At 41.2% G+C, this 72,089-nt stretch overlaps 1 protein-coding gene across 1 annotated transcript; it reads right to left on the bottom strand.

The window, feature by feature from the left end:
* Nucleotides 1–28,723: 28,723 nt before the first annotated feature.
* lrig3 (leucine-rich repeats and immunoglobulin-like domains 3) lies at nucleotides 28,724–50,989 on the bottom strand. Its single transcript, XM_078242751.1, has 19 exons — nucleotides 50,517–50,989; nucleotides 46,049–46,120; nucleotides 45,861–45,935; nucleotides 37,733–37,867; nucleotides 37,443–37,586; nucleotides 37,019–37,162; nucleotides 36,741–36,884; nucleotides 35,727–35,870; nucleotides 33,136–33,216; nucleotides 32,946–33,017; nucleotides 32,366–32,437; nucleotides 31,768–31,931; nucleotides 31,070–31,405; nucleotides 30,680–30,961; nucleotides 30,045–30,521; nucleotides 29,746–29,904; nucleotides 29,514–29,654; nucleotides 29,116–29,370; nucleotides 28,724–29,018 (listed from the first exon to the last, which is right to left on the bottom strand). The coding sequence occupies exons 1-19, from the start codon at nucleotides 50,711–50,713 to the stop codon at nucleotides 28,774–28,776; spliced, it is 3,339 nt and encodes a 1,112-aa protein (XP_078098877.1). The 5' UTR covers nucleotides 50,714–50,989; the 3' UTR covers nucleotides 28,724–28,773.
* Nucleotides 50,990–72,089: the final 21,100 nt, after the last annotated feature.

Here is a 72,089-nt window from a genome sequence, read left to right as displayed (position 1 = left end):
AGGACACAACAGAAAAAGACAAGATAATTTTAACAAACATAAGAAAACTGAAACCAATTTAATTTATTTCATTTCATTTATTTATTTATCTCGAACAATCAACAATGTTGCAAGACAAACAATCAGAATTTAACATTTTTTCAGGTCTTACAATAACTTACAACAATACAATACATGCAAACAGAAGAGATAGAGTAGAACCAAACAGAGGGGGAGACAAACAATGGAAATGAAACAAGATAACAGCAAACATGAAGTAACAGAACACAACAGAATGTAAGACCAACCTGAACCTGAGTGAAACTGGAGAGAAAAGAGCAGAGCACAACACAGAATTAATGTGCTTGGGTAATTATTAATCCAGTATCAATGTATGTTCAGAGGTGAAATTGTGGCTGATGAACCTTGACACACTTTGGATCTTTTTAGAGAAAACCACCACTGGTAGTCACAGTAGCACTTAGCGCTGGCACACATAGTACAAGATGCAAACTTGATAAACAAACATAATAATTGCCCCAGGTTGAAGTGACAGATTTGGATAGCTTAAACCTGCCACTTTGTTGCAGCACAATCAACGTTAACACAACATTATAAGGTTGATATGGCAAACTTGTTAGCTAACAATGGCTGTAGTTTTTAAGTGAGATAAAACAACAACAACAGAATTGCATTCAAGAGGAAAGAGTCTGGCGATTCAGTTAAGATGTTTTCTCTGCAAGTCATTTTGGTGCTGGGGCAAAAAAAAAAATGAACCCCACATCATAAGAATGAGCCTGTTAGTCCAAGAGGTCGGACAAGTGGTTTGGACACTGGGCTTGGGTCTAACCCTGAGACCAAAATCTCTCCTGCTTTTGAATTCTTTGTCATTCGAAACTCCCAAGGACATCAGCGGATCACCTCGTTCTCCTATCCGCCCCATTTGTGAGATGTGGTCGGTATTCTCTGGGACTCCCAATTCATTGAAGGGAGAAGCGGGAGATTGCCTGAAGGGTCGACTTCCCATCTCTGGTGAGCCAATTTAGTTTGACCTCTCGTCCCATCTCTTGCGTCGCAAGTCCAGATAACGCTCCTCCAATCTGGCGGCTTTGTCACGGTTCAGTTCTAGCAGCGGTGGAGCAACTGAACCTGAACAACTCACAACCGATGGGATTACCATGTCTTCACTGAGGACCTGTGTGAGGGGAGGATTGAGGCCTTTTTTTTGGCTGATATTTGCCTGTCTCTGACACAGTAGATAATAATTGGGACAGCAGAGTGGGCTAGAGAGTAGAAATAGCCCTACTGTCCTGTAACTGGCAGGTCAAGAGGTTTGAGCCGTTGAGCTGCCAGGTTGTCCTTTAGCAACATGGATGCTGAGCTACAAGCCTTGGCTACAAGTACACCTACTTTTGAATTTCTTTGGTCAAACTCAGTCTTGTCAGTGTATTTTTGATTCTTTGATTTTTGATGTTTAATTTCATGTTTATTTGACAGGGACGGTGCATATTAATAAACATTTCTGTAAATATGCCAGAATTAGCAAAAAGGCTAGTTTTCATCTGCAGTCCCTGGCCAGATGCTACAATAGGCTCCCTGAAAAGCAATAATAGGCATCCTAACATGAGCACATAAACATAAAAAATACAAATACAAATAATAAATACATGTGCACCAGATAAAACACATTACATTCTTGCCTTGTATACAACGACTAAAATCACATTATAGGTTCAAACTGTCCAGTTACAAGCAGCCCAGGTTATGAACCAAGGCCACATAGCCTATATCTACGACGTTCCACTTCCGGAATTGCTCCGTTGCCGCCGGAAATTTCGCCTGATGTCTCTCACTTAGGCCGGATGCCCATTACCTTCTGCTTTCTTTGTGTTGGCATTCTAAACTCCAGTGGATTTCTGAGGACTATGGTTACCTGCTCCTCAGGTCTCTGCAGGGTAAATCCAGACAGCTAGCTAGACTATCTGTCCAATCTGAGTTTTCTGTTGCACGACTAAAACAACTTTTGAACGTATACATGTTCCGCCAAATCAAGTTCCTTCCCGAGGCTATTGTGCAGCGGCACCGGGGCTCCGTGCGGTGCTCAGCACCGCCCAAGGCGATTGTGATTGGTTTAAAGAAATGCCAATAAACCAGAGCACGTTTTTCATGCGACTTTGAGTCCTTCAAAAAGTGCTATACAAATTAAATGTATTATTATTATTATTAGGGACCGTTTGGTATTTATGGAATGGACCACCGGAGGAAAATAGGGGAGGGTCATGTCTTTTTATTCTTTGTTGAGGGGAGGGTCACCCAACATTTTAAAGTCTGGGGGGGGGGTCACCCAACTTTTTTATTCATGAAAAGAGCAACATTTCAAAGTGGCTTGTTTGGTGCATATTTATCCATGTAGCTCTCAGTCTCGGCCCCCTAGCAGATGGGTCTGACCGCATACGTGGAGTTTGCTGGGGGGGGCAGGAGGAGCACTGCCCCCCTGGTGGCTCAAACGGGTATTTGCATTGTTTAAAAAATGAGTGGAATAATTACGTCTGGCATGACCAGATATTTTATAAATATTTTAAATAACACAAAACAACTAAACGGTGGTAGGTAATACATCAGTTTCATATACTGCTTTAGTAAAAAATATATTACCTGGCTGACGATGGGAGCAGCAGGACGCAAAAAACGAAACTTACTGTTGCACTATCTGGACATCTTGCCGTGCCAACGTTGCAATAAAGGTTTCCTAAATGCCATGTATATAAATGTGATGTCAGCTTACTAATTGATTGCGGGTTTTGTGTAGATTTGGACTTTATGCGTTTATTCCACTTTGTTTAAACGGCGAAGTGGAGAGGCCTCGTTCACCTGTTTGGAGCTGGCTGGTGAATGTGACGCTCCTATAGTCCTTGCTGGATACACCGTGACCCTTTCTGTGGATCTACTGATCGCTGTGGATTACTTTTTTTCCTGTCATTGGATTACGGCAAAATACGGATCTTTTTTCTTAACGTGTCTTAACGTTTTATGGTGAGTTTGGAGAGGCATCTCAACAGACTGTAGGTCCAACACCGATTGTTCACCGTTACATTTTAGTTTAAGCGTCTGTCTATTGCGTTCCAAAACAGCCGTGCCGCGATTGGATTTCATAAGGGCGAATTGTTAAATTGTTACAATGTAATTTAAAATCTGCTTTAAAAATAAGCATTACCTATGTGCTAAAATATACAATGACGAAGCCTAGTGACAAGTCCATAGCAACCAGTGTTGAATTGGTTATTTCCCAGTGTCCTTTGCTGAATGGTCTCAATGTTTTATTGTTTTATTTCATGTGACTACTAGTTTACTAGAGGAGGAACTTAGTATTTGAAGTAATGCAGTAATGCATGAAGTGTGCATTTAGTTTCCATGCTTATTGTGTTTCCACAACAATGTTAGTGAGTAAATCTACTGAAATGGCCACCACACCATAACAGAGAAGTGTGATGTGTAAGATGAGAAAGCAGAGGTTAACGCCTGTATGTCACGGCTGTAAAAACCAAATGGCATCTGTATTTCTTTGTTAAGTGTGAACTTGCATGCAAGGGGAGGGTCATGCCTCTTTTTCAAATTATTCATAGAAAGGGTCATAGAAAAATTATTACTGGTGAAGGGAGGGTCAAGTCTTTTTAGGTTAGAGGCCACAGAACTCCTCCGGTGGACCCTTAATTAAATAAAGAACAGTCCCTTATTATTTTCTCCCATCTTTGAAATGCTGTGTAGACCAGCCGGACCCTCCTCCGCAGCACTGTGAAGGAAAGTCTGGCAATGCGAGACTAAAGGTCACATAACGCACATAGCCCTTGGTTAATTAGACATGTTAGAGATTTTGATCTAGCCAGGTTTGATTCATGGTACCAAGCAAGTGTTTGGGCCCTGAGAAGAGCAAAAACATAAACAAACTAATGTCTCAGTGTTGCCATTGATCATCAGAGCAGAACTTTAAATCTAAATGAGAACACATTTGAACCTTTGCTGCATTCTGTCTAATTATCTTTCCCCTGAGTTAACCTGCGCCGGCGGTACCTCAGCATGGGGTTCATTATTCAGGAGGGTGAGGACGTCTCTGACCCTGTATCTTCACCGCACATCACACTCATTATTCACCGTGCGGGCGAGGCAGGATCAGCCCGATATCTAGTTTTTTAACAACGCACCCGACACTATTGATCAGCTATTGGCTCGGGCACTCTTTACGGCCTGAGCCAGCGGTCAATTAACGAGTAAACACACAGAGAATATAACCTGAACACACTCTAGTTATCTCACATAGTCATACGAGAAACATCTTGATCTTCAAGTGAACTTTGGTGACTTGAATAAAGAGAGGAGCCAAAGTGAAGTGAGTTATTTGCATATTACAAAAGCAGTCCGCTTGCAGAGATAAGCCGGTCAGACTCCTTTTTTATCGTCAAATTTACCAATGCAAATATGTGCATTGTGGTTCAGGCCAACAAAACATGTTTCTCTTGTGTATTTTGTCACTGCAAGTTATTGCAATCACACACAAATTTAATATTTTGTGACTGGTAACTGGCAATGTGTGTCATAGCATATTTTTTATATGTGAATTGTCCTGGTTTCAAACCCTGCTCGGGTGCTTTACATTGGAGAAAATAACAGCTTCCTCTTCCCAAATCCAAACAAGGAACCACTAGAGGTCACTCTGATGCTGCATCCTGTTTCAGTCATGAAGCCCTCTGGGTAAAACTTGACATTACACTGGCCTTAATCCAATTTATTAACCTGTAAATTAACCTCAGGAACTGACAACAGTATCACAATGTAAACACAAATTAAATCTTGTATTTACATACTTGTGCTTGTGTGGTAGAGTGAATACACACACAGTGTATTGGAGGTGTGGCTGTACAGTAGAATGAATGATGTGTTTTCTTTTCAAAGCCCCCATGAAGTTGACAAACTGCACACATTTAAGACTGAACCTGAAGTCAGAACAAGACAAACCTTCCTTACGCAAAAAGTCGTTCTTTTAATGTGAGTTTAAGTGACTCATCTCACAGTTCATTAGTTAAGAAAACACTCTGATTGGGTTTGCCCCACAGGCCATGGCGACCTTCTTCAACTTGTCTCCACCGGCAGTAAATCTTAGTCTGCACGATTCAAGACTTTGTTGCTAATAAACGTGTGCATGGACCATACCGCTAAGTACGAAGCACATCTCACTTTTATCTGCAGCCTTGCCTCCCAATCCCCCTGATCCTGTCACTCCCCTCCGTCCCTACCCCCTCCTCCCTCAGGATGACAGGGGGGAAAAAAACATCTCCAGAAACCACTTCTGATGGAAAACGCAGCTGTTTGCAAGTTTGCTCGCTGAGAGAGAGCATGGAAACGGCTTGTAAGGCATGCTCTGACAGTACTGTAGGCCTCCTGGCAGACTAACACAAGGGCACAAAGCTGTGGTTTCACATGGTTCAACATGTTGCATGAGTCACTGACCAGAAACATGTCCCATACAGCATGGTGAGGCTCGGTGACTTACGCTGTGGTGGGTGAGGGCCAAAGACAATAAGCCAGGGGCTGCAGGATAAAATGCCATTAGGGATGAAAACCCAGATAGTGAAAGTTGAAGTGATAGCAAGGAGAAGAAGGTAGCCTATACATTATATAATCCCGGAATTATTTTATTTTTTAGGGTTAGAAGCTGATCTGGGTTGTTAGAAAACTCAATCAATAATGGAAATAAATATATTTTTCTGAGTGTCACAAACACCCCAAAATGATCAATATAGGTATTATCACAATTTGAGCCATTTGATCCAATAAAAACTTAGAGCTGCTCTAAAAAGCAACAACCAACAGACACACAAGTTAGCAACTAGCTGGTGAACATAGTGGAGCATGTAGCAGCTTAAGAGTCAGATATTTCCCTTGGGAGTTGGTGGAGACCCAAACAAAGCTAAAAGGAGAATGAATATGGATTTACATTCACAAGGTGGCCAGAAACACAGCTTTGACAGATTTTTGGGAAGTGTAATGCAAAAACACCACAATTTACAGATAAACAGTGGTCGAAAACCATTTCATTGTGGTCAAGTCTGAGAATGCAGAACTTCTCCCCTGAAGCTGAATTAAATGTTTGTGTTTTTATTTGTGGTGTTGAATAAAAACGTATTTTTCAAATTCACTGCAGGGAAGGAAAATAAAACAATGGATTCATGTGAGGGTGTTTTGCCAGTTAATGAAAACTATGAGAGCTGGTGGCCGTCGTGCTTTTTCTCTGAAAATTACAGTTTTTAATATCCCACTTTTCCTCTTAGCTCTCAGTGATTTTGTGGGTGTCAAAACGATCACTGCAGCCGTGGCGAGGTGATTAAAATCAGGTGTTACTGTATGATTGATGCAGTGTGCGCCACATATGTGCTGCTTTCCCACTGGTAATTACAACACTTTAAAAAGACGTGGAATTCGCCTTTTGATGTATGTTTGCCTGCCAGGACTTTCAAGAACTCAACGGAGGACCATCTGGGACTGAGAAGAAAGTCACTGGTGGGAAGGAAAATGAGTCGCATTAATGTCTGAAAGTGGAATGCAGTTCTTTGGAGACCTTGGATGAGACTGCATTATGTGTCTACTCTACGCAGTCCTATGTATACTCTCTCTCTATGCTCAGGCGGCTATTGTCCCTGTATGTTCAAAATTTCCATAGCTATTTTGGCCATAGTAGAAAATGCTTCGGCAATCTAAAACATCAACAGCTAATGTCAGGTTTTGGTGTCAGTACCTAAGAATTGAAAAATGAAGGCTTCTTTCTAAACCCACCAATTTGCACAGATCAAAGCAATCTTACAGTGACAAATCCCTTGCAGAAGAGCCACAGAGACCAATTTGTACAACAGTGGCATAAAATAGACCAACATGCAATGCAACCACAAGACAGGTGGAATTGTAAGTGAGCAGTGATGTCGATAACTCTTTAACTTAAAAAAAAAGAACTCTTGCTCTACTGATGTGTGTAATGCCGTCATCATTTTCTTCTCCTACTTCTTAAAAATGCTGAAAGCGACAAGTCCAGACATGTTCTCTGGGGGTTAGTAGGAAAGGCATTCTGGGAAATGTAGGAACAGTCTAACCAAAGTGGAAGTGGACAATTTATGTTGAGGTTAATAAAATGACATTTTCTTAGAAACATGATGGATATTTTCTTTAAAGCTGTTCCAAAGTAGGCTCCTTTACTGCATCCAGCAAATTAAATGAACTGTTTCTTATTTCCATTACTTCACTAATTAGGTAACTTTAATGAGATATCATTTGCACATAGATTAAATAAAGAAATACAGTCCTACTTCTTTTACCTACCAATAAAAATCCTCTTACATCAGCTAAACTAATTTGCTTCAATCCTGGGAGTCTTTGTCATGAAACCGCTGAGGAATCCCAGATTTAAAGCAACATCTGGCTGGTTTTAAGAGTCATGGACAGTTTGCCGCAGGTGGTGGTGGGCGGGGGTTCATATGGGTTATATGGACCGTGGAAGTTTAAAAGGGTCAGTACATGCAGATACAACACAACTGCGGCTCATGTGGAGAGCTGGAGAAAGTTGAAAAATGGCAGTTTTTCCAGGAAAGGTCTGCATTCTTTCCATATTCAAAAGATCTTAAATGATTCTGTAATATATATTATTGTACTGAAATATACTGCAAGTACTTTATCGGACTTTTACTGTAGGAGAGGAAGTTTAAGGTATCTACAACAGTTTCAAGGGCGCGTGAAATCTGACAGGTTCTTTTGTGCTTCAAAATCACAAATGCCAACAGTTTGATCAAGAGGGGGGAAAGTTTGAGGCCTGGATGGTGGAAATGATTATGTTCCCCTCGCCATGATGGAAAGTAATGCTCGGCAGCAATTTGTCCACCTGCACCTCTGAACAGCAGGCTTGGTAACAATTACTGGTCCAGGAAAGAAAACATTACAGAGTCATTACAATAATGATAGTAATTCAGGCCAGGATAGACATAGCCTCTGCAGGCCTTCTCTCTTCCTTTTCCTCCTTCTCTTTCTTCCCCTCTTTTCCTTTCCCACCTATACCTTGACTTTTAGTCCTTTTTATACAAATACCTCCTCTTGCCTTCCTTTAAAATCATTATTCATTTCACTTTGAGTGTCTCTTTTATTCTCTGCAACCATACACACTTAGCATATTACCCTTTTCATTAATGCTTTGCAGTGATTGTAGTTTATAGCACCATAAATCATATAGAATACCCTGGAGACACATTTTAAGTCTGGACAGGAATATCCTAAGAATATTATAGGGCAGAGATCTTCAATAGGAGGTCAGGGACACCTAGGGGATCCTCAGAATCAATGCAGGGGGGCGTCCAAATTATTGTCACGTTTTAAAAAGTTTTTTCAAAAATTAAAAAATCCCAAAATGAATCCAACATATTATTAGCAAATATAAATCCCCACTGATGATAGGCTCATAGGTAAGGTAGTCACTAAGGCCATCCACGGAGACAGTTCATCCTAAGGATTCACTGTGCCACATGTATGTTTATCATTAAAACATGATTTATAAAATCATGACAACAATTATTAGGCTATTTTAATAGCTTAGCATTCTATTCAAAAAAAGGTATGTTCAAAGGCTTTAGGCCGCCCTACACGTTATTATAGGCCCAGTTTAATATCCAATTTAATTTTATACAATATATGTGGTAGGGGTTCCCTGCTCCAACTCTCTTTCAGTTAAGGGGTCCTTGGCTTAAAAAACATTGAAGACCCCTGTTATTGGGCCATAAGGCTTAAAGAAGGCCAACTTAAAAAATCTTTAAATGAAGCCATGGCATCAAAACATCCGCCTATTTTCAGCCAACAAGATCATGTGAATGGCCCCATGTCCTGTCCAAGGGAGGGGGAACCGTAAACGACAAGCTGGAGGCCAGCTGGAGCCCCCGCCTGCCAGCCAGAACGTATAACAGCCTTATTTATGTTTCAGAAACTGACCTGATGGTGCCAAGACATTATCCAAGACGCTGATGCAGTCGCCACAAAGCGCTGCTGCCATCCAGTCTGGAAAACATTTGAAAATCTTTGTTATGAAAAAAGCGTAAAGATGCCAGTCCTGGCGTTGGCTGAAGGATGGCTCCGTTTTCCATCTGGTGCTCGCTGAGTCAGTGTGGGAGGACGTGTGTAAGTTTTCAGTACAACAGAGCAGATGATAAAATAGCTTATGAAAAAAGACAAATAGCGGCAGTCACTCTTCTGGGTGGGCCTGCGAGCACATGACATATTAAAGCCTGTGAAGGATTATTTCTTTTATTTCTCAGCAGTTTTTTAAGTAGAGTTAGACTGATATATGGAGCCATTAAATATCAGTCATGATGTTCTGCTTTGATATGAAGTTACACTGTCTGAAATGTGTATTATTCTGTGCAGTTATTAAAACCATTTCCAATCAAGTCAATTTAAAAGTGTAATGAATGCCAGCGTTCAAGAACTGAAAAAGTATGTTAGGGATTAGGGAAAGTAAATAGTTTTTAAGGTAGGCTATAATTTCAGTTACAGTCAAACAGCATCATAAAAGTGATTTGACTCATTTGTTATAGCAAGTAGTTTGGCGTTTAAAAAAAAAAGTTATTCTAGTAAACTGAGATCACATATTCTGTTAGCATTCCAAACACACACTTTGCATCTTCATTGTTCAATCTTTTATAGTATTTCCGCACAAAGCTGGTGGCAGACATTGTGATGTGTTACATTGAGATGGTAGAGCTGACAATAGAAGAATTTGGTGGGCCAAAAGGAAGTTGGCCTTGGGGATCTATAGAGCTCCACAGTCCCGCCCCTCCTCTGAGAGACCTTGGGTTCCGGAAGTAAATTTCCCATTCATTTATCCTATTGACGTCTTGGAAAATCCGTATATAAAGAGTTTTAGACCACGCCTTAGGCTAACCAGACTGTACGTGACTCATAAGAATACAACGTATAATTTCGAGTAAAAAAACGAACAGAAAATCCCCAAAAAGTCAAAGGTACAAGACTGTGTACACATCGTCATCTCAGAGCGAAGGAACTACTCATCCCATAAACCACCGCGCACCACTGAACAAAGGAAGCAAATGTTAGTTTAGCTAACAGCTAATTCGGCTAACCGCTAGCTGAGACAACATTTAATAACTTTAAAAGACCCTCAAAATAAAACCAAAAAAAAATACATTAACATATATAACGGCTGTTACGTCAGCTGTAGACAGCTTTACCCAGTGGTAAGTTTGAGTTAACGTTATTTTACACTGAATCAAGCTGTCAGCTAGCGGTTAGCCGAATTAGCTGTTAGCTAAACTAACGTTAGCTTCCCGGCAGAGGCTAACGTCAGAAGCGTGGGAACAGATCGTGATTCGTGCAGTGTCGTAAATCCTCGTGACGGATCGTGCAGGCAGCAGAGATCGGGTACTGACACCCCCCCCCCTCCTCACCAGCATGAGTTCCACCAATCAGAGTGATACTGAACTGAACTCTCAGAGGAGGGGCGGGACTGTTGAACTCTATATCAAGAGAACGGTTTGAGTCAGTCAACTGAACTGAAAATTGATGAAACGGCTCCAAAAAAGAATCTGAATTCCTGTCCTCTTGGTGCGAGACCTTCCTGTTTCTACGTCAGCTAACCCCGTGCGTTTTGTAAAGTATGACGGGCAGACTTTAGCGTAGAACACGCGGGTAAACTGACTTTAGTAAACATGCTAATTCTAGCAAACATGAACAGGCTGGTATGCTAACATCGGCTCTTTCCTTGTGAGAGGTGTGACGGAGGCTGTTAAAGTCAGGTAACACATTTCATATTTTTGTACATTTTGGTTTGCTATGGATTTGAGTCTCATTAAAAGTCATTTAGTTTACATTGTTGTATTCGTCTGTTGTGTAAGGTTATGTCATTTCAAACGATGAACCAGAAAATCTCCCTAATTTTCATAGCCCAATGTCAGGTATGTTACAATACAATATGTACACTAGGGCTGCAGCTATTTTAGTAATTAGTAATAAGTATTCTACCAATTATTCCATTGATTAATCAAGTAATCGGATGAGAAATACTTTTGCTAACAAAAAAAGAGAGGTTTCCTTTTTAGAAAAAGCAACATTTTAATTGCCTAAATTGTATACAATAACAGGGATAGATGGTAATATTTTTAAGCACAGGCCGCATGAGCCACCAAGCCCCTTATTCTTTTGGCCGAAGTATTTGGCCCAAATGTAAATCTTTTTCGCCTGCTTCCCCTTAATGCCAAAAAAAGCGATCCTGCGATTTGCTGCATGGTAGTGCAGCAGGGGCAGTGTCAATGAAACGGCCCATTTGTGTTACGTCCTGTTGTGTTCTTAAACCCCCCAGCAAAGCACAAGTAGACTTTATATTTCACAATTACCGTTTCCGTCAGTTCGTTTATAGATTTCGACATTTCTGACCGCACTTAAATGCAGCTTTATTTCATGGCAGAGAGAGAATGAAAAGAGATGAGCGAGACATATCAATCACATATCAATTGTTGCAGGAAAACATTCAGCTATTACACAAACTCCTGGGCAATTCAGTGCTTGTGTTCCGTTTTTTACCCTCATAGTGTTTTAAAACTTTCTTGTGTTCCCGTTTACTGTACAGGATTCTCACACTGCCTCAAACCATAACTCAAAACACACTGACAAGTATGATTGCCATTTACATAATTAGCCACCGCAGTGTGACATGGGGTTGCATTTCTCCAAAAGTTGAGTTTGGTCTCAACTTTTTCGCTGCAGGCCCGCTGCGTTTTTTAGTGTCCCCCCTGCGGCAACCCCCGCCGCAGCCTAAACGCACTACCCCCATTCAAAATGAATGGAAAGAGCTGCGTTTTAGCCGGACCGTCGGCTGGCCGACGCAGGTAGTCTATACGTTGCCTCACACTGGATATGCAAAAGAGCTGTTCACTAAGCCCAGGTAAATGTGACTGTACAAAGCTTACAGCAGGGCTTTTCAACTATGCTGTTCTGAGGGACACATTTTCGGAAGGCTAATACTGAGTGAGGAGAAAGAATGAAGAATGCAGACATCATCGGCATGGTCCGATGACGTCATTCATGCGCATATCAAGTAGCCATGAGGTTAACCGCTCCAGCAGAGAGTCTGGGGCAGTAGCTAAGTTTAAAAGAATTTGTCCAGATTTCAAGATTCGTAGCAAACTAATAAACAGTAAGACTACAAACAATCGCTATTTGCAGAGTAGCGTGCTGTAGTTGTGTAAAAAAGCACGGTGGACGAGAACAGGAGACCTTAGCTACCTTGTGTCGGGTTCGCTCCGTGGAATGGAGGAGTAGACTGGATGTTTTCTACCGAGATGATGTAGCATTGACGCCCTGCTATTGTGGTAAGCTAGTTCGATTTTACAATAGACACACTGTACAGAGTTTTCTTCTTTTTTTTTTTGCAGCTTAAAATTACCCTTCACTATTGTTGCTCTCTTCCTTCATTTGTAATCTGCGTCATCAGCCTTGTGTCCACAGAAGCGTCAGTCCGTTGTGCTATAGTAATAATCATCCGTGCAGAAACACAGTGAGCGGTACAGCGTTGGTGACATTGATTAAAGGGATATTTCAGCATTGGAAAGATGAATATATCTTTAAATTGGGTCACTTATGTAGTAGAAATGTGAAAATGTTTTAGAAATTGGTGGCTTCTAGGCGGAGAAAAGCCAGAAAATGTGTTTTTGGCTCATGTGGATAAAAGACACCAAATCCCAGAATGCACTTGCTTCGCTGCTTTAGCGTCTACTCCCAAGCCACGCCTACCGTTTACAGACAGACAGACAGTGAGACGGTCAACTCAACTCAAATGTGTTTTATTGTCATTTCAACCATATACACGAAACAACGTTTCACCGTGGCTCAAGTTGTGTTACACATTTAAAATATATAAAAACGACATACGAAACAGGCTACATTTAGTGCACACACATTATAGGCTCCGTAAAGTTCAGCTAACACATAGCTACTAGCATTAGCGCTTGGTGGGCTGTAAATACCGAGTATAAACAGCCGTAAATTTGCGTGGAATGTAGAATGGTCAGCATTTAACAGTCACAAACTCCACCAGCAGTTAGCAGTTAGTTGGATACAAGCACCCCATTTCTGCACTAGGCAGTCCGTGTTTACACAGCCCACCTCCACTAGCTAGTCTTACCCAGCGTAGAGCAGCCGGCCTAGTAGCTGGATAGTCCGATACAGCAATGTTTCCACAACAACAAAAACACAGCAGTCTCTGACGTCTCACGTTGGGAGTTTCGTTGAAGTTGGATGTAGTCCAGTTTGTTGTCTAATAAGCGGACACTTGCAAGCAGGATTGATGGAACAGGGGGCCAGCTAGCGTTAGCTTTCCACCGGCAAACTTGTTCAACGTTCCCCGCTAATGATGTACCTTTACCGGCCAGAGGCATCGAGCAACACCGCTGGTCTCCATAGCAGGTGGGGGAAGCTGTGTCGAGTATTCCGTCTGTAATAAAGTGTCCTGCATATTCTCCGATCTGTACCAATGTATCCCGGTGGTACACGTGTGCGGTAGTTTGAATGCACATAATTGTTGTTCTAAAATTTCCTTCGGGATGAATAAATCTATCTATCTATCTAAAGTTTTCTGCTGAGAAGCCAGTAGCGAGGATTCAAGATGGCTGACACTCGTTTTGGTTCTGGAATCTTCTTGTAAAGACGACAGTCCAACCCCCTATGGGTGGGTCGAAAACATGCGGAAGTAGCTCCTACTACTGGCTGTAGTCCATTGCCTCTGGGCAAAAAATCTTCCGATGACGCAAAAATCGTCATTTTACGTCATCGGAAGATTTTTTACAGACCCACAATACAGAGATCTCTGGTCTCAGGGGGACATGAGGGAGGGAAGCACGGTCATGCAAAAATACTACCGTGTTTCTACTGATACAAAGCTTAATGTTAAATCGGTGTAGTATCCCTTTAAACGAAGCTTTGAGGCAAAGAATTTTGCGTCAAGGATTTTTAGTAATCGAATTATTCGAGTTACGAGAATAACGCAGTTTATTCAAAAGAGATTTGTTCCATCGACTACGGTCTTATTGTCTACAAACCATGTCTCTTTTGTGGCGCAGTTTAAAGCCTATCATACATTGACAACAATAGAGAAAAATGAATGTCCTACAAGATGAGTCCTTTGATGAGTTTCATCAGTCCGATCCCAGTCAAGAGATTTAGTATCCAGTGATCGTCTAACGGTGTTTCAGAGGCTTTACAACTCTGACAACAATACAACTCTTGACAAAAAAATATCAGTATAGCTTTTATAATAGCAAAAAAAAATTTTTAATGGCTGTGGAGTTTGAAAGGGAATCAGCCAAAGACGAACAATCCATCAACACTCTTTCACATGCAGTCTTTCAGTGCGTTGATCAGGCTTAGACAGCGCTGGTCTGAGGGAAAAGTGGGAAATCCCCCCCTTGCCGAGCTGCTCCTATGCCGCCGACTGATGTCATAATTTCTCACTGAAACCTTAACCAAACAATAAATATTCTACAGCTCAGTTCTAAAAAGCAGCGCTGTTTGCACAACACTGCCTGCCAGAACACGCTCACAGGGTTCACTGAGTGTGACGGTATTGGGCCGTTTTGATTGTCAGACTCCCAGTTGGAAATGCAGAAGCTTATGAAACTCTTTTTTTACATAACATAGATGCAAACTGTGGCTTTCTAATGGTGGCTAATAAACACCCAAATTGCCTTTATGTTTGTACGTGACCATTTTCATCTGTCTGTATTCTTTGTTGGAGTTGAAATGCCCAGAATCCTAAATAGAAAAAAAATTGAATTCATCGCATGTGGAGCGGCCGTCCATATTGTACTCATTAATGACTGGCACACATGAAGAAAGTATGAGTTAATTGCTATGACATTCCAGCCAACATATAAACTGTGGCGGTCCAAAACTTTCCTTCCCAGAGAAGCTATTGAAAATCCAATTGAGATGTCGGCCAATAATCAGTACAAGATGAAACTTTTGTTTGGAAGTGTGACTCCCCTTAGTGAGTCTCAATGTAGCACAGCAGGTTTCACAAACACCATTTGGCGGCTCTGGGTCTCTGTAAATAGTGGCTAGGTTAACTTGTGAAAACACTCACACCCTGTTATCAGATTAGGTCTCTACAAAGAGCTCTCAGCATCAACAAAAGGGGGGGAACTATTTCTTCTTTTTAAAGAAAGAGGCTCGATTAGCGCTGTGTCATGTTAGTCTTCGTCTTCTCTGTTTCCCCCTCGTCCTCATTCCTTTCTTTGCTTTCATTTGTTCGAGCTGTCGACAGCAGGCTTGGCCTGAAATTAAAAACCTTTAGTGTTTGTTTGCTCGCTGTCAGCATGAGGCTTTTCCCATCATTCCCAGGGACAGCATTGCTCACGCCTTTTAAGAACTGCTTTTGGTGGAGTGGGTGGCGGGCGGCGAAATTTTTTTTTTTTTTGTCACAATCCTGTTGTATCACAATCCTGTCCTCTTTACCCCCCCCAAATATATATACAAATATATTTAGGCAGATTAACACACTAATAATAATAACAGTAATAACAATACCACAACTATAATAATTATATAATTTACTATCAATATTTTAACCATCCTCATGGTTAACGGAGTGTTTTCCTCCCTTTCTGCTATTTTCCCTTTGTAATCATTCATTTCAGCTTGATCACTGTCCAGGAACTGCATAAAGTGTCCCATATTTTTCCAAATTTATTTAACTTCCCTTTGACTATATAGGTTATTTTCTCTAAAGCAAGGCAGGACACCATTTCTCACAGCCACATTGCAGATGTAGGGCCATCAATACTTTTCCAGCCTCTAGTAGGCACATATTGTTTAAGACCACTGCTTTGCGGCCTGGTGTGAATTGATCAGGAAAGTTGCCAATTATACAAAGCTTTGCATCAAGAGGGATCTCTATAGCCGCTGTACGTGAGACCAAGTTGACAACATATTTCCAGAATGACTGGATATTTGGACATTCTCGCACACAGTGCAGCAGGGTGCCAACCACATTATTACATTTGTGCAGTTGTCAGGGATATTAGAATTATACTGATGTAGTCTTACAGGTGTTACATATATTATTAGGGCTGGGACGATATAGTTTTTATCCCGATTTGATTCTTTCACGATACATGGCTGCCGATTTTTTGTATTGCGATTTTCATTTATTGTGATTCTCTTCTCTAAGTATTGCGTATTGGGATTTTGTTTTCCTACTTTAACAAAAACAACATTTTAATAAAACACATAGAGACAGTATATCACAAGACATTTCTAAAAACTGATAGTTTTCTAAAAAAAAGAATGCACATCACAAGTCAGTCAGCCTGACATTTATTTCATTTGTAGAGAATGCTTTTTGTGCTTTCGCTCTGTTTCCCTGGAAAAGGATATGATGTAGTTGCCGTCAGCGGTCCGATATAAACAGAACATATTTAGGTCAATCATTGGTTTAAAAAAAGAAGAAAAAAAAATCACAATTCTAGGGAAAAGAATCAATTCTAAAATCGTCACAATACGATGCATACGATTTTTTTTTCTTTTTTCTTCTCCCAACCCTACCATTTATATTGTATGAATTGTAATGCTGTATTAATAGTCTGTGTTTGTGCTTTTAACCAGCCGTTTTGACACTCATTCCCTGTAATATGTAGTTTTTAAATCTCCTCTCCAGAGTCTTGAGTATGAATTCTCCTGTGATTTGGAAAGCAGCAAAGCATAAATAACAGACAACTGGCCTCGAGAATCCATAAAACGTAGGATGGTCTTTTCTATAGCTGACATGGGTGGCTCCCCTAAGGAGTGGTTCTGTGATCTTATGAAGCTCCTTGAGGCCTTTACAGACAAACCAGATGGCCGACTGTTGGCAGAAAAGGCAGTTGGACTGAACAGTCTCCCCGAGTTGGTCAAAAAAATGCCTCGGAACACACCGAAGCGACGAGACGCAATACGTCTCTATAACAGCAATCTGTATTGTCGCCCAAAAAAATGAAAACCGGCAGCTGATTGGACGAACGCGTCACGTGGGTCTTAGATGTTTCAACCGGCCATTAATGGCGACTCATTCAGAATACGATCTCATATTATACTAAAATAGTTCACCGAAACGTGTTTCTGAAAACATTTTAAGCGAGAAATGGGCCATGCAGTTGATGAATCTGTCTTCATTTCAGATCGACAAAGGTCAGTTTAAAAGATTTTTGTCAGATTTTGAGAGGCTTAGTCACGCTCATCCCGCTTGATTAATTGCTAATGGAAATGTCTATCATATCCATATTGGCGTTTAAAAAACAGTTATTGTTCGAACAGAGGTGTTAAATAGACAGTTTTGTGGGTGTGTCTCTTGGCCCATAGTCGGGGGTCAAGCACGCACTAGCCAGTGTGTTTGACCCAGGAGTGTCTGAAGTGTTGATTCTCTAGGAGGTCAAAGGTCAGGTGGAGACTGATGACTGAGCCTAGCTTTATTTAGTCTGGTTTTAGAATTTGTCTTCACACACATCTTACAGCTGTGAAAGCTACATTTTTAATTTGTATGTACGGCAGTGCATTCATTTTTATACTTTTCGTTTTATATGTATCTACTTGATATATTCTATTGTTGCAAATGTTGACATTTATTCTCTGTCTCTCTATTTGCTATCACTGTTTGCTCCTGCACTTTCTCCCCACCAGGATCAATACAGTTTTGTGCAATCTTTTAAATCCATCTTTCACCAGCTGCCTCCAGCTGTGTGTAATGCCTGCTGATATTAATTGAAGAAGAATTGTCTGTGGGACATTCCATATAAGCTACTTTTTAGGGTCAGCCCATAAGGTAAAACACTTTCTACACATTCTTCTTCCTAAAAAGTTGAGTTCACAAGCAACAAAACGCACCCATACGTAGTTCAGTATACACAGGGGTTTTGCTGCTATGTTCTGGTATAAGCAGTCGCTAATGTTGGCTAATATTAGCTAATGTTAGCAGATTTGGTTAGATATTTCTGTGTGAAAGCGGACAGTTGTTATCTGGTAAACCTACTGCCGGGCTTTGAAGCAAATTGAACATAGTAGCCAAACAGTGGAATCACGTGATGCCCTCTGGCCCAAAAATACTTTTTCTCATAGACTTACATTGCGAAAGAGATAAGATTTCATTGTCCTGAAGGAAATCTGTCTTGGACACATACACATACAGTATACGTCTGTTAATCAGTGGATACATTTTTTTGGAGCATCACAACCAGGGATGGAAAATGCGGGGGATTTTGTGCAGTGGCTGGTGAATTTGCCCAACCTACCAGCCACGGTGGCGGGTAAATAAAAGCAGCATACTGTTTCACTTGAACACTTTTAGAGGAGACACACCTTCATTGGTTAGCTTAGGATGAGACAAGCCTGACAATTTCTGTTCTTTATAGCTTCAACAAGCGTCAGATGTCAGACAGGACGCCCTTATAGTTGCAGACCGGTAAGCAGGCGTGCAGGTAACTAAACTGGAAGTAGCCTTTGGCTCCATGATGGCTTCATGCGCAACTCTTGTAGGAATGAACGGGGCTCCGCCTCGAACCCTGTATCCAGTTTTTATAATCAATCCATGGAACTGCAAAATGTAGATTTGAGTCACAATGCAAACATTTGGACATGTTGCGACACAATACTGTGCATTTAGTTGGCTGTTGGCACAAATATCTTGCACCAGTTATTTTTATATTTTTTTTTACTTTAAAAAAAAGTGTATTCACGTTTAGGTTATTCATGTTTGTGGATCTTCCTTTGTAGTTTGTGTCTCAAAGTTCTTACTATAATTTACCCTAATTTAGCTATTCCCCTATTTAACTGTCTCTGTCTACCTGTTTTTTATGTAATGTGTTTTCACTTGTGTTGCTAGCTGTGCATGTCTTTATTCATATCCACTCTGGCAGGGCTTTCCAGACACTGTCAAATGGGCTCAAACTAATTGAAAAGATAATTGCGGGCTGCCAGCAACACCAGCCACCATGTCACAGCTCTCTTTGCATACAGTGAAGGAATGCAACAATGCTGGAGCGTCAGATAGTGTTGACAGGATGAGCGGAAACCACCTGGAGTTAAAAAGTAAACTCACAAGGTCACCTTTGCTCATTTTTCTCCTCCTGTGGCTCGTTAAAAAAATCCCCAGGGGTTAGTGCTCCACCAGCCTGGACTCATCCAGGCCCAGTGTTTGACTAAAGTTAGACAACAATTTTTTTCCTTATTGTTTGGGATTACTTCTGGGGTGTTTGACACTGGAACCATGTGCAGATTTTCTAAATGTAGCTAATGTGCTGCTACCAGTTCTAAATTAGTATGCATTCCTGAATATAAGTATTTGAGAGATAATAAGTAAAGCTATAAACATAAAACAAAGAATGGCTAAATGTACCAGGTGCAGGGAAACAGCTTAGCCTCTGGCGGTTTGTTGTCAGTGTCTGTGCTCATAAATCTCTACTCTCATCACTTCAAGCCCTCACACCTAACTCATGCCCTTCAAAATACACACTAACAAATACCCCAAACCTCAAAAACTGCCTGGAAATGCAGCTGTATCAGTATGAACCTGACTCAGACAGTTGACTACAACAACAGAGATTATTGAAGCTGCACCAATTATGTTTATACTAACAATGGATCAAATGACTATGTGTAATGTGAAAAAGTGTTGAACCCAAAGAGAATCATCACCCGACTGTGCAGTTCCCCTCAACTATTTGGAGCATTTTAGCGTCTTTTAGCTCCTTGTTCTGATTTTACAACCCTCAACTTTACTGTTTTGGTTCAGTCCAACATTCCCAGCAGCTGTGTCATGCACTGTTTTCAGGGAAGAAGCTCTGCGAAAACAACTCTACACTACCTGCCAAGCACCAAACGTCAGACAAAGTTAGCGACTAGCTTGTTAACACGGTGGAGCATTTAGCAACTAAAGAGCCTATATGGACCCCATATTTCCAACAGAAGTTGGTGGAGATGCTAATGTTGTTGTTCATGTTCGCCATGTCAACTTTAAGTTGATATCAGTAGTGTGTTCACAGCTTGTTTCTGTTGCAGTTATTGCAGGTTTAAAGGAACACGCCGACTTATTGGGACTTTAGCTTATTCACCGTATCCCCCAAAGTTAGATAAGTCCATACATACCCTTCTCATCTCCGTGCGTGTTGTAACTCTGTCTGACGCCCCCACCGCTAGCCTGGTTAGCACAGATCCTGGAGGTAACCGGTTCCAACTAGCCTACTGCTCCCAATAAGTGACAAAATAACGCCAACATTTTCCTATTTACATGTTGTGATTTGTATATTCAAGCAGCTGCTACTTCTGCTACTTGGGCGGTGTGATTTGCTGGGCTTCTCGGGTGCTGCAAGCAAATCACTCCGCCCAAGTAGCAGAAGTAGCAGCTGCTTTGTCTTTCCGAGAATATAGTTCCCAGTTTATATACAGTTAGAAGATGGCTGTGTCTCATGTGACCTTGTTATTTGTACACGCTGTGACTATACAAATCATATCAAAAAAACATGTAAATAGGAACATGTTGGCGTTGTTTTGTCACTTATTGGGAGCAGTAGGCTAGTAGGAACCGGTTACCTCCGGGATCTGTGCTAACCAGGCTAGCGGTGGGGGCGTCAGACAGAGTTACAACACGCACGGAGATGAGAAGGGTATGTATGGACTTATCTAACTTTGGGGGATACGGTGAATAAGCTAAAGTCCCAATAAGTCGGCGTGTTCCTTTAAACCTGCAATAACTGCAACAGAAACAAGCTGTGAACTCACTACTGACATCACCTTAAAGTTGACATGGCGAACATGAACAACAACATTAGCATCTCCACCAACTTCTGTTGAATAAGCTAAAGTCCCAATAAGTCGGCGTGTTCCTTTTTAAGTTTGAAACAAAGGCAGGAGACAATTAGCTTACCTTATCTTAGCATAAAGACTAAGGAACTAAACTAAAGGAAAACTGCTAGCCTGGCTACTTCTAAAGTTCAAACAATCATTATTTAACATGTTATATATTGTTTGTTCGATTTGAATACAAACAGAAATGTTAAAATTGCATCTTTTGTTAATTAGTGAGCTTTGGAAGGGCTGGAAGGCGATGTTCTTTTAAAACTTTGGACAGAGCCAGGTTATCTGTTTCCCCCTGATTTCAGCTAGCATGTCCTGGCTGTAGCCTCATACCTAACGATACCAGACTGGTTCAATCCTCTCGTCTTTCGAAAAAAAGAAAGTTTAAACTTGTTTCACAAAATGTCAAACTCCTTTAAAGTGCTGGGCAAACTCTTGAGAATTAAGCTTTTTTATTATGAGTTGGCCAAACTGACAGACCCGTTTTCTGTAGCATTGGGATTACATCTTTTCAATTGTTCCATCAGACTTTGTCAGCCATCCCTCAAATCAATCCCTACAGGCTGATATAACGTGCAGAAAAAGGAAAATTGGACTTCAACTGTCCAATTCAACGATCCCTAATTGGCTTTTGCTCTTCTCAGTAAACCTTTTAGAGTACAAGGGTGAAGATTTGAGCTTGGAAAGTGCCTTCAGACAGCATCTTTCTCCAGTGCCGCAGAGACTGTGATTCACAGCCCAGTCTTAGTTTCAGCCATTATGGTTGTGTCTTTTACAGGCGTGGGGGTGTCGGTTACTGCCGTCCACAGACACACAAGCAGCCTGACTGATTTAGCTCTTTAGATTTGTGTGGAATTAGTCACAGTGGAGGGCTGGCCGGGACAACGGGGAGTTTAAGACATTGTTGGGAAATAGAAAGCCTGAAGTGGGCGGGCTTTTTCTTTCTGGTTTATGACCCCTCAGGTTTCCACCTGTGCTGACATGGCTGAGACTTTACAATAGTCTTGAAAGAGTTACAAGCAGCCGGGTAGAAATTCCAGGCTTTTTTTCCCTTCTCTTTTACCCCTTTTCTTTTTTTTTCTCTCTTTTACTGGAAGGGTGGGGTGGGGGCCCCAGTTATTGTGGAACATTTGTCAGGCAGCCAGTTGCAGAGGCAGGGCCAGCCGGTGATTTATGGCAACATCTGCAAGATGCAAAGCCGTTGTATATGCTTTTAATCATAGAAAGAGCCCTGGCTGGATTGGAAATTGAAAAGAGATGGTCTGATGGGGTTTTATGGAGTCCGTGCTGGGATTCACACTGATGGCGACTGGTGTGAACATATTATATGACCGTGGGATTTCTGCAGCTCAGTGAGTCCAAACTGAAGTTGGCTTCAGCTGGTGTTTGCACCAAGCGAATGCTGTTTCTGTGATTCGATATGGTCAAAAGATAATCTGCGAATGATTGAAATGTTTTGTCACATTAAGAGGAAAAACCCAAAGGATCAGCCAGGGAGAGTGAAAACCATCCATGAAAGCAACACAACACAAATCTAGTTGGATTTGTCTGTCAACAATTGAAAAGTCGGACCCAAAGTGAGTATGACCTCACATACCGAAAGCTGGGGTCACCCCATTTTTAAATCTGTATTCTAGCACTGACAAAGCATATCTAACGTAGAAGTGAGCACAGTTGTTGTGAAAGTCAGACATCCATCCGCCAGCAGATTTCCTGAGCTTCATAACAGAGGAATACTCATTTCTGTGAGCAGCCTTTAGCTATTTAATATAATAAACATCTGTCTGCATGTCACCACATCTGGCAATAATGAAGGCAAATTGCCTACAAAATTTGGAGTGTCTGGCAATGAGATAAGACCGTGGCATGCTAATTCATTTTCTTGGCTCAGTCTCTGGGGTGTTGAGAGCAGAGATGGCCTGAGGAGCTGACCCTGGATCAGCGTCTGACTGCTAACTTGGACACACCAGGGGCAGAAAATGGAGATTAGACATCTGATCTGAGACCAGGGGTAAACGGACTCCATCAGCCGTCTGCCAGTCATTGGTGGTCTGGAGGAATCGTCAACTTCCTGTCTCATTTCTCTGGACGCAGAATCAAAGAGGGGAAATTATTCTGCAATCTGGCCGGTGTTTTTTTTTTTTCCCCCTCCGGCTGGAAATGTGAAGGTTGTCGCTGGCTGCAGACTCTGCAGGAGACTCCTGGATCCACAGCGCCTTTTAAAAAGTGGAAACCTTTTACGCCTTAGTCATTAAGGCCACAAATTGTTTTTTGGTTGCAGCAATTTCAGAGACTTTCCTTAAGGAGTAAATAAACCATTCTGAGGGGAATTACATCCACCCACTTAATTGTAACATGCATAAGCTTAGTGAAGTGTAAAACCTTACCTAGAGAAAAAGGGAATCACGTATTGCTGCTAAACACTGCAATGGGAAGAAACTTTCTTCCCACAGTTGCAATTAAGTGACCTTGAGCAAGGCAGTTCAAGGAGAGGTCCCCGTCAGATCCTCTTAAATGCTAACAATCTCCAATTCAAGTTTTTCAACACAATCCAGGTGTCATTTTGTAACAGAATATAGTAATTTATCTGCTTTCCCTCAACCTGTCTGGCCTACTTCTGCTTCATCCAGAGATTTCCTACAGTATGTCTATTGCCAACTCCTGTAAAATGTGTGAGCTTGTTGTATTCAGCATATGAATGGCTGTAGAAAGATTAATACTGTGTAGTAGTGAACTTTTAGTTGATAAAGGGCGAGTGCCTGCACTTAAAAATGCTAAAAACATTCTGGTCTGTATTCTTCTATCTGTGGGTGTAGAAATGGATCTCACTGCCTCTTGTAACAATACACTTTTCCGCTAAAAGAAGACTTTGGTGGTCATTGATTCTGACACCCTAATATTCCAACTTCACGTAGTTTTTAAAATGCTTAAAGCTGCGAAAATAGATTTATATTAAAAATGGATCAAATAAATGATGTGTAATTTTAAAAATGATGCGCGTATTGACGAACCAACAGTTTATCTCAGTTCTACACTTTAGAGCTTTTCAGCTCATTGTTTTGGTTTTACAGGATGCAACTTCACTGTTTTGGTTCACACTCATAGCTCAACAGTGTCTTTTTCGCCACAGCACGCAGCTGTTTCAGCAAGAAGCTCTAAAAACCCACTGTATGCTACCTGCTTAGCAACAAACAGCAGACAAACAAAGTTAGTGACTATCTGGTGAACATAGTGGAGCATTTAGCAGTTAAAAAGCCAGAAATTGGTGGAGAGCAAAACAGAGCTAAAATAGGAGTGAATATTGGACTTGGAAACACGGCTTCCAAAAAAAGCTAAAGTTGCTCCATGTCTACTCATGTAAAAAAGCCACCGTTACATGTTAGCCATATTGCCTTGATAAGGTGATATTATGTCAGTGTTGTCCCAAGTGTCCAAGAAATCAACTATTGCTGGTTTAAACTTTACCTGGATAATTCCTGACATGTTCGGACCAATGTCAGTCCTGCTTAAAAATGTATAAACATTCAAACTCCTATTCCATGTTGCACATTTAGCCAATTATCAGCAGGAACGAGAAAAATAAGCTAAATGTGCTGTGGATTGCAAATTACACGACCAAAAGGTGTTTCATAGTAATGCTAAAGTATTTTAGGTTGGCTTTGTCTTAAACCCCCCCCCCCACTGTTCCAGCAGAGCTTTTGTGAAGCCCACAAACTACGACCTCAACTACTAAAAGTAGCCCTTTCTGTTCTGGTCTCACATCTGTTTATACACATTGTACATGCATCACCAGCTCATCATACATCATTTTGGCCACACAAAGGTTTGAAATTTTACTTTCAAACAATACACTGTGTCAGTACTATAAATAATACCACATTGTGCTCAACAAGAAGTGCAATCAGAACTCACTGAGTTTATCATGAATCACTCCCAGGCCCCACTTATCCATCCTGGAGGATCAAGTTTGTTAGACATGATTTCTGCTCTAACCAGACACGACCTCGCACCGAGATAAGGTTATTAGGCAGAAGTGGACGCATCTTTGAATGTTGCCTCAGCAGCAGCAGCTGTTTCCCAGGTGTTTGGATGTGTGTGGCTCCACCATCTTGTCTTAATCGCAGCCTCCTCAAAGAACTGGCAAGACTTCCAACAAACCCCCTCATTCCTTTACAGTGGGGTAAAGGCATAGAAACCAGCGCAGCGTAGCCAACAGCCAGGTGGACTTAAACATTAGTCAGCCAGAAGGATGGGAGCGAAATAACACGCCCTATGAAAGTAAATCTCATCAGCATTTCCATACAAACTGAGCGAGAGTGGGAATCCAAACACAGACCTTTTTAGGGTGCATGTAACAAAAAGTAAATTTTACTACTTTTCATTGCAGTCCTTTCCACGCTGCCAGGTTAAATCGAAGGCTGAAACAATTGCCCTTGTATAGGGGATCTGACTAAATCCCCTCCAAACTGTTGGCACCACCATTGTGAATTTGCCATTTCATAAAACACAACTCCACTGTGGCAGGCAGAGAGCCGCAAGATGCTTTCCAAGTGCAAGTTTCAACAGCTAGCCCCGGTGCACAAACACACCTTTTTCCCTCATGTTGGAGAGGAGAGGCCTGAAACAACAAACCGCCAGGCGAGAAGGTCTGGGGGAGGGGGGAAGAGGGTGGGAGGGCGGATGATTCATCCAGCAAACAGAAAGAGTTTAGTTTGGGCTAAGCTACATTGTGCCATACTGTTCTAACAGCAATTTGTGGGTTTACCATGAATTACAAGTAATTATTATAAGTAGCGTTTAATTATAGGCATCATTATTAATAAAGTCATTATTAATGATAGTGGTTGCAGCAATATTACTAACAATTAGGGATAAATCGTGAGTCGGTTAGAAAATCGATTTAAATTTGGTTGAGATAAAAAATGAATCGCGATGCAATTTTTAAACCGCCTAGGGCGTGACGGTAGTTACCATACAGCAGGTACCGTTAGCCTACCGTTAGCTAGTAACGTTAGCTGGCTTAAACAAGGTTTAGCTGACAGATAAACGATGTAAAGCGTGACTGTATTTCGCTGGAAAGGATTACAACACTGGGACATACAAGTGTGCAGCTGAAGAAACGGAGGGGACTAGCAGCGCTTTTAGACAGCATGGACACTGATAAATATAGACTGGACTTTAGTGTTGCATTTGGGTTTGGCTCCATAAGCTTGTGTTGCGTTCAGTGTTGTATAAAATAACCTTTCAGCCAAGTTATTGTTATTACATTTTAAATGAATCATTTAAATTGAACAATATGGCCTTAGCAATAAACAAGTCTTTAATTTTTTATTTATTTTTATTTAAGATAACATACTATTTCAGTTGCACTTTTGAGAAGGACACATCTGCTGTTTTGCACAGTTTATATAAATAAAGGAATTTTATTTTTAAGTCATTTCATTCTGTTAAAAAAAGTCGTGAATCGAATTGTGAGTTGAGTGTATCGTTGCATCCCTACTGAGGCATGTGAGCATGTGAGTATTAAGACTCAAAATTCAGAACCTATATTATACAATATTGCCACTGCACCTACTATTACTACTATTCCTACTACTAGGGTTGGGTTCACATTTTTCTGGTACCTGAAATTCGGTTCCGGTACCTTTTTTTGGTACTTTGCCTCTGCCCCGCTCTCTGTCAACACGCAGCGAGGACAGATAAGCTTGTGTTTACACGCTGTCAGGTACCGAAATTTTGCACCGTTTAATTTAACGTGAATCGGTCCTCGGTAGTACCAACGTAATTCGGTCTGTACCTGGAAAAGGTACCGAGTTCGATACCCAACCCTAGTTATCACTACTATTAAAAAATTATAAAATTACTTGACTTCCCAGTACTTGACTTGACTAGAGGAACTCAATCAGTAGTAGTAGACGTAATAGCTTTTGCAATAGTAGAATTAGTAGAACAAGTCTTAGCGGTACTATACAGTGGTAGTAGTCTGGATCAACGGTCCATTTCTAGGATAATTCCCTCACCTTCGCTCTCTGTGTGTTGCCGTTCGGAAAACTCTGTTCGCTTCGGGAAACTACAACCTTTGAGCTAGCAAGCTACATGCTGAAAATGGCTTGATTTGAAGAAAATTTGGATTGTGCAACAAGGCAATCCTGCTTGGTTCTTTCAGTGAATGATTGTAAAGATTTACAAAGAATATGTTTACGGCATTTACTATCTATCTGGGATGTTTTAGGACCGATTGGCAGGGATGACTGCGGGCAAGGTAATGTTAACGTTACACACAGCAACAGACTGGTAAAAGCAAATTACATTTAACCATGTATCAAGCTAATTTAATAGCTCACCTAAGAGTTAACTTCATTTAATATTGTACGTGAGGTTTTCGTTTGCGGGGTGCAAATGTTTCACCAAAACAAGTTCCTTCCCGAGACAATTTTGTTGAGCCTTCGTCACTGCGTCCGGAACTTGGCGCAAAGAAGATTGTGATTGGTTTTAGAAATGCAAACAACCCAGAGCGTTTTTTCTACTATCCAAGAATATATCTATGGTGTAGCCAGAGCTAGGGCTGTGCAATTAAACACATTTTGGCTCCTAACAATCACAAAAACAGAGTAATCGAGAAAACCGATGATTTTGCACATTACATTTTGCAAGTACACTCTTCTTTTGTCTTGTGTTCTAAATAAGATAAAGTTCAAACAGGAAAAGTATTTACGGAAATTTCACAGTTCAATGTGTTATTTTTACTGTTAATTTGTTCAACTGTTTCACTGTTTTTTAAATTCAATGATTGCAACATCTTTTCAAAAGTCAATGAGTGATCGATTTAAATAATCTTGATTTCAATATTGACCAAAATAATCGTGATTATGATTTTTCCATAATCAAGCAGCCCTAGCCAGAGCTGTGGAGATAGGTCTGGCAATGTGAGAATACAGTGGTAGTAGTAACAGTAGAATTAGTAACAGTGGTACCAGTGTGGGGCCATATGGTTGATACCAACCATTGTCAGGATATTAATGGTATTGTTCTGTATTTATTTAAAATCACAAAATTGCAAACGTATGCAAAATAACCAGAGATTAAAGCTTTCAGCTTGCTCAGAATCAACAGTAAATGTGTACCACATGATTCCACTGAGAGTTGATAAACTATTATTCATAACTATTGCCCAGCCCTGCATGGAACCAGATTGTGATACCAAACAGTTAAACATCCTCTGTGTCTCAGTCTGTCTCTTGGTGGGGGGGCTGACTGATGACAGACCTGAGGCGTCCTTGGCGGTTTATGGTTCGGTTCTAGAAGGCCAGCGTTTAACACCCACCACCAGCCCCACCACGTCCTCTAAATCTCTCACATCAATCTATCACATTTCCTGCATGATTAAGACAGTAACTTGACTCGTAGCATTAAGTGAATGCAGCAGCACACATTAAGGTTTTTTTTTTTATTATTGTTTACGTATGTGCAAAACATTGCTTCATTCAAACTGGAATAACTGAATAGGCAGGGCTGCAAAAAACTCATACACAAAAGGTAAGCAAAAATAATGGAATCTGTTTATATACAATTTACAAAATATAATAAACTTTATATAAAAAACGTATTTATATATATATATATATATATATATATATATATATATATATATATATATATATATATATATATATATATATTCATCTATATTTAACTGAAGCTGTGTCCTTAAAGAACAGCTGCTAATATGCTCCTTTTTACTTTTCTCTAGGAACATCAAAGTGTCCGTTACATTCACTCGTTGCACATTTGAGGAGTCCTTTATTGCAAAAGTGTCCATTCAGTGAGGTAGAAATTTTCTTATTTTTTTGGTCGTCCTCTTCGTTAAAAACAACAGTCACTGAGCTAAGTGCTCGTTCTGCGCTGTGGGATGGGATCAGTCCTTTTGCTGTCAAACAGCTGTTCATAAACGCTGTTGCTCTGCTCTGATGCCGATTCCTTGGCGAGACTGTTGTCCTCAAGGTCTGAATCGGCATCTGGAGCGATGTAAGGATTCTCATGCAGAGTTATTCCATTGTGCGTCACGGACGGCGGGGCAAAGCCTGTGTACAGGTCCTTATGAGGCCTCCAGGGAGCTTTCCCAAATGTTCCTGAGCGAGAAAGATGCGGGAAGAAGTCAGACCAACGTACAGACAAAATCAGACAAAATCCAGAAAAGTTCACTAAACTGATTAACCCAAGACCTACCCATGAAGGTGTTGGAGGGGGGAAGACATTCATGAGGTCTCCCGTAGTCGATGGCTTCTCCCTCCTCCATGGATGGTCGGCGGTCACTCTGCTGGTGAGAGGGGCCATGAAGGAGACTGGCGTTGGGGAGCTGCATCAGGACAGAGGAGGAGCAGAGGTCAAAATGCTCAGACAGGAAGTAGTCCCTCATTTTAGAGCTGGTCAGGCTGCCGCTGTAAGAGTCCGTGCAGACGGGCCTTTGGTCGATAGAACAGCCTGAAAGTTAAAAAAAAAAAGAAAGAAGGAAATGATATCCTTTAGAAAGTAAGAACAATATCGAGAGATAGCGACTGTACATCAGGAATACTTGGACATAATGTCCTGCATTAACAACAGTCTAATAGTATTGTTGTACGGACCTGTGAAGACTTCTGACGGGTCAGTGGAGTAGATGTTGTCCTGGCGAAGCAGTGAGCTGATTGGACCTTGATAATGGCAGAGGAGAGGATCGATGGCTGCCTCCATGTCGGCTTCACTTCCCGTATCCAGCTGACAAAAACCTGTATTGGGGAAGGAACAGGATCATGTAAAAAAAACGACGCCGCAGAGGGACTAAATTTTCAGACAAAAGAAAAAAGGGAGGTGTTTTACCATTCATGTCTTTAGGCTGCAGGTAGAAACCGCTAATTGACGAAGCCATATACTGATGGCTGCTGCCGCTCTCTGATGGGATGTAGCCGTCCTGACGGTCAGCGAGTGTGCCCTGGGAGGACAGGTAGCTGGGGATGTCGGCAGGCAGGTTGGTCTCATCTGGAGCACAAAGACATCAAGTTAGATCACACGCTTTAATTTTTATTGTTAACAGATTCTGCGATACTTGTATGGTTCAGGGAACCCTTTGTTAACCTTGATATAAAAGGTAAAACTCCAACAAACGATCATGGACCAACCTGTGTTGGTGACGCTGCAGTCCTCATTGCGTCGCCGTGTGTGGTAGATGATGACCACCCAAACCAGTGAAGTGCCCACCACACAGCACACCACAGCTATGATGACGATTCCCACTGTGGTCCACCCATCATCGTCTGATCCAACCCCGCCCACGATGCCGACTCCCACGCCGCCCTGTACTCCAGAATCGCAGTTGGGATTTGGTATGACAGCCAGCCGAACATTACCCCTCTCCGTGCCCAGCGCGTTGGACATCTCGCAGGTGTACTTCCCTGCATCAGCCTCTGCAGCGTCAACGATGATGAGGAGCTGGTTGGCAGCTGCGAAGAAATGGCGCTCGGTCACTACCAGTGGGCTGTCGTCTTTGGTCCAGTTTAGCCTTGGGGGAGGACTGCCACCAGCTATGCACTGGAGGACGGCGGTTTCGCCCTTGGCCACAGTGCGATCCATGAGGGGCCGTAAGAAGGAAGGCGTTTCTGAAAGAAGGACCAGAGCAGTAGAATTGTTTAATGTGACCAGGAATATTCAAAGTAATTCATTGATGTACAGTTTATTTTACATACAAGCCTTTCGAACCTAAAATGGAAGTTCGAAACGTAGAGCACTTCTCTGCTCCAACAGGGACATTTCTCACCTAGAACAGTTAGCGTAGCATTTGCAGAAACAGCGCCAGCTGTGTTCGCAGCTGTGCAGCTATAAACGCCGATGTCCTCGGTCTTGACGTCCACTATGAAAAACACGTCGTCCTCCGGCATGACGTGCATGCGGCGTTCGCGGGCGGCAGGGAAGTCGGTGCCTCCGTCTTTCTGCCAGGCGATCTGAGGGGAAGGGTGACCAACGGCGGCACATTCCAGCCTGGCTGTTGCTCCAGCACGGATACTCAGGTCCATTGGCATCTTGGTGAAGGAAGGGAGCACTGCAAATGAGAATTCAATGATAATTAGAATCATCACAGACAGGCGTTTTATGGATCTTTTCAGATAGACACATGCCAACCAATTGGCTTCTCCCATCCCAAACTTACTGTTGACAGTGAGTCTGGCCTTTGTTGAATAGGACGATCCAAAGTGGTTTGAGATGACGCACTGGTACTTTCCCTCGCTGGAGAACTCCACATTACGTAGCTGAAGGGTGGTTGTATACTCCGTCACCTCTGTCTCGCCTCCTGCGCTTTTCTGCACCCGCAAGTGGGCCTGGTTGTAGATCTCCGCGTCATTCAGGCCCTCATTGTCTTTCTTCCAAGCAAAGGTCATTGGTGAGTCGCTGGAGCTGGCTGCTGAGCAGACGAACGTCACGTTGGTGCCCTTGAGAGCTGACTGGGTCTCCGGCTGCACAGTGATTTGAGGCTTTGGGAAGTCATCTGGGAAGATGGCAAAAGGATTTCAAAAATCTGTATAAAAGCTTCTATGTGTTCAGGTCTGGATTTGGCTATTTATCAATGTTTGGTAATTCTTTTTGTCATTTTGTTAGCAGATCTGAAAGGAGAAAAAGTTAACTGAAATTTTTCCTCAGTAGTTTCTATGGTAACCAGGAAAGCTCAAGACTTAACCTAGTACATTTCCATAACGTTCTCTTCATGAGACTCATTAGCTTGTCCAGGAGTCAGGGAGGAAAAAATTGAACAATCTGGGTCAGCTCGTAAATGGAAAACGTGTGTGTGTGTGTGTGTGTGTGTGTGTGTGTGTGTGTAAAGGTGTTACACCAAGTGAATGCACCACTTACCACACACAAACTCCTCCTGGCTGACGGCAAACACGCTCCTGCCCTTCAGCATCTGCGGGTGGGCGCAGCTGGCGTTAACGCAGGGCAGGAAGGTTTGTTCTGCCACCCAGACGGGAAGCCACTTCAGCTGGCAGTCGCACAGCAAACTGGAGGTATTCAGACTCCTGCCAGGGGAGAAGACACCACAAAGCCTTCATTCACAATTCAAAAATATCACTTTCAATTGTTTCTGCGATTTTGGTCTCGAGTAGTTTGTGAAGTTAAAACTCAAAATGACGACAGTGACGAAGATCTGATCAGTGAAACATCAAGCTTTTGTCCTCGGAAATATGACGTTTTAATGTTGCTTTGCTTACTGATGGGAATGCTTCACATACGACACATTAAGTCACAATCATCTTTAAAAATGTCTAAATTCCGTTGCATAGCTTTTTACTAGAAGTTATCCTTTGGTAGAAGGAGACACAGGAACCTGTGAACCCATTATAAACGTTGAAGCACTGTTCCCCTCAGACCATAATGAGTTTCACCTGGTGCTCTGTCCCACATCAACACTGAAATACAAACTTAAGCTGTCCTTAAACATGGTCGTACTTACAGCTCCTCCAGGTTCTTCATCTGAGAGAAGGCGTTCGCTTGGATGGACATGATGGCATTATTGCTCAGATCTCTGTGGAAAGAAGAGAAGAGAAATTAGCACTGGTAAAATCCTCGAGGAAAGATGGCAGCTTTTTTTTGCCTACATCAGCCGTATAGAATGAAGGCTACAAAAACTTCAATCGAGAGAAAAAAAGGTCTGGGCTCCAGAACAATAAAACTCTGGGCAGCAGTTTGCTGTGTTAATCAAGAGAGGCCCAACTCTGGGCTGCTTTGAGCTCTGGCAACGGCTGGGAAAAAACTCTAATTAGAATCAAATGCAGCTGTTGTACACACACACACACACACACACACGTACACACACTCCTCCACTTGCCTTGATGATCGATATAGTCTGGCACACATGTAAAGATACAAATGGCAGAGTTTTTTCTTGATTCCACATCAAAGTGGAGGAATGGCAGAAGACAGTTTGGGTGTACGGTTCTAACAAACAGCGTCTGTGTCTTAGTGTGATTCACCCTGCTTAGTTTACAGCTCTGACTTTTGGAAACAATCAGTGAAACAAGAGGCCGACTCACAGGTGCTGCAGCGCGTCCAGGCCAGAGAAAGACTTTTTGGTCACCGAGCGGATCTGGTTCCCCTGCAGAAATCTGGGAAAACAACAAAAATCTAATCAATTTCAAACCTCACTTTTACTTGCTGGCCTTATTTTGTTCCACAAAGTCACCCAGTCCAAGGTGAAACATCATGTTACCATCATGAACTCACAGTTTTTTCAGCTTGTCCAAAGCAGAGAAAGGGCCATTCATGTCTTCAATGGTCCAGGAGATTTCATTATTTTGGAGATCCCTTTCCGAAGAAACAAAGACAGACCGCATTGTAAAAAAAAATCCACACCCAGAAAACAACTGCACTTGCGATGTTAATAAAACTTTATGCGCCTTTACATTTCGTTTGAGGGTGAAAATGTTTGAGACGTTAAAATTATATTCAAAGCGACTCCAGAAAGTTCCTTCCTGGCCTTTGCGGCACTTTTAAAAGTCTGCAATGGCTTTTCTGTGTTGTGTAGAAAACAACGTTTGACAAGGAAATGCTGCAATATAACATGTGTGCTGCATTTTAAACTTCATATGAGGGGATAAATATACTCTGCATGCAATTGAAATATGTATGTTACCCTCAAAGGAAGTGTTGCCACACAGCTTTTATCTGCCATCAAATATATAATAAATCTGTGCTATTTTACCCATTCTATGTGATTTGTATGTTTAAAAAAAGAGTAATTGTTTTGGTAAGCACCTTCAACTCCAATCAATCAAATTACCTCAACAGTGATCTTTCTATTTACAAAAACCTGCAGAGCATTGCTCCTCAATCAGAACCTAATCTGTCTGTTCAAACTTAGCCTAGTTATAACCTAACCTAAATATAAGTGTTTACTAAGTGGAGATTTACAGATACTAAAATCTGTACTTGCACCCCACAAACTAGTTATTAAGTAGAGATTAGTGGTTTCTAAATATATACATCTAAATATACATCTGCGAGGTGCAACTACTTTGTAGCTAACTGAACCAACTAACAAAGCTATCGTTAGCTTGCTGACAGGTACGGTTTTAAATTGCATTCCACAAAAACAAAATAATATACCCAATTACAAAATGTTATGTCAATAGTGTTTGACTAAATGGCCAATTAACTTCGTACAAACTGTAAAGCACAATATTTCTCCTTAATTTGATTTTGCTAGCTTAACCAGCATTAATCTGTCATTTAATCTTTTTTGCGAGTCATAATTTAAAACCCCAGTTTCCATCATTATTAAAACAGCATTTTGTGTGAATGTCCAGATATATTAACCATAATTCTTCACCACTTTTACTCTTCAATGTAAATGTGCCATACAAAGAGCAAGCTAACATACGTTTTGCTAGTTGCTTCATTTAGCTAACAGTCACATCTGGCAGATAGTATGTGTAAATATTTAGTAAAAACTAATCTTTGCAAGAACCAGTTTGTGGGGTGTGAACTATTTTAATGTAAATAATGTAAATCTTCACTTAGCCGAGTTACAATGTAAGTTTTTACTAAGTTTAAACTTAAGAACAGCTGGTGCAATCTTGTCCCCACTACTGTGGTTACAGTAATTGGTCCCTCTGCCTTTTACTTTAATGGATTTCTCCTTGTATGATCTTCGAACGTCAGGGCAAAGTAGCAGCTCTACAAAGAAAGCCCTTGCCCTTTGATTTTGAGGGAATCACACCAAAACCTGACGATTAACATTGAGGTTCCCTGAAACATTTTCTGTTATCAAACCCAAACTGTGACTGCTGAAAAAGTATGGACGCATTATACCTGCGCTCCACAGAAAGAAAATTACACCAAACAACTAAATACACAGCACTCAAGTACTAAATCACTGAAAGCCAAGAATTTCCCAGAGAATTTGCCTCCTTTGATCCCTCAGCTGCTCTAATGCTTTCAAACTGTTATTTTCCTCCTCGACGTGCCTGGTTATGGCTGATTGAGATTGAGGAGGAGGAGGAAGGGTGTGTGTGGGTCTGGGGAGGGGGGGGCGTGGGGGGGGGTGGATTTGAAGCCCTGAAGCAATCTATGTCCACCTAGCTGCACACCTGCCCTACGGTGACCTCAGCAGCACAGCTCACATTTGGTTTGAGTTAAAAAAAAAAAAAAAAATCCCAACCAGGGGAAATGTTACGGAGCCTCTCTGTGGGAAAAGGGGGATGGGTGGATGTGGGTGTGGGAGAGGGGGGGGGCGGGGGGTGGGGGTTGTTGAGGTTGGGGTTGTGCCTCGGAGGTTGTTTTTTTTTGTGTGTGGAGAGACCTCAACACAGTAATCTATTTCACATCCCCAAAACAAATCAGGCAGGATATTTCCACTCAAGCATAGGATTGATGGTGGAGGTGGGTTTAAAGAGGTTGGGAGGGCCAATAGGGCAGCATATGAAGTAATTACTGTTTTTAGGGACTTGTATTTACATGATTAGCTTAGTTTAGCACAAATACTGGCAAACTAACTGCTAGCTTAATCTGCTAAAAGTAAAACAAAATCAGCCTACCAGCACCTCTAAAGCTCATTAATAAACACATTAAATCTCCTTTGTTTAATCTGTACAAAAGCTGAAGAGTAAAAACATGATTGAGCGAGAGAGAGGGTGTTGAGATCAGAATTTAGGTTCCACATCCGTTCCATAGAGGTTTAGGTTGGAATATAAAACAGTATTCGGTATATTTGAGTTCATAATGATTAGACAAGTCAGATAAGATTCACACACAAAGAAAAACATTAGCAAACCTTTTGCACAGTGTTTTGTATAAAATGTAGGAATTCAACTCACAGCATCTGCAGGTTGGAGAGGCCACGGAAAGCTCCGTCTGCAATAAAGCTCACACGGTTGTTTCCGATGTGGAGCTCGTCCAGCAGGCTGAGCCCTACGAAGCTGGATTCCTCCAGTCTGGACAGATGGTTGGAGGAGAGGTTGCTGTAGGACACACAACAAAAACCAAAACATGAGAACAGTAAAGAACTGAGTTACCTGCAAATGAGTTTGAGGAGATCAAATTCAAACAAAACTCGTGAAAGAAATATTTCTGAGAAACCAGTTTTTTTTTTAGTTTTTTTTTTAAGTAAACTCAGATGAGAGAAAAAAATCAGATAGCGTGGCACGTTCCCAGTTGACAGGCGGCTTGTTTACTTTCAGCTTTGTGTGATAAGAGCGAGAGAACCGGGGGGGGGGAGGGGGGGGAAGAGAGAACAACAACCTATCTGTGAAAAACACTCCAGACTCTGCAAACACTGAACTGACCGCTGCAGTAAACAACGGCCACAACAAAGGAAATCCAATCTGCTTCCAGGAATGTGTGTTGATGGGGGGGGGGGGGGGCGGCGGTCACCGAAGTTTGTGGGTAACGTAGTGTTTGACAAGGAAAGAAACTGCAACTAATAGTGGAATATCCAATAGGAAAAATAAGTGGGACTTCCAGATGCCGATGTTTTGGCTCAAGTGACAACAGAAAAGAGAAGCGGCAAATGGGTGTGTAATATGTTGGCAGTGCTTTAATGTTGGCAGAGAATAAGAGACGCTGCTTTGTCTGTCTCTGTGTGTGTGTGTGTGTGTGTGTGTGTGTGGGTGGGTGGGTGGATTGGCGACAGGAGGATCTGGAGTGTGAGGAAGGGCAGGCAGGAGTGTCAGAGAGGAGGAGAGGGCAACACAGAGATGTGTTGGGAGTTCAGAGTGTGAATGGAAAGTGCGGAGGGAATAACAAGAGGGAGGGGGGAAAAAAACAGAAAGAGGATGCCAAAGGAGGGGGGAAAAAAAGGAGAAAAAAAAATAAAAAAAGGGTGGACTCACAGCTCACTGAGTTTCTGGCAGAACTCCCAGGCGTCAGATCGGATCCTGCTGATGGCGTTGTGGCCGAGGTGGAGCTGCTGCAGAGTCAGCAGGCCGTACAGCCAGCCCTTACTCACCTCCGTCAGGTTGTTGTAGTCCAGTTGCCTGCATGTCACACACACACACACACACACACACACACACACACACACACACACACACAAAATGAGACTTTATACTACATTTAAGTCATGTTGGATGCACGGAACTTGATGCACATTTCTTGTAAATTTGCTTACAGGACTTCCATGTTGCTGAGGCCCCAGAAGGCTCCATCCATCAGGCGGCTCAGGCCATTTCTCTGCATCTTTAAGGAGCGAAGAGCGTGCAGACCGTGGAACGTCAGGCCCTCCACCCTGCGAACCCGGTTCCTGCTCAGCTCCCTGAAACACACACAAAACAGTAAGCATAAGAGCACAAGCAAGGAAGATATTTTACAATGCATTGTAAAATGTAACAGTTCTTAAAAAAAAAAAAAAAAGGCCTCAGAAACAGCACATAGACCATGTTGAAAAGTCAGAAAAAGGTTTGGGAAAGAGAGAAACTTTATTTAGAACGTCTGGAAAGTCTTAAAAGATGTTGATACGAGACATCATGAATCATTATGATCTGAAGCCCTGATTGAGAGAGTTCTCTAATGGAGGAAAAACATTAAAAGCTTACAGATGCTGGAGGTTGGGCAATTGGAAGATCTTAGCTGGGATGGTGGAGAGCCGGTTTCGGTTGAGCCGAAGAACCTGCAGACTGCTGGAAAGGTTGGTGAAGCAGCCCGTCTCAAGTGACGAGATACGATTGTTGTTGAGGAACCTGCGAAAGAAAGATTTACCGAAATAAGACACGTATAAAAATGTTCTTACAGCAACAGAAACATAGAGCTGGTTTTTTCATTTTGAGCTTTTCCACACCAAAATAACTAACTCTGAAAAGGCACTGACAGAACTGGGGACACTCACAGATTCTTGAGAGGCAGAGCTGGGAAGGAGCTGGCCTTTATTTCCACAATATTGTTGTTGCTGAGGTCGAGCGTTTCCAGAGCGAGGAAGGGCCTGAGCTGCTCCACAGAGATCCTCGTGATCCTGTTGTTTGCTCTGAAAATACAGACACCATCACTCCAATAAATGACAAAAATACTGTGTATTTGACTAGTGGCGCACACCGGTTTCGTGTTTCCAGATATGCAAACAGTCAAGTCCCTCAATTAGTCTGTGGTATTAGAAAAAGACACTCTCACGCGCTTGTAAAGCTATAACCAACCACCCAACGTGAAACACTGGCGTACTTTTTTTTGTTTTTCCAAGGTCACATGCATATTTCAAGTGTGCCAACAAATTGCTCAGTATGATCAATGTTGCTGCTCTTCATACCAAGTCCAAACAACTTTTCAGTTTAGTGATGTGTGATTTTGTTTATAAGGTAATTACCAACAAGGTATTTAAAAAAGTAACCTGCCAATTACTTGGCTGATGAATACCATTCCCTCAGTGAAAGCATGCCTTGGCAGAGGCCAGCAATTTCCTGAGCTGCACGCCTCTTAAATTGCAGTGCAGGGACTGCTTAGTTATAAACAGAGCCTGTACAGTGCCCCCTTTGTGCATGACACTCAGCAGCAGAGAGAGTGAAGGGGGAGGCAGGAATTCCCTTCAATGCACCAGACTACAGGCCTCGTTTTTCAGTATTCATTGCGATGGTTACAGTCCCCCCCCCCCCATCTCCAGCTACATCTTACTGACCAGAGGGCTGTTAGTTTTTCTGATTCATTTTTCCAGCAGCCCTTGTAAAAAACTCTGAGTACAGTTTCCTAATGTAGGTTTAATTTGGGATGTGGTGTCATTAATATTTAATTGTTGAAAGCTGTCAATCAGCTGACCCACAGTGCAGACTGCTTCACAAGAGTGGCTGCTGTCATGAAAAGAGCTAAAACGTTAAGACCATTAATCAATTGACAATTGGTCAACTATTTTGATAATTGATCGTTCATTTTAATTTCCGTTCATTTTTTCAAGCACAAAATACTAAGAGCTGCAAAGATTATTTGATTAGTTGTCAACTAGGAGGCAGACTTGCCCAAATTATACAAATAAGACATCTTATTATGCTCTGAAACTGCTGAAATAATTAAAATCAAATCAAAGCTGTATTAAATTGTTATATTATTACATGGAGTGTGGTGTATGAACACAGACCAGCTAGCATGCCTCTGCACAATGGAAACTCCACAGCCGATGTGAAACTTTCTTCATATCATTAACTAAGAAATACGCCATGGCCTTTTTGGTTTCACTCAGTGTTGTGCATGAACCATCTCACTGCAGTGGCTCCAGTTTATCCCAAGTTAAAGAGGTCAGCAGGCTGCAGGGCCTTTTCCTATCGTGCCCCCTTCCCCTGACATCATCTCTCTAACCCTCTGCACTCTGAACTAAATACTCAAAAATCTAAAGAGATTTTGGTGTGCACTAGCTACGAGGCTACAGTGAAATACAGATCATTGTCTACAATTAAAAAAAAAAAAAAACGGCACAGGCAGCTCCTTTGTTTGGAGATTTGCAGAGGTCTTTCCACGCACCACAGCCCCCAAGTCCCAAACAAAAGGTCCGCACACCACCTGTATCTCAATTTTCATGTTCCCCTGACTGGTCGCTGAGAGAAGGAAGGCCGCCTGGTGAGAAAGAACCAGTCTTTCCAGTTTCTCTCGGGGGGTAGAGCCACGGAGAGAGGGGCTGGTGCACACTTCCTGTCTGAGGACCAGGACATAGACCTTGAAGTTTGAAGAAATCTGGCCAACTAATTATTCCATAATCCTGTGAGCCTAAGTATTCATTAAAGTTAGTTTGCAGTACTGCACCTTTAGACACTAAGTCGACATAAACTCTGTGTGACTGCATGGCCAGATAACTGCAAACACTTGGGCCAACAAACAGCCAACCTTACTGTTTTCCTTCCTCCCCCCCTCTAATCTCAACAAAAACTCAACATGTAGGGCTGCAACTAACCATTATTTTCATAGTTAATTAATCTATTATTTTCTTGATTAATCAACTAGTGGTTTGGTCTATAAAATGTCATAAAATGGTGAAAAATGTCAATCAGTGTTTCCCAAAGCCCAAAATGACGTCCTCAAATGTCTTATTTTGTCCACAACTCAAAGATATTCAGTTTACTGTCACAGAAGAATGAAGAAACTAGAAAATTTCATATTTAAGAAGCTGGAATCAAATACATTTACTTTTTTTTTCCTTCATAAAAAATGAGTCAAACCGATTCATCGATGATCAAAATAGTTGGCGATTATTTTAATTTTTGACTACTAAGCGATTAATCCATTAATCTTTGCAGCTCTATCGAGTACTCCTCCCTCTTCTACAAACAAGCCTGGCATTGTACACTTCAATTACACACACTTCAAATTTGTTCATCCACTTTGCTATCAGATAACGCGATTATAGAGCCATTACAACTGTGGTTGTAGGGCTTTGCCGCCGTTAGTGGAAGTCAATAGAAGGCCAGCATTGTGTCAATAACAGCCCGAGGCATCTTGAGCATTGATAGAATATGTATTCATTATTAAATTGTGGCGAGTAGCAGATAGGCACTATATCAACGCTGTGAGTAAAGCCTTTATTACCAGCTTATTGCACCAACATGATGTGGGTTTTGCATAAGCACGTACCTGCCAGCACTCTTGCAAACTAGTATATGTGGCTGTCAAACTAACTACTTTTACACACTGAAAAGTTATGTTATGTAAGATTTAAGATCTGTGATGAAATAGTCTTTTTTTCTGATGATTTGTGTTTGAAGCAAGTGTCCACTGAGCAGCAACTAATGCTTTTAATGGGGAAAGCTTTTTAAACTCTAAAACCATCTCACTCGTAGTGGTGCTACGTTTGTGTGGTATTTCCTATTAGAAAAAGAACAGAGTTTTGAGCCCTCTCTCTCTGCAGTGGCGCGTGTAATGAAAAGCAGGGCTGCGTGCGCTGTTGTGACGCCATACTCAACTCTGCATATATCTCACTCAGATGGCTGATCATCTTCACACGTCGGCTCCCAGTCGGAGTGGAGAGAAGCAGGGATCATATTAAGATGTGAACTGAAGGACCTTCACATAAAAATGACAGGGGAGCTTTAGTAAAATTTGTGAGGTATCAATGTGTTTCTGAATTGCCTGCAAGACCCATCAAATTATGGGTGTAAGATAAGTTCCTAAATGCATTTTGCATTCTGATTTTCAAAAATATCCTTTCTTTGTTGCTATGCCCACTACTGCGGTGTTTCTGCACTGCAGTTGCCGGAGATCACCTGTCAATCAAACTATGCGGACGGGACTGTCATTCTTGTTGAAATTTTCTGTCGATTAATTTTAAGTTCCTGTAGCTGACATCACCTTGCATTTTGGGAAATTGTGAAAAGCACGTTTTAATAGACTAAACGATAAATTGAATAATCTAAAAATAGCAAACAGATGATGAAAATTCTTACTAGTTGCAGCCCTAGTTAAATGTCACGGAGTATTACTATAATCGCGACTGTTGTGGTTTGTAACTCATCTTCAACGAGGTTCACCTCCTAATATACCTAATCAGACCTGGACTCTCCAGGTCATTTGTTGAACCCCCCTGAACACAGGCAGAGGGATTTAGCAGCGGTGGGGTTTACCCCCTCCATAAATTCCTGGGAAATTGTTCAATTAATTAAGATGATCACGACTCAATTACTACCAGCTGCAGGGTTATTGCCGTTTGTTTTTACTCGGAGCTGCGAGGTCAAAGAAGTCTGCGAGAGCTGCCGCTATGTCTGACTGGCTGTTTGAATAAGTGGTATTCGATACCCCGAGGTCTTTTTTTCTTCTTTTCTTTACTACCCTTCCAGCTCGGATAAACTTCTGGAAAAATCATATTGCGCCACCTTATCTGAAGGAGGAGGGTGGCGGCCAACACACGCAGTGCGAGTGCAAGTGAGAATTTCAATTTCTCCTTCTGTGTGCCCTTTTTCTTCATATCGCTTTTGATGAATTTGAACCGAATTATGCACCTGACTTCACAATAGTTTTGTATATTTAAGTGTGACACAAAAAGTCAGTGTTCATTTTGTTCTATTAAGGACAGAAAAGGCTTTACAGCAAGTGTAATGCTTTATTTTTTCGGTTATCAATTTAAAAACTATTTATTTACTAAAACTACCGTGACATTTGCTGCTTTAAAATGTCTGTATCTGGAGTTTGTCAAGGCAGCACAGATGACACTACTTTGCCTTAAAGACTAGAGCCAAAAGACTAACTTTAGGGGGGGAAAGGCAACATAGCAATATAGCGATTAACTTGACTGGCAAAGCTTACAATAAAAATATGAATATCAGTCAAGTATTATTTATTTAATGACCATGGCATTAGAGGGGTTGGCATGATATAGGTCTCTGTGGTTTACTAGCTTGTAGCTATTAGCCAGACTAACTACTTAAAACTCTGGGTGGGATGCTGCCAAATGTAATGTGAACTAGCGCAGTGATGCTTCTGTGCCTAAAATGTCCGTTTCAGAGAACCACAGGCAAGCGCAGGCATTTAAGTGGCACCGAAATCTACGTAACGATACCAGTGCCATGGTTTCAGTAGGTACCCAACCCTACTAACGACACATAGCATTACAATTATAATTCTTAGGATTCCTAAATTAATTCAAACTTAGGAACGTCAGGTAGCTAGTAAATTAGCATTGGCTAACACATCCAGTCTTTTTCAGCATGTATTAGTGTTACTTGGCCAGATAACTGAGTTCATTAGCTACAAATGACCATTATTATATTATTATTTTTTAAAGCACAGGTTGCTGTGCCATTTTTAGACTAGACTTTTATGCAATATAATATCTGACCTTTGTTTGCAATGTACCACACTACATTGTCAAAAAACATTTTTTTTTTACATTTATTAACAACATCTTCAGTCATTTGGAAACTTGACAATTTGTCAAAGTAAAAAGAAAAAAAAGTTTGCCGACTGAGGGCAGACGCACAGCGGTGTTAGGTGTTTTAAGCCCCCGATGTCGTCTTCCAGGCAGCGTTGCCTGGAAGGCAATGGTTAGGGGCTTAAAACACCATCGAGCCAGCACAGCAGTCTTAGCAGCTGAGCAGACAGAGAGGGCGACTCGGCAGTCCGCTAACTTGTTGCTCTCTCTAATATAACCAATATAAGCTGCTCTGTTTAGGCTACAAAACGTTCATGCAGGCTGAAATTCAACCGTGCAGTTTTGTCAAGATTAAGCTATAAACAGAAGGAAACTCCGCTAGCTGCTAGGCTAATGTGCAATGGTAAACACACAGAATACGGTACATGCACATAGCAGAGCTTGCAAACTGTGGCTTTTTTTTGTCGACAACGCGAACATTGTCAACATAACTCACTGAAAATCCAAAATACTTCCACACCGGCGACTTCAGTGAAAGAGGAGGGTGTTCAAGTTCTGTCGACGGGTCTTCGATGGGTCCTGCATTTCTTCGCAGCACTTCAACACGTGTGTTTTTTTCCGCTTGTCAAGCCGACCGGACGTGACGTGGGGGCGTGGCAGTATCGACGATTCCATTTTTTTATTCGAAATTCGAGATTGTGACTTCATTTCGGTGACACCACGCTCTCTAACTATGTATCAATGTTCTGTATCTACAAAGAAAATCAAAAGATGCATTTATCTGGAGTGTTAAGGCAGAGTTGATGTGGATGACACGACTTTGGGTAAACCAAACTGAACAACAAATCAAATAATGGTTTGGAGAACGTCTGTCATTTTTAAAGTGAATCTGTGCAGGAGTTGCTCAAGGGTACTTGGACAGCACACACAGCAGTTGAGGCAGATGAACCCATGAACAAAAACTGAAAAAAAATTTTGTCTTGAGTAAGAATAACAAATCCATTTATATTCAAATCAAATCCGAGTTACCACATGCAGTAGGAAAACTGGCATAACATTAACACAAAATCACCCTCAAATAATGCAGTGAAATATGACATCAGTTGTAAAGATCTTGCCTTAAATAAAACAAACTACCCCCCCTATCTTCCTTGCAGCTTATAGCTGAAGGTGATACTCCCGTGCTAAACATGCAAACAAATTGTGACGGCCGCATGGCCTGTGGCTGCCGCAGAGCCTCATGTTGGGGCTTGATGAGGAACACGCCTCATCAACCCGGGAGACAGATACATTCTTCCACAATAACTTCATGTCGGTCGGTTTTTGAGAGACATGCCACAGAAAGCAAATCAAATTGATGCGGTTTCACACACTAATATCTGGTGTTCTTTTGAAAGCACGTATTGCACAACAATATATGAAAAAATCTTCTGGTTTGAGTCTGAGCAGGATGAAATATGACAAGTCAAATAGTTTTACCCTGAATAATCTTACAGTATCAGCCAAGCACTTTCAGACACTGTTGGTTATGTTTCTGCTGCATATATACACAACAACTGGGATTAATTGGCTTCTTTAAAGGACCCATATTGTAAAATGTAAGATGTCTTTTTTTATTATAAAAGGTGCAATTGTCTAGGTGCAATACAAATACTGTTAAGGTATCAAAACACTCAATCAACGTAGAAATGCACACTGTACGATTGAGATGTCACAATTATACTAAATGATATATAAATAGAGAGCGCGCTACAGCACAGTTACAGTCATTCCCCGGCTGCAATGACAGTGAAGAGAATCTGAGCGCGCAAATGCGAAAACCCCCAAAACACTGACCAATCAGAGCAGGGGGCCGTTTCAGAAAGCAGGTTTAGTGAAAACTCTGAGTTTGTTAATAACCCTGAGAGGAGGGAAACTCTGGGTCTTCTGTTTCAGAAAGGGAGGTTAATCAAACCTGAGAGAGAGGGGTAACTCCAACCCAGACTATAAAACGTTTTTTTTTTCTCAAAACAGGCATTTCCTTTTGTCGACAATCCCGTTGATGAAGAAGCTGTATTACTTCGCAGGGAGTTAAACATATGTCGGGAGATAATATAATATAATATTGTTTTTTAAACGTTTTTGTAGTGTTCCATGGACACAAACCAGTAAGAGGCATTAAAAATGAGTTCCACAGTATTGCAGGTGAAGATTATGAATTATAATTCTGTTAATGATGGTGCTGCAGCCTCAGAATGGGATTAGTAGGCATAGTACTTTTTCGCCCGCAGGATTGCACCTAAATGAAAAAGATTATAGGTTCTAACTTCGTGCAGCAGTACCTCCACTTCAGAATTACTAATGTTTTTTTTTCTTTTGGAGTCAAGGCCTCCACCGTCTTTACCACGTCTTTTCGACATTTCTACAAGTGTGCACACAGCCCTACCATCTCATGCCCTTTTATTGGAATTAACGGGGTAAATAGGGTTAGGGACATTGTGATTCATCATTCTAAGAACACACCTGCGAACAATTCTGCAGTTTAAGAACACGTCATGAATCAGACGTAGACTTTTCTTAGGAATTGTCTTAAGAACAAATTTAAGAAAAAAACGTAGGAAGACATTGGTGAATGAGGCCCAATGAGTTTTGTGAACATTAAAGCATGTAAACATGTTGTAGTAGAAACCAAAATATGAATATGAACCTGAAAATGAGCATGACATGGGACCTTTAATTTGATGTACCAATGTATTAATATACTCTAAGGCACTGCCTTGTTTCCAGATTAACTGCCATTAAAGCCCTATAAAGGGCCACAGAGAAACATGCAATCCATCCACATCGAAATCCCCAAATATGGATTTTCACACAACGATTTTCTTTCTTCCCAACATGACGTCACTACCTCCAGGTTAAAAATACACCAACAGCAGCAACAGCCACCAAACAAAACATTTCCATTTCTGTTGAGGGCATTTGTCTTTGACCACGTGACCCGTCTGGGGCTGGCTGCCATGTCTCAGACTGCCCTGTCTGGGAACTGGCTCAGCCAAAAGGGTTTGCTCTCGAGAGGGAAAGAAGGGGGAGGATCCACTTCCCAGCTCACTACTTTAACCAGCAATGACAACTCTGGCAGAGGATTAGCCTCCAGACCAGGCTGAAGTGAGAAGTGCTCATAGAATTTGAGAAAAGTTTTACTTACAGAATGAGTGTTGTGATGTTTGAAGCATGAGGGCCCAAATCAGGTATTGCCTCCAGTTCATTGTGATTCAGCTTTCTGTACACATTGAGAAAAAGAGAATAGTTTGTCACATGCAGGACAGTGATGGAGGCTGTTTGGAAAATCCTGTGTTTACTGTAGAAAGCGCTGTAAAAACAAGGCATACTTACATTTCACTTAGATGCTGTAGTTTGGAAAACAAAGTGCCGTCAAGCACCTGCAATTTGTTATGGCTCAGGTCTCTGGGAAGGAAAAAAAAGACAAAAGTTAAGGGGAAAGTATACACCATGGACTGTGTTTCTCAGCTGCTGCAGTCTTCTATTTGGGTCTGCATAGCCAACATAATTACATACAAATTCTTTGTTATTGTGCCTTGACACTGTGAACAGAGGGAACGCATCAAAGAAAAGTCATCGTAATTAAAGTGTGAGATGGTGCAAAACTGATGGTGATGAAATGAAACAGAACGGCCAGAAAAATAAGCAAGAATAAGATGTATTGCTGACATACTGTTACAAACAGGAGATGTGGTGAAAACAAACTGAATACAGTTTCAGATATCAATAAATGAAGTCACAAAGAAACGGTCAACCAATGTCTTTGTTTTCAACAAATTCCCAACAAAGTACTGCTGATAAATATAGTTGATTATTTAGTTTCGAAGACTGGACTGTTACTTTGATTTCAAACTAAAGACATGTCACTTCAGGATAAACTATTGAAATAGTACCCGACTGGTTAAAGTAATTTTTTCTTGCAAATGAAAATGTTCCAAAACAAACTGCTTCCCATTCAAGCCCCAAAAAAAGTTAAATTGGCTTTTCATCCCTTCCTTATAATACAGATGCCAAAACAGCTTCATATCCAGGCCTCTGCTGAGAATCCGAGCCAAAACAGACAAGCTGATAAGTTATTGCGGGGCAAGATTCTCTTTGTGCTGAAAGAAGGCTGAAACCTGGCGAGGGAGGTTGATAAAAAGGAGTCGAGGTTTCAGTATTGGCCAAGGCTTGGATCAGACTTATTTTCTGGGGTCTGGACTTGTATTAACCATTCCAATTCTGACTTTAACATTTACAAACCTCCAAACCAAATCTAACAAATTAACATTTTGTTTAGAGTCTGTCTGGCATTCCACACATTTTAAAGTATTTTGCCTAAAGAAGTGCACAGGACCTCAAACCTCCAGCAATGTGTGTATTGATTAGTCAGGGGTTTATATCAGAACTCTTTAATTTAGCATTAATTAATATGTGTACATTTAGAAGGATGTGTACATAGGTTGCTTAATGGCTATTGTACTCTTCAGTAGCAGTTCTGGTCTATGTCTTGATTTGGTCTGAACCCCCTTTGGATCTGAGCCTAACTTGACTGAGCCTGGACTGAAGCAGTCTTGGCTACAACCCACCGGGGGTGAGATTCTTTTGGCTGCCTGTTTTGAAAAGCCTCCTGAAAACCAGTTTAAGGACTCTGGCAAGCGGAGCGTCGTGCGCCATAAAGTGGTGGAGTTATTGACGCTGCTGCACTTTTTTAACACCCCTCCTCGTCCTCTACCCCTCCTCCCCCTCCCTCATCTGGAATCCATCAAGGAGCTCTGGGAGGAGGGGAAGAACCTATCAACTGGTAATGTTTTCACAATGCTGGGAAAAGTGAGAGGGACGCCTTTCATACATTTGAAACACCCCTGTCAAATTTTGTGGGGCCTGTTTTTGTGCTTTGGTGGAAAGTTTCATTAACCACTCAACCTGAGTTTTACTTCTTAGCTTCGCTAAAGCTAACCCCCTCGTCATCCTCCATTTCTTTCCAAGCACGGAGCTGTGTGCTGTTTTTGTTGTAGTTCCAGCGTTGTGCGCCATACGGGAAAGGTGTCCTATCATACTCCCTAGATAAACCCTAAGTAGCTCTGACACTTCCACTTCCTTCACAAAGCAGGCTCTGAGCGGAGCATGATAACACACAGTGCTGCGTACAGGTTTCAGCCTGTATCTGCCGGTCTGGTGAATATGTACCACTTTCTTATCTAAGACTGAAAAGTGAATAAATGAGCCACTCTTTAGGTCTCAAGAGCTGTCAGTAACGTTTTAGATTACGATAATGGGACACAGCAGCACATTTCATTAAGCTCCATAAATGTTTCTCATCCATATTTGTGAATGAATGCTAAAGACATAAGCTTTTAAAGACTGCGAGTTAGCCAAAAATGTGAATGCTAAAGAGCAAACATTAGCAAACCTATAAATAGAAGTGGTAGTTATGTTGTTTTCATTAATGACAATTGTGATTTTGGAAGGTCAATATGATAAACTGTAGCTTGCTAGCTTATCTATTAGCTAGAATAGTAGTTAAAACGACCAGGTAAGTAGCTAACAAAAAATTAGCATTAGCTGTGATGCAAGCCACTGGGATTGGTAATGTTATCTACCTCCTCCTGTCCTTTAGCTTGGTCATTAGTGGTACCTGGCCAAATAATGTGCTTCTTTAAGTCCAAAAACATTGAATTCCTTGGATAAATGTTTGTAATACTTAAATTCTTGAGGGAGATATTATACCCCTCCAGAGGTGTGATGTTTTTATTCAAAAGTAAGAAGTGTCCAAGTTTTGTGTCATTTGGTGACTATTTATTACAAAATTAATTGGTGTAGTATTTTGCCCTTAATGCACAAATTTGTTAAAGACACTGAGCACTAGGATGTTAGCTTCAACCCTGGAATGTAAGGTAAGTAGCTAACTGTAAATTAGCATTAGCTATAACACAAACTTCAAGATTTCCTGGTTCCTGGCTTACTTCATGTATTTTTTACTGATAATTAGTGATACTTGGCCAAATAAATGTTGTTAAGCTCCAAAAAACATTAAATTCCTCTGATAAATGTTTTTGAAATTCTCAAGGGAGTCTGTATTATATCCATCCAGAGAGAAATTAGTGGTTCATGTCTTTATGTGACTCAAAGTTCTCCATGTGTTAAAATGAATGCACATATTATTTTCAGATTTAAAACTACAGCCGTGCCTCACTCTTAAACCTTAAAAAGTGAGGAGGCATTAAATCTGGGTATAAATCTGTAGTCCCCCCCAACAACCTCTCAGATATCTGGGCTTAATCCCTCTTCTCTTCTTCTCCCTCCTACTTTCTCCTTCCCCCTTTTCTTTCTGTGAGTTTGTTTCAAACTAATCCTACACGCTCCTCCTATATCAGTACCATCACTGGCTCTGGAGTTGCTAATTCAGCAGAAATAATGGGGTGCTGGAAAACAAAGGGTCGGGCGGTTTAAGATGTGCTGGAGAGCCACTCGTAAATTAGCATGCCAGAGTGAAAAGAATTTTTCCCCCCCATATGGAACTTTTTTTCTTTCTTCTCATTTTCTTTGGAAGGCCGGCCTTGGTTATGAGGCGCAGGCTGGGTCTGTTTTTTCTGGCAACGTCAAGTTTCCAGAGCAGCACATTTTAGAAAGAGAAAAACTAAATTCAACAGCAGGGCAACGGCTTCGACCAGGCAGTGAATCAAGCTCTACGGCCTAACACAGTTCAATAAAAGTCAAGTACTGCAGCTTTACGCAGGGCAATAAAAATCCAGTAAGAATAATTATCTGTAAAGGAGAACGCACTGACAACATGCCATTAAAGTTGTTTGGTGCTTCTGCTTCAACAGGCCAAGCTCAGCCTCATATCATCTTATGGAGCCAGAAGGCAAACAGGAGAGTAATGGAGAAGATATTACTTTAGGAAGCAGTCCAAGGCTGCACACACACACACTGCATCTGATTTATGCCTTTATGGCTTTGAAGGCCTCGAGGTTCTGAAGCTGAAACCTGAACAAACACCAATCATTGCAAATGCAAATGTGGATGTAAGCACGCTGTCAATTACAAACATTATGGGTGTCTTTTAGTTGCAATTTATGTACTATAGGAGACCTGCTAGGAGCTTGGAGTCTAACACTTACTAATAGGGTTGCTATTACCACTAAAACTGCTAATACTGGCACCATTACTGCTGCTACCATACCCAACAATGATACAGCCTGATTTCAAATCACTACCTGCAGGCACTTGGAGAATTTATTCATTATTATTTACACTTCAATGAAGGGGTTTGGAGGGACTGACAATAGCACATTGATGTGTAAAACACGCTGAAAGGCTGCTCGTGCTTCCCTGCTGGCCTCAAGAAGCTTGACATGCTACTGCTGCAAGTACTAAATAATAAATACAACCTGACACATAACTAGACTAATTACTACTGTAGGTGTTAAGTCGATTAACATGCAAGGTTTTCAGTCACATACTCCTGAGGAGAACCTTCTTGTTATTCGGTAACTTGCAGAAAGTTTGCAGACTGAATCAGATCTACAGTAAAATAAAGGGCCAATTTCATTCAAAGAAAAGCAAAGCCATTCAAGTGGTTGTCTTCTGCAACACCAGATTCTTTAAGGGGTTTACAACCCATTCCGTTAGCACAATACAGGGATGTGTATCATCCCGTCAGTGCTGAAGGAACACAGTAATACCAATACCAAACGTATTTGTTCATCAAAGTGCAGATGTGTGGAAATATATTAACATAATCAAACCAATACATTCCAAATAAAACAATTATCCATGACAGTAATAAGGTATAGAAAGGCTCTTTAACTGGACTCACAGTTGAACTGTCCATTCCGGGATCGTGTCTGGAATTTGGCCCCTCTTCAGCCGACTGCAGTCCAAAAGCTCCCCAATACACACGCAGGGAGGGGGACACGTCCTTGCGTTAGCACCCGATCCACGCTGGAGCTTCACAAACAGTAGGAAAACCACGGCGAGTCTTGCTAAACTGCGAGCCTGCGTAGAGGAACACATTTTTTTCCCCCCTGGCCACACGAGAGAACAGCCGTGTTTAGTTGTTACTTCAGATGAAGAGCAACCAATCCAAAAAGAGTGCGAAATCACCCAAAACAAATCCCAACTCTGGTGCGGGTTGATCAACACACCCGATCCTTATATCCAATGCCTTGTTGTTCTGAGGATCGTAGATGTGAAATTGAAAAGAAAAGCGTTTCTCTGAAACTTGCCCATTCCTGTGGAGAAACTTGTGTGCCGTGCGCCTCGCTGCTGCTGCTGGGGCAACTTGTGCTGTGCAAGATCCCCACAGCGCAGCGTGAGCACACAGCAGAGGTATGCGGGGGGAGGGACCACAGGGGTGCATGGGACATGTAGTCCAGGCTGCTGCCTCGAAAATCCTCCTACACATTTGTACCAGCCTAGCAGAACAATATATATATAGTTATATAAAAAACTATATATATATAGTTTTTTATTAATTTAAAATATATTCATGCCCAGCGGGTTATCTGTTTAAACTTTCAGTGTTAATTACAGAAAATTGACATGTAGCCTAGTGCAAGTAATAAGTAAGTAAATAAGTAATACAATCCAACAGAGCACCTCAAGGTTCTTTAACAGAATAACAGAAGTAGTCTTAGGCAATGAACATTTTCGGCCTCAGGCACCTCCAACAATGCTCATTAAATGACTAGAAGAAAAACACACACCATAAGTAAAAGCAAAATCTTAGAAAACAAGTTAAGATATAGGACTATCATATAAACGAATAAAATGTGAATGCAGTTATATGATTATATAATACATTTGTGTACATGTGACAGTATTGCAAATGAATACGACTGAATGTAAAATACCTGCAGAATACTTCAATAATTCAAAAACCACAGACACATGTTCAGGTAAAGTAACAAATGCAATTTATTTCTTCAACTTTTGGTATTTGACAGGTGTGGGAAGTTACAACTGTGCCTCAGTGCAGTTTTGGCATTGACACTAACTGTGTAACTTTATTAACATGTTGGGATACATATATTGAGTCTATTATCAAAGAGGATGAAGAAAATTAACAATATTTACACATTTAGGTAATGGAGCCAGTGCTTATTTGACATTCGACCCAATTAATGGATTAATAGTTTAATTTCTACTAGCAATGGAGTATTTTCCAATGTGATCTTGTTAGTTTTATATAAGTAAAGTATCTGAGTACTTCTTTCATCACTGCTCTAGTCTGTGCAGACAAAATAATCCACTGCTTGGTGCATTGTTCAATTCAAACCAACTGTTACATTTGTATATATATTTGTTGGAATTTGCTGTCAGGAATGTGGCTGAAACAGAGTTTCTAGAGTTTTTGGTAAGATTTGATAATACAATAATAGCTGTTTAAAAAGTAGTTTAAGTGATCTTTTCCTCACACCAGGAAGCAGCGTGCACTTAATTCATGAATAGTGCTAATTGGACAGAAGGCTAAATTCCACCTTGTTGTAAGACACAAAACAACCTCATTCGCTTTAAAGGCAAAGTCACTAACAGAGGCTTTAATTGACATTCTGCACTTGAAAGCCGACTGATATTTTCTCATTTGCAATTTAAAAGGGGCACGCTCTTTTTTTCATTTTCACATTAAAAGGCCCTTCATGGGATATTCACGCCCAGGCAGATGTGTCAGGTTCCCCCCCAGGCAAAGTGTTCAACAACTTCCTGTTGACCAAGGTCATACTTTCACTGTCCGCTCACACTTCCTCATCTCAGTGAGGACACAAGCTCATTAATCTGTTGACACACAGATGAAAGTCAGACTGATCTTGATGGTAACTGAATAAAAAATAAATGGCAATGAGTCACTTTGTATGCAATGCTTGAAAGATGCAAAACATACTTTGATAAGACATAGTTTGCGGCAAAAACAAAAAAAAGGACTCATCTTATTAATTCCTCCTCTGTATTCATTAAAAGATGGGAGTCTATCTCAGCGTATGGATCGATATGTTAAGGTTTGGCACTATGTGACCACATAAGATCACAGTTTCAAACATTTAAGGAAACTTCAATCACCGATGTGGTTGCTCCAGGTATTCTCAAGTCAACTAAGTTCGTGGGTAAAGTCCATGCTAAGTTTTTAGTAACAACTAGCTAGGTTCCAACTAGTAAAATAAGACAGACTCTATTGATCCCACATTGGGGAAATTCACTCGTCACAGCAGCTCAGTGCAGCACAACAAATAGCAAAAATACACATTAAACATAAATAAAATACACAAAGAAAAAAATAGGGAAAATAAGAGAGTAATAACATTAATATGTACACTATAAACACTTCTTGTATTTACAGGCGGGGAGAATATCGTATATATAGATATATACAGATGAATATACATGAATATGAAATGGCATATTGCACAGGTCACAGTAAGATGTACAGAGAAATAAATAACTAGAAATAGTGCAGAATGTTTTTAAGTGTTGGCTCATGTTATTGCGTTAAAGAGTGATTTACCAGACATTATTATTATTACAAATTGGTTGAAGAAACCACACCGCCAACCAGTGGTGGAATGTAACTATGTACTGTACTTTTGTACACATTTTAGGTACTTGTACTTTATTTGAGTCTTTTCTTTTCATGCCACTTTCTACTTCTACGCCGCTACATTTCAGAGAGAAATATTGTACTTTTTACTCCACTACATTCATCTGACAGCTTTAGATACTAGTTACTTTACAAATAAGGATTTTTGCACACAACACACATGTAGTTTATAAAATATGTTGTTTTATTATAGATTAAACTAGCCAACAATATAACGGCCTACAAGTCCAGCTGAAATGATTAGACCATTAAACACTTAGTTGATTGACAGTACTGTTTGGGTCGTTTCCAGTTTCTAAAACATGAGGATTTCTCTGCATTGAGTACTTTTACTTTTGATACTTTGAGTACATTTTCCTGATGATACTTACATACTTTTACATAAGTAACATTTTCAAAGCAGGCCTTTTACTTGTGACAGAGTATTTTTTTTTAAAAGTGTGAAATGATTACTTTTACTAAAGTAAAGGATCTGAATACTTCTTCCACCACTGCCGCCAACTAGTGTTTTGGCAGTGTATTTGCAGTTTGACGCAGACACACCAGCACACGGCGTAGGCTCTGCATAGGGCATATCAGCCCTAAGTAATGCACCATCCATCAGTACCAGACATCACTTTGAGTAAATACACATCAGTAGACTGAATTGTTTTGCTTTGAGGCTTTTATTTGCTCTGACAATGAGGGTAATTGGTGATGAGCAATTCTATTGTTGTTTTTTAAGTTGTCTTGTGAATGGTTTATTACTTCTGTAACAGCTGATTGAAGGTGTGAGACTCAACCTTTGGTCAGGTAGCCAACCCATTTGTATTCAAAAAGGGCAAATGGGGCAGCTACAAAAGGAGCAACCCCCCCCCACAGAATGTGAGGTATATTCATTCAAAGATAAGATACTGCACACACAAATAATATAATATAATTATTGACTCAGGTGTTTACCGCTTTTGTTTTAACATTGTTCATGCCTGTAACAGTTTTTAAGCCTTTTCTAATGGAAAACCCAGCATGCAACGTTTTGCATTTTTTTTTGCATTTTTTTTTTTTTATTAAAAAGCTGTCAATACATTGGATTGTGCCAGAAAGGAACTGGGCTGTTAAACAGTGTATCGATTCTATACTTATGGTATAGAACGTACCTCAAGGTGATTTAATGGTATCCACCCGAGAATGATGAGACTTTTATTTCCACTTACTGCTGTTATGGTTTCTTACATCATTAATATAAGCGTATTTGTGCGAGGAGCAATTTAATTCAATTTGAACATTGATTCAATTTAACATGAGTGCCTTGTGGCGTTATTCCAATTGGCTCATCTACTACAAACTGGCTGCAAACATAATGAGATCAAATTCTCGTCTGCAGCTGAATAACTAACCTTATAGAGAAAATGTCCCACTAGACTCAGCTGATCAACACCACCGATAATAACCTACTTTTCCTTAAGGAATTGGCTGCTTTTTCAGCGCCACAGTGTGCTGACTTCTCAGCAGGGAAAAAGCAAACAAAAACACAAACTTAGCAGGGATCTGGGGCAGGAATGTCGGAGTATTTTGCAGCTTGTAGTGATTGATTGGATCCCTGCAGACTCCTGCAGGATTTGGGGAGAGCAGAGGGGGGATAACACCGTCCCCAGGCCCACTCATCGATGGGCTAATTGCTTCCTCATGGTCTCCTCTGCTGAGGCCTATCGCTGGAAACCAACACCAGACAGAAACAACACCTCCCTCTAGCTTGACAAGTTGTTTAATCTAGAGCCCAAGGAGAAAATCTTACTTCTTCTTGAAGAGGTAAAAAAATAGGACCGTAGTTTGAGATAGTTTCACTGTTTTCCAGTATGAATCAACTTGTTCTTTTCTTCCTTTGAAGTTCTGAACGCCGTAGTCTATATTGACGACGTTACATTTACGGGTCAGATCCGGTGGCGCTGGATGTCCCTCATTTTTCGGCTGGATGTCCCTCACCTTTCCCTTTCTTCGTCAAAACTCTGGTGGATTTCTGAGGACTATGGTTAACTGCTCCTCAGATCTCTGGAGGGTAAATCCAGACAGCTAGCTAGACTATCTGTCCAATCTGAGTTTTCTGTTGCACGACTAAAACTACTTTTGAACGTCCACATTCTACCAAAACAAGTTCCTTCCTGAGGCTATTTTGTAGAGGCACTGTTGCTCCGTCCAGCGCTCAGCGCCGGCCAAGACGATTGTGATTGGTTTAAAGAAATGCCAATAAACCAGAGCACGTTTTTCTTCTATCCCAGAATGCTGTGTGGACTAGCCAGACCCTCCTCCACAGCGCTGTGGAGGAAGGTCTGGCAATGCGAGACTATGAACACTTTAAAATGTCTCCCGAGCACCAAAAGGGGCCTTTTACATCAGCTCTTACCAGCTGCAGGCCTCTAGAATCTCCACAACGGACGGCACTGATCGCTCCATGCCCTCTGTCTGCAAAGTGTATACAGTGTGAAGCTGCTTTGCAGCGTGCCTCAGCTCTCACATTCCTCCCCTGGTGAAATCATATTTTCTAGCCGCCAGTGATTTGTTTGGTCACAACGGCGCCTGCATGATAGATGTTTTTCTGGCTGTGAAACACCTCTCGTACCCCTCTCGGCGCCCCCACCCTGCACCCTCAGACAGTTTGGAGGATAGTTCAGAGGTATGTGGAGCTGTAAGTTGCTCCGTCAGTCGAGAAACAGTGCCAGAACCTCTCCAGTCTGTGTGAAGCACGTACAGATGTTGGCAGTGGGCTTGCCAAGCTGCTAATGCTGCGTGTGGCCAGCCGCCAGACATTTTACTCAGAACAGTAAAAGTGCTGAAAAATGCCTACCCATCATGCCTAGCTCCAGGTATCACTCTCTGCCAGTAACAACATACAGTAAAGGGGCAGAGTGGCAGGGAAGGTATGTCTATGTGTGCATATGTGTTTTTTTAATGGATATTGCTTATATAAAAAGACATAATAGAAAACAGGTTATGCATCAGGTTAAAGGGAGAGACAGTTATTCATTCATAAATACTGAATGTGGCATGAAATGGTAACCTCTGCTAGATTTTCTGTCGATAAAGCTTTAGTTTCTGCTCTTTTCTTTGTTGGTTGAGCCATAGCGACTCATGTTAAAGCTGCTCCAATCAATATTTTTTTTATATTAACAATGACATTACTATGCATAACGTGAAAGGGGTTGAATCCATAAAATATTATCATCCAACTCTGCAGTTCCCCTAGCTTTATGGAGCATTTTAGCGTCTTTAAGCTCATTGTTTTGTTTTTTACGGCCCACAAAGTTTCTGTTTTGGTTCAGTCTCACATCTCTCATCAAACCCATTTTACAGCTACCTGCCCAGCACCAAACAACGGACAGACAGAGTTAGCTAGCTAACTAGCTGGTGAACATAGTGGAACATGGAGCAGCCAGAAACCTACCAAAACAGAGACAAAAATTGAGTGAATATGAGAATATTAGCATTGTTAGTTCGGTGACCAGAAACAAGACTCCAAAAGAATACTAATGTTGCTCCTTCTATGCTGAATGTGTAAATAAGATGTTTGCTAACACATTCAACTTATCAACTTTAGGCCACTTTAGTGGCCAAAAAAATCAATTCATGCAGATAACAGCCCAGGTCTTCTTCTGTTTATTCCAGACTAATCTCATGCATATTGTCTGCTGCCACATCAACTTCTCAGACGAAGGTCTAGAGAAAATCTTGTCAAGGAATTTGGTATTCCTTGACAAGAATGAACCTTTGGGATTTCTGCGGAGGCCATTTTTTGTCAGCAACACTGGTCAGTCTTTTGGTTGCTTAGAAAACAACTATTGCATTTTTGTATTATTGTAACAATCTGTGTCTCTGCTTTTATCCTTGCTGACTGTTGAACTTGAGTTTCGCCCAAGTTCCACGAGTTTAATGGGATGGAGGTCTGGCTAATAATTCAAAACAAACCACAAACATAAAACAGTTGAGGTTGTTACTTTAAGTCCATGTGCATCATGTCTGAGGAGGAGAGGATCTTTGGGCCTTGCTGCGTTCAGGCTCATTCCACATGTCAAGCCATATTCATGTCCTCACTGCCCCAACACAGGAGCATTTAAACGTCAGAACAGTGTATGTGTTGTCAAGGCTAAGCCTGTGTGAGGTTGATGTTGACGGGTGACTGAGAGGCTCCAAAGTGGCCCGTGTTAAGGTGTGCGTTGTGTGGCCGTTGCCAATTACAAGTCTCGGAGCCCGAAACAAAATGTCTGCTGTGTGAACTGGTCAGTGGGGATAAATGAGGCAGTGTGCGGCGCTCGGTTAGGATGACTGCCTCTTATAATTAATGGGACGACTGACTTTGGCATGGAGTGTGGTGGCCCAGACTGATGGCCATATGATTCGTCAACGTGCGTCCTTTCACCCCATAATTTCACCCCCTAAAACACACACAGACACACACATACACTCACACACACTGTTTGAAACCAAACAGAAGAGACCCAGTTTATCTCAACAGCTTGGAGCAGGTTCCTAATCCTGAATTTGACAATCTTGCTCTTGACACCAGTGTAATCTAATCTATATCTAATATGCAAATCATTACTGATATCAATATCAGTTATCTAAATGCAGAGAAAAAAAACAGCAAACACAGCATAGATGCCTTCACATTGGGTTTAAGTATAGAGTATCTAGGACTATTGCCTGAGGTTAGTGTGGATTGTAATTATCTTTCACCCTGAGGTGGAATTGCACCTCATGTGTAACACAATGTCGCTGTATATGTTAGACCGTGGTGCTTTTTATCCAATAATAACCCTTCTGTGCCGAGACACACTGACCCAAATGCAGCCAGTTCAATATCTAATTTAACTTCCCAATCAACCTTTTGCACTTTCCCTCACTGACATTTACATCGCAAACGTACTCTGGTGCTCGACTTAATTAGTGTGTATGCGTGTTTCACATGGATAGACTTACTAAATAGGCCCGGCACAGTGCAGTAGACGATAAGAAAATAGGGCAAACTTCATTTAATCAGACTCCTGCAGTAGTTGAAGTCTGCCGGTGATGGCGCGTCTCTCTCTCTCTCTCTCTCTCTCTCTCTCTCTCTCTCTCTCTCTCTCTCTCTCTCTCCTGACTCCAGCAGTGTTCTGCCAAACAAGGCAGTAGTCACACCAGACCTCCTCCCTGCTGAGAGCCTCCAACCTCCAGACCCCCCACCTTCACTTTGCCCACCATCCCACTGTGAAGAATCAGCGGTGGGTCCACAGCAGTGATAAAGGAAGCCCAGCTGTTTAAACAGTTGGGAGGACACACAGTGGGGGTGGTTGGAGAGTTGTATCAGCATATTTAGTTTATGGAAATCAAACTTTATGCACATCAACAGACCACCGAGGAGTTAAAACCAAATGTCAGACAACATATGACTGTTGAAATTAAAACTGATACCAAACTGATGGAATTCTATTAGAGTTAGCAGCTCATTTGCCTTTATGTAGTTCCCAAAACCCTTTTTAACAGAGGCAGCTACCAGACTCAAATAACATATTCTGATAACTAAAACTGCCTTATAAATTTCATTTGAACAAAGTTTTGTTTTTTTCATTGCTAACATGTTGCGGATCTTCAAGACAAGGTTATAAACCTTTTATTATTTATGAAATATTGATCTACAAGTTGATTGAAGCATGACTGCTTTGAAACAAGAAACTAAAGGAAGGTTAAAGCCTTTTGTTTAATAGATACTGCACATAAAAGAAGCGACAGTGTCCCTTATTTTGCTTTGAGCTAGGACAAACTACATCACTGCCTTTGAAAGGAAAGAAAAAAAAATCTATTAAATCCATCAAGGATGAACAAAGTGAAGTGAAATAAACAAAAATCCCAAATGTCCGATCCTCCTCACCTGCTGGCCAGAGCTGGAAAGGAAACCGAGGTTTGCTTTGGTATGACAGGACTGTGATGTTCGGGCATGCGAGGGGGTCGTTACATTTGCATTTCAAAGAACACTTGTTAGATTAAACCACATAGCTGTCAGGTCAGTGATGGGTTAAAAGGGTCATTGCTGAAAACAATGAACTGTTAATAGGTGACTCATTGTGAATAGACTAGAGGAAATGAACATATCTGATGGGAGATAACTGGGAGAAAGCCTGCAGGGGAAATGTGTTTTCAGTTAGAGCGGGACAGTTTGGATTGAGCACTGTCTGAGCGTCCCCACACTGCTTATTGTTGTAATTTAGGGAGGTCACTTTCACTCACATTTCCATGTTGTAACACCTATATCCAATCACTTATATCCACTTTGTCTTCATTTTTTGTCCTTTCTTCTGATATGTAGGACTCTGTGTGGCCCTAATTGCATTAATAATTTTAACTGTAAAACTTTACACAAACAACAAGTGGTGGAAATGATCAGTTGTGATTTGGTAACACCCCTCCAATTGTCAGTCAAGGCCGAATCAGCTTGATTATGTGTGGTGTGTGCGCTCAGCATTGAGGTAATCAGGAGGGGGACAGACAGAGCACCATCACAATGACTCAACCCGGCTCCCCTCACCCAACTTTTGTCCTTCACAAACCTCCCGCTGCTTGTCTCCTGAATGCTTGCCCTCCTTCTCTCACCTCCTCTGTTTTTCCTTCCTGACCTATTGTTTGGTGACTGCCGATGCACGGCATTCAGGCCCGGCTTGAGCTCTTTGTTTCCAGAGCGGCAGGAGATACCTGGTCGAACACTCAACCCTGTTTTACTTAAAGCGTAACTCTTCCCAAAATGCAACCTAGGGTCTTTTTGTGAATATACAATTTTCGTTTAAAAGTATGATTAGGACGGAAACGCCACTTTTAAGATTTACCGTACTCTCGTTTTCGGTCAAATGGCCTTTTGAATGGGAGTGCTAGGGGCACTACTATGATAGCATCAAAATCACTATTTTTAAAACACTAAGAAGGCTCGACAAAAAACAATATTGACCTTGTAGTTGAAAAAGGAGCCTCGTATAAGAATGACATTTCCTCCTATGGAGTCCGTTCATTCGCAATCGGAGATCGACTGTTTTTGACTGGCAAGATGGCAGCGACCGGAAAAACCGACAGCTAAAGTGAGTAAAGTGTCTGTGAACACAAACAATGTTCTCAATGCTGGAGTTCATGTGTAGATTCCCTGGTGATACTTCGAGCAAAGTTTCATGTTGTGTCGAGCCTTCTTAGTGTTTTAAAAATAGCGATTTTGATGCTATCATAGTAGTGCCTCTAGCACTCCCATTCAAAAGGCCATTTGACCGAAAACGAGAATACGGTAAATCTTAAAAGTGGAGTTTCCGTACTAATTATGCTTTTAAACGAAAGTTTGACTCGGGTATATTCACAAAAAGTTTTGTATACTGCTGCATCAAGCCTATACAGCACTTCAAACTGCCCACTTTTCCCCCTCCAAAGTACCAGTCAAGTCTAATTTACAGAACACTTTAAACCTGGCAGAATACACTGAACGAAATCTAATTTAGCACGTTTACCAAGGCAAATTTGCTTGGGTCGCTACCAAAATGCAAGCCCCGTCTCCTTAAGATGATGTTCCCATACAACTAAACTGTATTCTTAATTATGTTTCAAGGAAAACTTATTTTGTCCCGGATTACATTTGTTTTTGACGTGTCACGTTTCTGATCAAAGTCTGCGTTCAAATTCCACGTAGAGAGGAGGTCGGGGTGGATGGATGGATGGATGGGTCAAAGAAAAAGGGACTTTTACCCAGGAGGCCGCTGTTTGTGTGAAACCAAAAGACAATGTTGACTTCTTTTAACCTATAACGTTCTTAGCTTACGTACTTATTTTAACCTAACCAAGTAGTTTTGTTTCAATTCACAATCAAAATGTGACTGGCGTTTTACAATAAGGGTCTGTCGCTCTTTCACCAATACGAGGACGTGTAATCCGGGAGAAAATACGTTTCCCTCGAAACGTAATTGAGAATGCAGTTTAGTAGGTTAGTAACATATTTTCAGGAGATAGCTGTTGCAAAATGAAAACTTTTGCCTTTGACACTTAAAGTGTGTGCAAGGTTACTCAGCAAACATATTGACATCTTATTTATTCCCTACCAGTTCACCATTGCTTGTTATAGCTACTTGATAGCATTACCACAGCCCCATAAGATGAGCTCAAGTACCCCATCATTTACACCATCTAGGTATGTTCACACATGTTTTGGGAAATGTGTTTATTCACTGTCTTAGGAAGATTGATATCACTCTTATCTAGGGATAGACTGATTATCGGCCCTGGACGATTATCGGGCCGTTTTTTGGCAGTTTGCAGATTATCTGTATCTGCGTTTTATTTGCCTGATAAACGATAAAGTAAAATAATTAATTCAAAAGTGCGTTACTTTGGCTCCGCTTCAGCTCTGTGTCTGTCCAACCCGTCTGTCACTCCGAACTCGTTACAATACGGACTCTTGGGTAGTGGCTGTCAGCGTCAGATACGACGCAAAAAGGTCCCTTCAGCGTGTGTGTAGATCGCTCCAGGCAGAGCAGCAGCTAAGTGGCACGGGAAGATAACGTAGTATTGAGATCGACAACGGCAGCGAGTAGTATGAAAGCCCGAAATTCTGCGTGGGGTGGTGGGATGGGTCAAACAACAGAGGACTTTCACCCAGGAGACCGGGGTTCATCTCCCCGTGTCACGTTTCCTAAACCCAACTGTCCTGTTCTTCTTTCCTAAACCCAACTGTCCTGTTCTTCTTTCCTAAACCCAACTGTCCCTTTCTTCGTTTCCTAAACCCAACTGTCCCTTTCTATTTTTCCTAAACCCAACTGTCCCTTTCTTCGTTTCCTAAACCCAACTGTCCCTTTCTATTTTTCCTAAACCCAACTGTCCCGTTCTTCTTTTCCTAAACCCAACTGTCCCTTTCTATTTTTCCTAAACCCAACTGTCCCTTTCTTCTTTTCCTAAACCCAACTGTCCCATTCTTCTTTTTCTAAACCCAACTGTCCCTTTCTTGTCCCGCGGGTCACGGAATATTCCCACCCTCGACCTTTTCCTTAAACTAACTGCGTCAAAAGTGACGCCAGTAATCCCGACCAAGCGCGTTTAGATAAAGCGTGTTTAGATTACGCTAAAGGAGACTTTTAGTGTTAATAACAATGCCAAAGGCACTTGACCAAGCGTCCTCATTTTACGATGGGGGTGAGATGGTGTTGATCTGTCCCTCTGCTTCGGTTTCACTCCCCGCTGAGTCTGACTTAATGTCCCGCCCACAACACTATCTGACTACCTTTTACTGTGTATTATGTTAAAAGTTTGTTATTTATTATTTAATTGCTTAAAGCATTTAAACAAAGTTTGTAACATTCCAAAATCTTAATTTTGACTTAAAGATTTTCATTTTCACTGTAATCGGTTCCAAAATATCGGTTTTATTAACTACTAATAATCTGTATCGGTATCGGCCTTGAAAAACCAGTATTGGTCGATCCCTAGTCTTATCTGCATGGTTAATATGAAGCTACAGATAGCAACTGGTTAGCTTAGCTCAGCATAGTGTAGCAGGTGGACACGGGCCCAGGCACACTTTGGCCAGACTCAGGAAGCACATGTGTCGGCTTTGTTCCTGCTCCTGTACACATGCTTCCTTGGTACGGAGAACAAACCTTTTTGTGTTTTTATCAAGGATTATTGTGCTTTTTATTAAGGATTTAATTTTTGTAGGGGTGCAAATGAGGTATTGTATTTTATGGAAATATTAGATTAGATTACATTTTTATTGCAGAATTGTTGAATCACAAATGTGGGTCTGCCAACAATTTGTTTCTTTTGTAAAGGGTCGTAACAGTGGCATTGGCAAGGTACGATAATGTCTCTAATGCAGTGTTTAACTGCAGTTGGACTGAAATTTACATGTGCTGTGTTCAATTCACAGAAAACGTGCTGGTTTACTAGGGGTGTAAGAAAAAATTTTTTTTTTGCAATACTGTATCGATTTTCAAAAACGCAATATTGATTTTTTTTTTATTGATTATTCATGGTAAGACAGGTCACGTTTATGTTGTGTTTAAACCCCCTACCAGATGGCTATGCTGAGACACACCACTAGTGTCCTCGCCTAACAGTGCCTAGCAGTGCCTGACTTTTTGCTAGAAGCTAACAACGTAGCTATGGCTGAACCCCGTGTAAGACCGGCTCCCGCTGCATTGGCATGGCATCAGACTGCAATGGCGTCAGACTTTTATGCACATCCTGTCTTTTTTTAAATATTTGTTTTTCTAAAATTATACTTAAAAGAAATCCCACTATATTACCTTACGCACAGTATCGAAATATATTGCAATATATAGAATCGTGACCAATGTATCGTGATACGTACGTGTATATTCTTGCCAATACACAGGCCTACTGTTTACGCTGATTTTATATGGTTTTACCTCCCATGTTTTAGTAGTGTGAGTATAGTGCTAATTTGCAATTTCGTCTTGAGCGGCTGATGCAGTGGGAGTTCACCTGTTGATGTGTGGTGATATCGTTTAAGGTTTGCTGCTAGTAGTTTTGATGTTTTTCTGTTAGGGACAAAGGGGCTTATCTTCAGGTATAAGTTTTGGCTTATCCACTGATGGCATACTTCCAGTGCATCGGCCTGCTGACTGCTGCGCCACAACTCTGCAGCAAGACTTTTTTATTGTTTTATCACTCGGATTTCTTGTAATAAACCAGCCTGTTATGGCAATTTGGCTCACACTAACTGACTGTTGGCTTCGTTATTTAGGTCCACCTGTCTTTATAGACTTGGGGCGTTTTTTACACTTTTCCGTTTCAGCCCTCCAAAAGAACTCCAACCTATTAGTCAGCATTTGTTTGTGCATATTTGAACAGTCTAAAGGGACTCAGACCCCTATGGAACAAGCCGTACGGTTTGCTTTCAAGTCTGCGTTGCTGTTTTCTTCACTTGTGCATTGTGAACACAGCACGCGTCAGGTTTGTTTTGCCATTTGCCAATGTGTTTTAACCCTGAGGCCCCATCAGAGCTGAAACGGGACCAGAAAGAGAGCTGAGTTCTCTTTCAAGTAAACTGATAATAGCTGTGTTTGAAACTGTTCCCTATCACGGAAATAGTGGACTATATAGTGTGTTCACCATTTTGTAGTGGTGTTCAAATTCTCCACAGTAAATTTCATTCACTATATAGTCCACTGTAAAATACCCACAATGCACTGCTAATTTGAGTGTGGTGTACATACGATGTACCCTACATTTTACTCCTGAATACCACAATGCAACGCAGCCGTGTTTTCCCCGAGGAGAAGAAGAAGCAGAAGCACCCGTGAAAACTGAAAAGGAAAAATGGAGCGGGCTTTCATTTCTAAACAGTGGAAATGTAACATGCAACATCAATAGTGAGTGTCCGAAATCTGGTTTGGTCGTTCCCTATATAGTTCACTATTTAATACAACACTATATAGGGAATAGTGAGTGAGTGTATGAGGGAATGGTTTCGAACACAGCTAATATGAATGCAAAAAGAACTGAGTCCCCTTTCTGTTGGTCCAATTTTTGGTCCACTTTAAGAGGACTAAGTTTGATTCGTTTGTAAAAACACCCATAGTCCGTATCACAATAGCATAAAAACTGGAAATGGGGAAACGTCTAGCTAGGCTTTGTTCGACAGACTTTCTGGTGAAATTGTTTTGTCAGCTACAGTTTCCAAGGCCAAGAATGAACTTTTGAGTCTCCACTCTTCTGTCTTGTTTGGAGTTATTGACATTTGTATGAAAAGTGGACTAAAGAACAGAGAGGTTTGTGGCAGTATATGGATGTGTAGAGCAGCATGAGACAGGTGTAGGATGTCTCGCTCACCCACACACACACACACACACACACACACACACACACACACACACACACACACACACACACGCGCACACGCACACACACACACACACACACACACACACACACACACACACACACACACACACACACACACACACACACACACACACACACACCAGAGGGAGGTGTTGAGGTGAGAATGCAGCCCTGCCCAGCTGCAGTCCCTCTGACCCAAACAGTCGGGATCTTCGCTGGCTTTGTGGAAACAAGCTGACAGGAAAGGTAAACATCAAGGTGTGGAAAGAGCCTCTTCTCTTCCTTCGGTGGTCTCATCAGTCACACAGCCCCCGCATGGTTTGAATACAGCTTTAAATCAGAAACACAGGCTGTAAACCTAAACACCAGCCAGCACAGAGAAAGAATTATAATGTGAGACGTGATGTGGTGAAGTGAGAGCACTGTGCTGCTCTTATACCAGAGAGAGAGAGAGAGAGAGAGAGAGAGAGAGAGAGAGAGAGTGTGTGTGTGTGTGTGTGTGTGTGTGTGTGTGTGTGTGTGTGTGTGTGTGTGTGTGTGTGTGTGTGTGTGTGTGTGTGTGTGTGTGTGTGTGTGTAGGGATTTCTGGTGCATAGTGACCTCTAGAGGTAGAGAGTAGTTTGCTTACAGGGAACTTCATTTGTGCATGTCAGTCCCTGTCTGTCTTGGCTCGGAGCTTCTAAACCCCTCTATGATTTTTTGTGTGTGTGTGTGCTTTTCTTTATCTAAATCTCCACCTTTGATTTATCTGCATTCATGTCCTCCTGGAAAGAGGGACTATCCCTGAAAAGTAGTACATTCATTGTAGCTGTTTTACATTTGACCAATTTGACAAGGATCAGTGGTTTCCATCATGATTTGTGAGTCTGCAGATGATTCTGATGCTGAGTCTATCAACAGAATGAGAAATAGAAGTCTTCTTACATGATGCCTCTTTCTTTCAGTTTTTTAAAATTGCAGTTTAGTTAATAAGCTGTAAATACAATTCACAAAATTAACGACAAACATATTGCAGTCCTTTTTTTTTTTTTAAACGGAACATCCAACGGAAATTCCCTGCTGGAGAAGTGCACCTATTTCTTCATACAAAGCGTTTATGCCTAGTGTAAAGTTCATCAATACAAGGACAAATATACTATATTTCAAAGATCAAATGCAAATCATATATGCTAGTGCTGCATGATAAAACCAGGCCATTATTGTAGATGATTGTAGGTGAGAGAACTTCCAAAAATTCTTCTTAAACATTTCATTAAGTTGCTTCAGTGTTACGTGAAATTTCTGCCACACGTTTTTTTTTTGTATTTGCATGTTTCAATGCTTTACTGAAGCTACAATGTTGTTTTTTTAATGAACTGTTGTAATCCACAACACATTTGTTTAATGGTTTTACCTTCACGTCATACAAATAAAACAACAAATCCATTCAATGCATCTATCTAGCCACACATTCCTGTGATTAAGTATTGCATATCTGCCGTCCTTGAAAACTTTGGGCTCTCCCCTCGAATTTAAAATATTGCTCAGCGTGTGTTTGCGCAAGCTCATCCACACAACACAAATGTATAAATATAGATGTGTCTAGGGTTCTCAGCTGGGTGCACTTACAGTAAATGTCCCGTATGAATATTAATGGTTGGCTGCTGTGGTGTTTAGTTGGACTTAAACATAACCATGCTGCCATTTATATTTACAGATTCACCTCCGTCAATGCTCATAACAGCCCTTGATATGTCACACATTCAGCTGATATATTGCTATGTTATAGCTTTGGTGCTCTTTGATTGCTAATAACTGAAAAGCAGCAGCTATTTCACATTTTCCTTGACCTCTTTTTTGATTTACAGAACAACTGTGGGACTGATTTTTGTGTTTTATCTTCAGGGAAAGGATTATATGCTGCTTGGTTGTGTTACAGTAACCTCTCTCAAGAAACACTGGGTACATTTAAACAGAGCTTCACCAGCTTAGAAGTTGAGACATTTTAAATCTAATGTTTTAAATGACACGTGTTTAACCAGGATGGGAAAGGTGCAGCTTTATGAGACTCTGGGGAAAAAAATGTCCTCTGCCCTCATAAAGGAATGAACCTGAACAAATTCTCCACTGTGGTTGGCTACATGGTAACATACATGGTATGGTAAGGCTTATTTGTGACCTTTTGGATTCATTCACCACGCCGCCCCCTGCTGGTGGCACATATGTCCATTAGTGGCTCCTCATTCATGTGCTGTCCTTGTCTAATTTATGTTAGCACAGTTTTGCAGTGCAACATCCAAAGACTGACTCTCAGGGCATAGAGAGAGCCCTTGCAAGTGATGTAAATTGCCACCTGGGAAATACACTTGAGTTCAAAGAAGAGCTCACATTAAATAAAAAATGGTGCCATTTGCTGTATAGGCCTTCGAAAAGGCAACCCTGTCTCTATCATGGTTTTCATTTTTTGGGATAAAGTAGTCAGTAGCAATCAATAACAATATCCTTATTCTACATAAACTATAAAAACTATATGAAAAAAAAGAAAAAGTTTTTTGATCCGGCCCGCATATCAATATAAGTTCACAATACATTTTGGCCCACCCAGTTGTGCAGCAAACCAAAGAGACGGGAAACTGTTTTTCAAACTGTAACTATGCGACACTCAAAGCAGAATTTGGCAGATTTGCTGACTTTGAGACTCACAAATTCCCACAGAGCCAGAGAGTTTGCACATTCAGGGCCCTATCTTGCGCAGCGCCGCGCAAAGCCCGACGCCAGTGTTTTTGCTAGTTTAAGACCGACGCAGTTGTCAATTTTCCGTCCAGCGCCCGCGTCGTTTAAATAGCAGATGCACCTGCGCCCATCTGTGCGCCCATGGGCGTGCTGGTCTCACAGGGAGGTGTGTTCAGGTGAATACTTGGCGTATTGCTATTTTGAGGCAGCGGGAAGTGATCGCACCATTGACCAACAAAACCCTGTTCTACAGTCAATAACGCAGCATTTCATTGTTATTTTAACAGTGCATTAGTAAAATGCGCCTAGGCTTATGCACAGCGCGCCCACACTATGCTTGTTACACACTATGCGCACACACACTCATTACTGTAGGTGACAACACCTGTGTGACAACTGTGTCTTCATTTTAGTAAACAGTATCTTGTCAATTCAAAGTCCCTTAACATATACAATTATTTATGCAAAATCCTCACTGGTGCATAATAAACACATTCTTCCCTTTAAGGTTCCCATGTTAAATTGAATCCAAAATATTAGTTCATTATTTAAAGGTCCAGTGTGTAACGTGTTTAGTTTGTTCATTATCAAAATCTGTGTTGCCCGTTCACAAACTTGTCCTTTTTCATGAATATTTACCACCACCATCAATTTCCTGGCTTGAAATTTTACGTTTGCATTCGCATGAACTGGGGTAGGCGCTCCATATTCATGCGCCATCTTGAAATATGTTAGCCGGTAAGGGACATACGGGACATACTGCTCCGCCTTTCGCGTTTTCGCTGTCACATGATAAACTCACAGGTGCTGCTAATGCTGCTAATGGGTATCGTAGCTTCCCGGCACCGGCAAGTTTGAAGAAGGAAACATGGAGGACCACACGTATTCAAAATCCAAATTTCAGGAACAGGAGTCTTCTTCTTTGCCCAGAAAAAGAAAAAGGATATTGAAAAGAGCAAGAGACCGGCTTTTTGAAGAGTGAAGGCTACCGTAGCTGTAATACATACTTTGAACTGCGTGGCGCAAGAGAGTTGATTGCGATATATGATCTCAACGCTAGATGGAAGAAATTCCTACGCATTGGACCTTTAAATAAACAAGTTATTATAATGTGTTCCATTGAAGGAAAAAAAAAAACTTATTAATACATAAATGTAAATCTTTGAAATCAAGAAGCAAAATAATGCTTTACACATACATGTGGAAAATGCCAAACCACCAAACACCAGACCAATTAAAATGGGCCAACAATGATTAGACTAGGCTTTTGTCACGTCATCTTTTTACTCAACTTAAAGCTGCGAAAGAAATGATCCATTCACAATATCTTTTTAAGATTGGCTCTGTATGATTCCAATCCAAACGTGATGATATTCTATTTCACTTCCACATCACATGTAAATAATGTTATAATAATAACTTATTTTTTTTAAACTGTCACTGTAGATTATAGTCCACCAGGCAACCATTGCATATATTTTAAATGAATCCCACCTTTTCCATTTATATCCCATTCAAACACTCTGTTTTTGTAAGACTGTGTGGTTTAAGCTCAAATAGGTTTGAAGTGACCTAAAAATATAATTTACTGTAAGTTTAGATGTAATACTATTAAAGTAGAAGTATTCTTCATTTAGGCCAAATCTATTTGAAAAGCAAATGTCCGACTCTGTCGTAGCACGCTGGTTAACATGAGTGTGTCATGTAACGAGTGCTAACTTTCATTTTTTTCAATGTTTATTTGTATAGGGACAAGTATGTAGCATAGACCTATGCCACACACCAAAGCATTTATAACCTTAGCTGATTTGCAATGTACGTCCCTAGATGGACCTTTTTATAAATACAATAACTCAACACTTACATAAAAGACAGTAGAGAACACAAACTTATCAATATACACATACCTTAAAATGCAAAAACTCACAAGGAAATACAGACAAAACAATACAAAACACAGACTAATACAAAACAATCACCATACAGCAGAAGCACCAGATTATTCATGACTACAGATGAAGTTTAAAATAATCCCAGTCAGGATCATTTTTAAATTCAGCAGGTAACGAATTTACACATATTGATCCCCCAAACAGAAAAGGCTCTTTGTGCTAATGAGGATTTACGTAAGGGCATCTTACAATTCATGCTGGATGCTCCACGCGATACAGAAGCCAAAGCTCTAAGAGGCACCAGTAGGTCACTGAGTACTTCTACATCCACAGTATACATTTAAACATGTGTCCATGAATGTGAGCTATTGTTAAAGTCAGAGCTCGTCATGTGAGTATTATGAAATGCTCTTAAAGAATCCAAGCAGCGACTAGAACTTGGCTGAGAGGGCTAATCCTCCCTTGGACTCCCCTCCAATGGTGTGAAACAGCACACAGTTCCTGTCTCCTAAAGGGGCGTGGCCTCGTTTGAAAGCGTAGTGAACGTCGTGTGGATGGATGAAGTTATGTTTGTATAATTTATTAGTATTTTCTTTTGCTAACGTTAGATATTTACACAGCTAAAAGACTTATTTAGCATCTAAGAGATTAGTTTTGTTAGGGCGTTCATGAACGTTAGTTGATGTTAGCTTATCTGTGTTGCCAGATCTGGCGAGAGTTTGGTCCTGAGACAGAAACAGATCTCAAACCAAGTTAATTTTCTCCTGATGTGTCCGTTTGAAAATGCCATTTTAGTGTCAGAATGTTCTGGAGATGTGTGGCCTGTGAAGAATGGGTCCAATATTTACTTTGGTGACTATGGTGAGAAAGAATAGCTCATAATCTGTGTTCACGTTCACTTCTCCCATTGGAATCAGTACGCTCAGGTCCTGCCGCTGGTCTCCTAAATAGGCGTGGGCGTGGCAGAGCCCATGTGACACAGATACAGGAAACTACTCTGAGTTGGGGCATCTCAGTTCTAAACCGTCTCTGACTTAAATGCCCATATGGGATACTGAAACTATTCACTCTTGTTGTCCTGACCAATAAAACTAGTCTGCCACCCTCTGATCCACAGCAGTGACTGGCTGGACAATGGGCCTCTCTCCAAGCAGTGTGTCTCAACCCTTGACCCAGAGAGAAAGGGAGAGCTCTTGTTCTAAACTGGATTGTGGATCTGTGCTAAAGTGCAACCAAGCTGCTGCTATACTGTTTGGATATTCAACGCTAGAGAAATAGAGATAAAAGAGCTTTAAATAGCAACACAATAGATGGTCCATCAAAAGAGACATTGTAAAATTGTTTAGCAGTTTTATTATTAACACACATGTTCATTAAACAATAGCAATGTTTGGATTTTTTTCTTTTTCATCTCATGGATCATGTTCGCCCTAAATCCCATCGGTGTAAACTATACACTGTCATGAGACAAAAAACATATTTCCCTTGGCCTCCCCAGAGAGCCGCACCTCTAACTCAACAGTGCAAGCTCGTCTGAAGTTTCTGTTTAGGTTTTGGGAGCGCCATACTTCCATAATCTGAGCCCCAATGTTTGTATTTTCCTGTACGATCTGAAAACGTATTGTTCACAGTTTCCAACTGTGAGGATCATGTGAATTCTCACAGACTGCAGTGCATGGTTTTGTTGAGATGAAAGTGTCAACTGAGTGCTATGTAGCCCGCGTGGCTTTATTTGGTACAGAAGAGCTTGTACGTATTGAAAGTAGTCATTGCGTTGACTTTTGGTTTCCCAAGGGAGACAAACGGTGGTCTTCAGTCCAGTCCCTCCGCGGACTTTCACAGACTTTGATTAGAAACGTCAAAACGTTATCCGGGACAAAATACCTTACCTCAAAATGTAATTGAAAAAGCAGTGTTGTTGTATGGGAATGTAATTTTTAGGAGACAGGGCTGGCTTATTGGTTCGAATGACAATAAACAGCCTTCGACAGATATAAAAGAAAATGTTAGGCCAAATCATTTGTGTCCAACCTGCAGGTGCTTTGGTGTGAAGAACTGCTAAATCTTTTATGTTTCGATGAAAATGTGTTTTATAGATGATTGATTCTTCTCAGGAAAAAAGGAGAGTGAAAAAAATCTCTGAAACAACATTTAGACCAGCATGAGACACACTCTTGACTGAAACCAGCCAAAAAGAATTTTGTGTAAAGAGCAAAGAAAGTTTTAGGACAGAGTGGTGCACCATGTGGTACAATTCAATGCATTTCATGGGGGGAAAAAAAATCACAAATCGACAATGAGCAATAAAAAATTGAGAAATGAAAAGGTCTTCCAGCCTGTTTGGAGCTCTGAAATCAGAGAT

Source organism: Sander vitreus, chromosome 23 (genome assembly GCF_031162955.1).
Source record: "Sander vitreus isolate 19-12246 chromosome 23, sanVit1, whole genome shotgun sequence".
Classification (NCBI taxonomy): Eukaryota; Metazoa; Chordata; class Actinopteri; order Perciformes; family Percidae; genus Sander; species Sander vitreus.
This window is presented reverse-complemented; position numbering and strand designations above follow the sequence as displayed.

Coding starts and splice junctions, on each gene's coding strand:
- lrig3 (XM_078242751.1), bottom strand. CDS start 50,713: ATGTGTTCCTCTACGCAGGCTCGCAGTTTAGCAAGACTCGCCGTGGTT. Junction 36,885..37,018: donor CTCAGCAACATGGAAGTCCT/GTAAGCAAATTT, acceptor TGTGACATGCAG/GCAACTGGACTACAACAACC. Junction 29,905..30,044: donor CTGCAGCGTCACCAACACAG/GTTGGTCCATGA, acceptor TTTGTGCTCCAG/ATGAGACCAACCTGCCTGCC.